The sequence below is a fragment of the Loxodonta africana genome, chromosome 24 (genome assembly GCF_030014295.1).
Source record: "Loxodonta africana isolate mLoxAfr1 chromosome 24, mLoxAfr1.hap2, whole genome shotgun sequence".
NCBI classification, from domain to species: Eukaryota; Metazoa; Chordata; class Mammalia; order Proboscidea; family Elephantidae; genus Loxodonta; species Loxodonta africana.
The window spans coordinates 34,385,935-34,450,491 of record NC_087365.1 but is presented as its reverse complement, the minus strand read 5'-3'; the positions used below and the strand labels follow the sequence as shown (position 1 = coordinate 34,450,491).

Sequence of the window (64,557 nt, the reverse complement as noted above, 5' to 3'; positions counted from 1 at the left end):
CAAGTGAGCTGGACGCCAAAACATGCTTTCTTAACTAGTAGACCTTTCTAAGGATAAATAATTCATACAAAGAGACCAGCACATTGTACATATTCAGTAGGTGGGAGTTACAAGAAAGGAGATTGGCTTTGGGAGCAGCAAACAGAATTGACTCTGCAGCAGGAGAGATGGAGAATAGACATTGTCTGATTTCCTGAAGGGGAGCACAAGAATAGAGATGAGTCTTAGGATTTTTCCTTGTAGATGTGCCGCATGGGAACGTGGGAAGAAGTCCCCTAAAGGCAGAATATTTTGAATTCTTTCCTGCCCAGCAAGTAGTGGGAGCCTGGTATTCTGGACTTGGCACTTGCCTATCTCTCCAGCCTTATCTTTCCATGTTTTCCATTCTCAGCCAAACCTGCTCCTCCTGGTTTCCTGAACACAGAGTACCTAAATGTTATCTTTAGATATACCCAGAAAAAAAACCAAACCCCTTGCCTTCACGTGGATTCCGACTCATAGCGACTCTATACAACAGAGTAGAACTGTCCCATAGGGTTTCCAAGGAGGAGCTGGTGGATTAAAACTGCTGACTTTTTGGTTAGCAGCTGAACTCTTAACCACACCACTGAGGCTCCTTAGATATACAGTAGTTCCTAATTTTAAAGGTAGTCAAATTTATCAGTCTTTTCATTTGCACTTAGTGTTTTTTGTGCCTTGCTTAAGAAAACCCTTCCCTGCCCTAAGATTATGAAGATATTTTCTGATTTATCTGTCTAAAGCTTTATAATTTTGTCTTTCACCTTTAAGTGCATGCTGTAAGGTAAAAATCAAAATTAGTTTTTTTCCCATATGTATATCCAGTTGTCCTAGCACCACTTATTGAAGGTCTCCCCTTCCTTAACTGATCTGCTGTGACATCTCTGACTTATAGTCAGTGTATCCATTCTGTTTTAATGGCCTGTTTGTCTTTATACATCATGCCACATTATCGCAATTAGTACAGTTTTGTAATAAGTTTTCACATCTTCTAGGTCAAGTTCTCCCACTTTGTTCTTCTTCAAGAGTGTCTTAGTTATTTTTGTTTTTTAAACTTCCATATGTAAATTTTAGAGTCATTTTATCAGATTGTTGATATTTTGGGTGGTATTGCATTTGATGTGTAAATCACTTTGGGGGAATTAACATTTTCACAACATTGAATCATTCAATCCATGATAAATCATTTATTGAAGTTTTCTTTTGTGGCTCTCAGGTCTTGCTCACCTTCTGTAAGATTTTTTTTTCCCTAGGCCCTTCATATTTTTATATCTTACTGAAAAGAATGTTTTTAATTTCATGCTCTAACTGCTTATTACTGGTATATAGAAATATACATAGTGTTGCATTGATATTGTATCTAGCAACCTTGATAAACTCTTTTATTTAATCTGTCAATTATTTGTAGATTCTTTTGGATTTTCTATATATATAATTGTATCATTAGTATATAATTATGGTTTTATTTCTGCCTTTCTAATCTTTATACTGTTTAATTCTTTTTTGTAATTTATTGCTGTGGCTAAGACCACTATTTCAATGTTGAATAGAAATGGTGGTAGAGGATATTAGAGTGTTCTTGTCTTTTTCCTGGTTCAAAAAGGAAATCTTGGAACATTAATATGTTAAATATGATGTTTGCTATAGGTTTTTTTAAAATAATTTTTATTGTGCTTTAAGTGAAAGTTTACAAATCAAGTCAGTCTCTCACATATAAACTTATATATACCTTACTACATAATCCCATTTACTCTCCCCTTAATGAGTCAGCCTGCTCCCTCCTTCCAGTCTCTCCTTTTGTGACGGTTTTGCCAGTTTCTAACCCTCTCTACCCTCTCATCTCCCCTCCAGACAGGAGTTGCCAACACAGTCTCAAGTGTCCACCTGATACAAGTAGCTCAGTCTTCATCAGCATCTCTCTCCAACCCATTGTCCAGTCCATTCCATGTCTGATGAGTTGTCTTCAGGAATGATTGCTGTCCTGGGCCAACAGGTTTGGGGACCATGACTGCCGGGATTCTTCTAGTCTCTGTCAGACCATTAAGTCTGGTCTTTTTTGTGCGAATTTGGGTTCTGCATCCCACTGTTCTTCTGCCCCCTCAGGGCTTCTCTGTAGTCATCAGTTGTAGTCAGGCACCATCTAGTTCTTCTGGTCTCAGGATGATGTAAATCTCTGGTTCATGTGGCCCTTTCTGTCTCTTGGGCTCATAGTTATCGTGTGACCTTGGAGTTCTTCATTCTCCTTTGATCCAGGTGGGTTGAGACCGATTGATGCATCTTAGATGGCCGCTTGTTAGCATTTAAGACCCCAGACGAATGGGGATTTATTTTGTCAGGCGGTGAAGCAGACAAGATGCCCCCTCAGGAAGCAGACCATCAAATAGGGGAGGAAGACAAGAAACAAAGATAATCCAGTATGATAAGTGTTAAGATAGAGAGCCTAGGAGGTAGAGGGCTGGGGCTGGGGAGCATGCAGGGGAGCTGGGGAAGGGAGAGAAGAGTTCTCTAACTCAGCCCCTAACTGAGAGTCCCAGAAGGCTTCTCAGAAAAGATGAGGCCTAAGCTGAGTCCAGAAGGACAAGGAGAGGGAGTAGAAAGTAGGGGAAAAAGTTATTTTAGGTAGAGAAGAAGGTAAAAAAGGATATGACTTAAGAGGAGAAAGAATATAACATGTTTGAAAAATTGGTAGTTGTTAAGTATGGCCAAAACAAAGTGGGTGGTGGAGAGGGAGAAGTGATATGAAGAGATAAGTAAGGGCCAGATGAACAGCCTCCCACGCTACAATAAGGAATTCAGACTTTATCTTGAAGTTATTCCATCCGCTTCCTTGGCTCAGCTAAGCCCTATCAGAACACTCAAGTATCACCTGTTCCAGGAAGCTTTCCCTGACTTCATGCCCACAAGTCTGGAAGCCGTCTTCTCCCCTTTCTTTATTTTCTCTACGGCTGTTCATTCATATGCTGCTTCATTCTTTAGTCAGGGGGTATTTATTGTCACTTATTACGTGCCAGGCCCTGAAACAGACAAAATCCCTCTTCAGGAAACAGACAGTCAGATAAGGGAGATCTCTCTATTTCCCCTCTGTTCTACTATAGTCTCCTCTTCTGTCCTCCCCCGATCACAGCCCTTACTTTTTTACATGGTAATTGCCTATTTATGCATTAGTCTCCACCACCAAAAGCTGCAAGAGGACAGGGATTGTGTTTTCCCATTTCTGTATTACCAGCCTTTCAGAGTGCCTGGTATGCAGTAAGTGCTCAAAAGATGTTTATTGGATGAATGAATAGTAAGTAGGACTTCCAGGGAAGAAGAGAGAATTGTGATTAGCAAACTGCCTGGCACATAATAGATCCTGAGAAGATTATTTAATCCTTTTGTGACTTAGCTTTCTCTATGGAAAATGGGGATAGAATAGCATCTATCTCAGAGGGGTACCATGGGTCTGTAAATTGCTTAACTTGGGGTTTGACACCTAACGCCAAGGATAGTTCTCAGCATATTAAAAACTCAAGCCTCATATAACAGATAGTGAGCATGGGTCAGAGTTTTATATATCTCATTAATGAGGGGACTAGCAAAATGACAAAACCAGTTCAAAACAGAATATAAAAACTAGGATTTTTTTTTATAGTCCACGGAAAAGAAAAAGGAATATTGAAGTAAGATATATTTATACATGTCGTTAAATTATATACCAAATGGGTTAATGTCCTTCAGGGTAATAAGACCATAACGTTTGGGGTTATCTTCTGGAGCAGAAAAGGAAATTGTCACCTTATCCTTTTATAGAATTGTAGAATGTCTGGGCCATAATGAATTATGTAAATAAAGTTATATTTCCCTTCAGAGACAGATAACTCTTAAGCAGACTTGTTAGTCAATATTTATCAGTACATCGAAAGATCATACAACGTGGAAATCTATCTGGCATTTTCTTAAAAAGTTAGAAATAGAACTAGCATACAACTCAGAAATCCCACTCCTCGGAATATAACCTAGAGAAATAAGAGCCTTTACACGAACAGATACATGCACACCCATGTTTATTGCAGCTCTGTTTACAATAGCAAAAGGCAGAAGCAACCAAGGTGTCCATCAACGGATGAATGGTTAAATAAGTTATGATATATTCACACAATGGAATACTACGCATCGATAAAGAACAGTGACGAATATGTGAAACATTTCGTAACATGGAGGAATCCGGAAGGCATTATGCTGAGTGAAATTAGTCAGAGGCAAAAGGACAAATATTGTATAAGACCACTATTATAAGATCTTGAGAAATAGTATAAACTGAGAAGAACACATACTTTTGTGGTTACGAGGGGGGGAGGGAGGGAGGATGGGAGAGGGTTATTTACTGATTAGTTAGTAGATAAGAACTACTTTAGGTGAAGGGAAGGACAACACTCAATACACGGAAGGTCAGCTCAACTGGACTAGACCAAAAGCAAAGAAGTTTCCGGGATAAACTGAATGCCTCGAAGGTCAGTGGAGCAAGGGCGGGGGTTTGGGGACTATGGCTTAAGGGGACTTCTAAGTCAATTGGCAAAATAATTCTATTATGAAAACATTCTGCATCCCACTTTGAAGTGTGGCGTCTGGGGTCTTAAACGCTAACAAGCGGCCATCTAAGATGCATCAATTGGTCTCAACCCACCTGGATCAAAGGAGAATGAAGAATACCAAGGTCACATGATAACTATGAGCCCAAGAGACAGAAAGGGCCACATGAACCAGAGACTTACATCATCCTGAGACCAGAAGAACTAGATGGTGCCCAGCCACAACCGATGACTGCCCTGACAGGGAGCACAACAGAGAACCCCTGAGGGAGCAGGAGAACAGTGGGATGCAGACCCCAAATTCTCATAAAAAGACCAGACTTAATGGTCTGACTGAGACTAGAAGAATCCTGGCAGTCATGGTCCCCAAACCTTCTGTTGGCCCAGGACAGGAAACATTCACGAAGACAACTCATCAGACACGGAATGGACTGGACAATGGGTTGGAGAGAGATGGTGATGAAGAGTGAGCTACTTGTATCAGGTGGACACTTGAGACTGTGTTGGCATCTCCTGTCTGGGGGGGAGATAGGAGGGTAGAGAGGGTTAGAAACTGGCAAAACCATCACGAAAGGAGAGACTGGAAAAAGAGAGCAGGCTGACTCAGGGGGAGAGTAAGTGGGAGTATGGAGTAAGGTGTATATAAGTTTGTATGTGACAGACTGACTTGATTTGTAAACTTTCACTTAAAGCACAATAAAAAGTATTAAAAAAAAAGATCATACATCTTTTTAAAAAAAATCATTTTATTGTGCTTTAAGTGCAACTTTACAAATCAAGTCAGTCTCTCACATATAAGCTTATATACACCTTACTACATACTCCCATTTACTCTCCCCTTAATGAGTCAGCCCGCTCCCTCCTTCCAGTCTCTCCTTTCGTGACGGTTTTGCCAGTTTCTAACCCTCTCTACCCTGCCATCTCCCCTCTAGACAGGAGATGCCAACATATTCTCAAGTGTCCACTTGAGAATGGTAGCCCACTCCTCACCAGTATCTCTCTCCAACCCATTGTCCTGTCCAGTCCATGTCTGAAGAGTTCGCTTCGGGAATGGTTGCTGTCCTGGGCCAACAGGTTTGGGGACCATGACTGCCGGGATCCTTCTAGTCTCAGTCAGACCATTAAGTCTGGTCTTTTTATGAGAATTTGGGGTCTGCATCCCACTGATCTCCTGCTCCCTCAGGGGTTCTCTGTTGTGTTCCCTGTCAGGGCAGTCATCGGTTGTAGCTGGGCACCATCTAGTTCTTCTGGTCTCAGGATGATGTAGTCTCTAGTTCATGTAGCCCTTTCTGTCTCTTGGGCTCATAATTACCTTGTGAGCTTGGTGTTCTTCATTGTCCTTTGATCCAGGTGGGTTGAGACTCATTGATGCATCTTAGATGGCCGCTTGCTAGCATTTAAGACCCCAGACGTCACACTTCAAAGTGGGATGCAGAATGTTTTCTTAATAGATTTTATTTTGCCAATTGACTTAGATGTCCCCTGAAGCCATAGTCCCCAAACCCCTGCCCTTGCTTTGGTGACCTTCGAAGCATTTGGTTTATTCAGGAAACTTGTTTGCTTTTGGTTTAGACCCCTTATGCTGACCTCCTCTGTATTGAGTGTTGTCCTTCCCTTCACCTAAAGTAGTTCTTATCTACTATTTAATCAGTAAATAACCCTCTTCAGCCCTCCCTCCCTCCCTCCCACCTCTCGTAACCACAAAAGAATGTGTTCTTCTCACTTTAAACTATTTCTCAAGATCTTATAATAGTGGTCTTATATAATATTTGTTCTTTTGAAACTGACTAATTTCACTCAGCATAATGCCTTCTAGGTTCCTCCATGTTATGAAATGTTTCACAGATTCCTCGCTGTTCTTTATCAATGCATAGTATTCCATTGTGTGAATATACCATAATTTATTTATCCATTCATTCATTGATGGACACCTTGGTTGCTTCCGCTTTTTGCTATTGTAAACAGAGCTGCAATAAACATGGGTGTGCATATATCTGTTCGTGTAAAGGCTCTTATTTCTCTAGGATAGGAGTGGGATTGCTGGGTTGTATGGTAGTTCTATTTCTAGCTTTTTAGGGAAGCGCCAAATTGATTTTCAAAGTGGTTGTACCATTTTACATTCCCACCAGCAGTATATAAGTGTTCCAATCTCTCCACATCCTCTCCAACATGTATTATTTTCTGTTTTTTGGATTAATGCCAGCCTTGTTGGAGTGAGATGGAATCTCATTGTAGTTTTAATTTGCATTTCTCTAATGGCTAATGATCGAGAGCATTTCCTCATGTATCTGTTAGCCACCTGAATGTCTTCTTTAGTAAAGTGCCTGTTCATATCCTTTGCCCAATTTTCAATTGGGCTGTTTGTCTTTTTGTGGTTGAGTTTTAGCAGAATCATGTAGATTTTAGAGATCAGGCGCTGGTCGGAGATGTTGTAGCTGAAAATTTTTTCCCAGTCCGTAGATGGTCTTTTTACTCTTGGTGAAGTCTTTAGATGAGCATAGGTGTTTGATATTTAGGAGCTCCCAGTTACCTGGTTTCTCTTCGTCATTTTTAGTAATGTTTTGTGTTCTGTTTATGCCTTGTATTAGAGCTCCTAACGTTGTCCCTATTTTTTCTTCCATGATCTTTATTGTTTTAGACTTTATGTTTAGGTCTTTGATTCATTTGGAGTTAGTTTTCAGGCACGGCGTGAGGTATGGTTCTTGTTTAATTTTTTTGCAGATGGATATCCAGTTATGCCAGCACCATTTGTTAAAAAGATTATCTTTTCCCCAAGTAACTGACACTGGGCCTTTGTCAAATATCAGCTGCTCATATGTGGATGGATTTATATCTGGGTTCTCAATTCTGTTCCATTGGTCTGTATGTCTGTTGTACCAGTACCAGGCTGTTTTGACTACTGTGGCTGTATAATATGTTCTAAAATCAGGTAGAGTGAGGCCTCCCACTTTGTTCTTCTTTCTAAGTACTGCTTTACTTATTCGGGGCTTCTTTCCCTTCCATATGAAGTTGATGATTTGTTTCTCCATCACATTAAAAAATGTCGTTGGAATTTGGATCGGAAGTGCATTGTGTATATAGATGGCTTTTGGTAGAATGGACATTTTTACAATGTTAGGTCTTCTTATCCATGAGCAAGGTCTGTTTTTCCACTTATGTACGTCACTTTTAGTTTGTTGCAGTAGTACCTTGTAGCTTTCTTTGTATAGGTCTTTTACATCTTTGGTAAGATTTATTCCTAAGTATTTTATCTTCTTGGGGGCTACTGTGAACGGCATTAATTTGGTGATTTCCTCTTCGATGTTCTTTTTGTTGACGTAGAGGAATCCAACTGATTTTTGTATGTTTATCTTGTAACCTGAAACTCTGCTGAACTCTTCTATTAGTTTCAGTCGTTTTCTTGAGGATTCCTTAGGGTTTTCTGTGTATAAGCTCAAGTCATCTGCAAATAGAGATAATTTTACTTCTACCTTGCCAATGCGGATACCCTTCATTTCTTTGTCTAGCCTAATTGCTCTGGCTAGGACTTCCAGCACAACGTTGAATAAGAGCAGTGATAAAGGGCATCCTTGTCTGGTTCCCATTCTCAAGGAAAATGCTTTTAGGCTCTCTCCATTTAGGATGATGTTGGCTGTTGGCTTTGTATAAATGCTCTTTATTATGTTGAGGAATTTTCCTTCTATTCCTATTTTGCTGAGAGTTTTTATCATGAATGGGTGTTGGACTTTGTCAATTGCCTTTTCTGCATCAATTGATAAGATCTCGTGGTCTTTGTCTTTTGCTTTATTTATGTGGTGGATTACGTTAATTGTTTTTCTAATATTGAATCAACCTTGCATACCTGGTATAAATCCCACTTGGTCATGGTGGATTATTTTTTTGAAATGTTGTTGAATTCTATTGGCTAGAATTTTGTTGAGGATTTTTGTATCTATGTTCATGAGGGATATAGGTCTGTAATTTTCTTTTTTTGTAGTGTCTTTACCTGGTTTTGGTATCAGGGATATGGTGGCTTCACAGAATGGGTTAGGTAGTATTCCATCCTTTTCTATGTTTTGAAATACCTTTAGTAGTAGTGGAGTTAACTCTTCTCTGAAAGTTTGGTAGAACTCTGCAGTGAAGCTGTCTGGGCCAGGGCTTTTTTTTTTGTTGAGAGTTTTTTGATTACCTTTTCAGTCTCTTTTTTTGTTATGGGTTCTACTTCTAATTGTGTTAGTTTAGGTAGGTAGTGTGTTTCTAGGAATTCATCCATTTCTTCTAGTTTTTCAAATTTGTTATTGTACAATTTTTCATATTAATCCAATATGATTCTTTTAATTTCAGTTGGGTCTGTTGTGATATGGCCTGTCTCATTTCTTATTTGGGTTATTTGTTTCCTTTCCTGTATTTCTTTAGTCAGCCTGGCCAATGGTTTATCAATTTTGTTGATTTTTCAAAGAACCAGCTTTTGGCTTTGTTAATTCTTTCGATTATTTGCTGTTCTCTAATTCATTTACTTCAGCTCTAATTTTTATTATTCGTTTTCTTCTGGTGCCTGACAGATTCTTTTGTTGTTTGCTTTCTATTTGTTCAAGTTGTAGGGACAGTTGTCTGATTTTGGCCCTTTTCTTCTTTATGTATGTGTGCATTTATAGATAAAAAATTGACCTCTGAGGACTGCTTTCATTGTGTCCCAGAGGTTTTGATAGGAAGTGTTTTCAGTCTCGTTGCATTCTATGAATTTCTTTATTCCTCCTTAATGTCTTCTATAACCCAGTCTTTTTTGAGCAGGTTATTTTTCCGTTTCCAAGTATTTGATTTCTTTTCCCTGATTTTTCTGTTATTGATTTCTACTTTTATGGCCTTATGGTCTGAGAAGATGTTTTGTAGTATTTCAATGTTTTAGATTCTGCAAAGGTATGTTTTATGACCTAATAGGTGATCTAGTCTAGAGAATGTTCCATGTGCACTAGGAAAAAAAATTATACTTTGCAGCTGTTGGATGGAGTGTTCTGTATAAGTCTATGAGGTCAAGCTGGTTGACTGTAGCAATTAGATCTTCTGTGTCTTTATTGAGCTTCTTACTGGAAGTCCTATCCTTCACCGAAAGTGGTGTGTTGAAGTCTCCTACTATAATTGTGGAGGTGTCTATCTCACTTTTCCATTCTGTTAAAGTTTGTTTTATGTATCTTGCAGCGCTGTCATTGGGTGCATAAATATTTAATATGGTTATATCTTCCTGGTGAATTGTCCCTTTAATCATTATGTAGTGTCCTTCTTTATCATTTGTGGTGGATTTAACTTTAAAGTCTATTTTGTCAGAAATTAATATTGCCACCCCTGCTCTTTTTTGATTGCTGTTTGCTTGATATATTTTTTTCCATCCTTTGAGTTTTAGTTTATTTTGTGTCTCTAAGTCTAAGGTGTGTCTCTTGTAGGCAGCATATAGATGGATCATGTATTTTATCCAGTCTGAGACTCTCTGTCTCTTTATTGGTGCATTTGGTCCATTTACATTCAGCATAATTATAGATAAGTATGAGTTTAGTGCTGTTATTTTGATGCCTTTTTTTTGGGTATAACATCTTTTTACCTTAGACAAGTTTTGAATAGTTTTTCTTGACACTAGAAAACAGTTTCAATAGATACTGTTATTATTATAGGCTGTCAATACATGTTTGCTGAAGGGATTTTCATTTCAGTAGACTCTTTCCCTCCCTACAGTTTCTTTCCTCCTGACCCAATACAATTTGCCAGAAGTAGAGTTTGGGGCTATGGGAAAGATAGGGCTGAGGAAAGAAATCCTGCCGTCTTTCCTCCTCATTCTGGGGTTGGGTAGGGTTAGGTTCTGTGTCATCAAAAAAGAAGAGAAAGTAACTCCTTTGGGCATTAGCAAAGCAGGCACCCTCCTCCCCTTGTCCAATAAGAAGATATTTTCTTGGAAAGAATTGGATATTTCTAAAAAAAACTGTGAAGAAAACATCATGGGAAAAGACAGAATTTTGTTGGCCACCTCTATTTTATAATATAGGATTATTTTTATTTTGAATTGCACATGGGGTTGGAAACCATTTTCAGGGCTTGTCTTAGTTATCTAGTGCTGTTATAACAGAATTAGCACAAGTGGATGGTTTTAACAAAGAGAAATTTAATCTCTCACAGTCTAGTTTGCTACAAGTCCAAATTCAGGGCATCAGCTCCAGGGGAAGTCTCTCTGTTGCCTTTGGAGGAAGGTCCTTGTCATGAATCTTCCCCTGGACTAGGAGCTTCTCTGCACAGAAAGGATCAGTGCTGCTTTCTTGGTGGTATGAGGTCCCCATGTCTCTCTGCTCACCTGTGTCTTTTGTATCTCAAAAGAGATTAGTTTAAAACATTATCTAATCTTGTAATCTGCTGCTAATCCATCTCATCAACATCATAGTGATAGGATTTACAACACATAGGGAAGTCACATCAGATGACAAAATGGTAGACAATCATACAATCCTGGGAATCATGACATAGCCAAATTGATACACGTATTTTTTGGGGACACAATTCAATCCATGACAGGGCTTGAGATCTCAAAGAATGGCTCAGGACATGGGGCTGACCAAGCTATGAGACCATTTGTGATCACTTCCCAGTTCTGTATTTTTGCCTAAACACAACCAGGATGGCTATGGTTTTTCTAGGCAGATGTAGCCATAGGTCTGAGTTCACTTGAAACATGAGCATTATAAAATGTGGTTTGAGACTCTGACCAGGGAGTCATTGATCGAAATTTTTGGACATGCTGGGGACAGAGGAGATTCAATATTTCTACAAAGCAAGAGATGGGAAATTTCCCAGGATTAAACTAGTTATTTCTTGGCAATCTAAAAATATGTAGTATGTCAGCTCTGCTATGGGAGTTGGCAGAATTTACTTGAACTACATGACTTCTAGATGCAGGAGGAATTCCCAGATACTTCCTTGCTAAATGCAATACTGGCCAAAGGGAACCTAAAGTGCCTTGGCTTTCAGCTTCAGGGAGTTGAACTTTTTACTCTGTGTGACTGTACCAATATAGGAATGTTGACCCCAGAATCACATGAAGTTAAATATAGAGGACCTTTCAGAAGTCAGCACGATCAGATCCCTTTTCTTTATTCCCTTACCGTTTCTATTTTTGGAGCCCTGGTGGCGCAGTGGTTAAGTGCTTGGCTGCTAAACAAAAGGTCGGGAATTTGAATCCACCAGGTGCTCCTTGGAAACCCTGTGGGGCAGTTCTACTCTGTTCTGTAGGGTCACTATGAGTTAGAATTGACTCGACGGCAGTGGGTTTTGTTTTACAGTTTCTTTATATATTTATCCTGTATCTAATTTCATTAATGGAGTAGATACAGACTGCCTGGGTCCAAATTTTCGCTCCACCCCTTATTAGGTGTGAGATATTGATTAGCCTCTTGTCTTAGCTACCCAGTGCTGCTATAACACCACAAGTGAGTGTCTTTAAAGAACAGAAACTTATTTTCTCACAGTTCTGAGGCTAAAAGTCCAAATCAGGGTCTTGGCTGTGTCAGTTTCTTCTGTGAGCATCTCCTAGTTTCTGGTGTCTGCCAGCAATCGTTGGCATTCACTGGTGTTTCTTGGCATCTGTCTTCCCCCTGTGTGTCTCTCTGTGTCTATTCTGCTCTTTTTATAACTCAAAAGTGATTAGGTTTAGGACTCACCCTACTCCGGTATGACCTCATTAACATAACAAAAGACAACCCTTCTTTCCAAACAGGTTCCAATTTACAGGTATAAACCAAAAAACCAAACCTGTTGCCATCGTGTCAATTCTGACTCATAGGGACCCTATAGGACAGAGTAGAACTATCCCACAGAGTTTCCAAGGAGTGACTGGTGGATTTGAACTGCTGCCCTTTTTGGTTAGCAGCCAAACTCTTAACCACTGCATCACCCAGGGCTCCATTTGCAGGTACAGGGGTTAGGATTTCAACATAAACTTTTGGGGGACAAAATTTAATCCATAACTTTTTTTTTTCAATTTTTTAATCTGTAAAGTGATGATAAAGTGACACTGCCTCAGAGAGTTGTGGTGAGGATTAGTGGTGTTGATACATGTAAAGTGCTAAGAAGAGGGCCTGGGACATAATAAATGCTATATAAATTGTTGCTATTATTAATGCATGTTGTTAATTTAGTATTAGCATTATTATTATTCAGTTGGCAAATAGTCAAGTTCCAGTTTGAGTATTGTCCTACATTTTTATTCTGCATCATGGTTGTTTTCTGGGGGGAAATTTCCGCAGTTGATGTGTGTTGAATTTCATAAAGTTCTCGGGGTCATTCAAAGGAAAAGTAGGGGGCAAGAAAGAAAATTAGTATTTATTAAACACTTAGTATGTGCCAGTCACCATGCCAAGAATTTTCAACTCCATTATTCTACTTAATTCTCACAACAGTCCTATAAATCATTGTTAATTTCCACATTTCAAATCAGGAAATTGAAGCTCAGAGAGATTAGGCATTTCATCCTGAGTATTTCCACAATTAATGTTAAAGTTTGACATTTCACTAATGGTCTGCAATCTTTTAGCATCCAGTATCATAAACACAGAATGAGAGGTAAAGATTGGGAAAGAAGAGTCCTAATACGTTCCACCTTTACATTCATTCACTCAACAAAGCCAATTGATCCCCTTCTGGGTGCTGTCCTTATGCTTAATAAGGTGTGACAAAGGTCCTTTTTTATCTTTATTTTTTTTAAATGTCCTTTTAAGGTTGTGCTAAGACCACCTCCAGGAAGATGTGTTCATATATGGAATGTGTTCCTGTGAGTAATGATATGTGAAAGTCTTATGGCCAGGATTTTTCATCATTTTATAATTATTTTACGACATTAATCATATCCTATAATGATTTCAGAATGCCAACCAATCTTGTATAAAATGCACTGTAAAAATTCTAATCCTTGAGAACGCTTAGCAGGGAACATTTAGCACCTTGCTTAGTGTTTTCTCCAGCTATGGCTGCTGTATGGCCATGGCTACTCTTTATCCTCGGTAAAAAAATTTGCTTGCATTTAATTTTAAACAAACTTTGTAATTTTTAGCTCTTTGACATAGTTAGTGTCAGAAGTCATGATTTTGAGCTCCACTACATAAATGGGTCAGAAGTGGGATCTGAAGGACAGGTTTCCTCAGTGGCCCTCGGGAACTGGCTGAGTTGCTTAGGCACTCCTTTTTCACGGACCTTTCGGGAGCTACCTTGGGTGAGCACCCCTCAACTATAGCTCTGCCTTGTTGCATTAGAACCTTCAGAGTTTTTATTGAGGATCTATTTCTACTTTCACCTTTTTCTGCCTGCACGTTTTTTTCTGCAAATTCTATTTTTACTTTTTTTCCTTAAAAGTTTGGGTTAAGGCCTGTTTAACCTAAGTTAAGGTTTTGACTACATGTGCCTTGTTTTAATAAAATGGAGAGTGCCAACTCTAAGGTTAAACTGTTAGCATGCGTTTACTTAAGAGAGTCTAAAAGAATCAGTGGCCACTTTTTTTAAAAATTGTATTTAAATGAAGGTTTACAGAGCAAACCAGTTTCTCATTAAATAGTTAATACACATATTGTTTTGTGACATTGGTTGCCAACCCCACGACATGTCAACACTCTCCTCCCTTCTCGAGCTTGGGTTTCCCATTACCAGCTTTCCTGCCCCCCTCCTGCCTTCTCTTTCTTGCCCCTGGGCTGGTGTGCCAATTTAGTCTCATTTGTTTTATGGCTTCTGTGATCTTTGGCTGAGGGGTGAACCTCGGTAGTGACTTCATTTCTGAGCTAAAATGGTGTCTGGAGGCCATACTCTAGGGGTTTCTTTGGTGTCTGTCAGACCGGTAAGTCTGGTCTTTTTTTTCTCTGAGTTAGAATTTTGTTCTACATTTTTCTCCAGCTCTGTTGGGGACGGTCTATCGAGATCTCTGTCAGAGCAGCTGGTGGTGGTAGCTGGGCACCATCTAGTTGTACTAGTCTCAGTCTGGTAAAGGCTGTGGTAGTTGTGGTCCATCAGTCCTTTGGACTATTCTTTCCCTTCTGTCTTTGGTTTTTCATTCTGCCTTTCTCCAGATGGGGTGAGATCTGTGGAGTATCTTAGGTGGCTGCTCACAAGCTTTTAAGACCCCAGATGCTACTCACCAAAGTAAGATGTAGAACATTTTCCTTATAACTATGTTTTATCAATTCAGCTAGATGTTCCCCAGACCATCAGTGTCCATTTTAAAGTACTTTATTAGTATGTTTAAATCTCAGTTGTTTTCTCTTACAAGAAAAACTCCTTCTTGTACCTAGACTTCAAGTATCTACTCTGAGAAACTTTAATATAAATCAGTCTATTTGAAAAGTGCCCTGAAAATGATAAGTTGTTTATTCTAATTGCTTACAAAAACTTTAAAAAAAAAGGGGACAGATTATTCTAAATTGTTTCTCCAAAGGATCCTAAGAGCCTGTGAAAGATAAAGTTTTAAAAATATAATAATTCCTCCCTACAGTTAGTATTATTAAATTAAGATTTCAATATTTTCTTCAAAAATCTACTCTGGTTTGATAATAAGTATTTGTAAAATTAAACCATCCTAATATTTCCAAGAATTAATTAAAATGAATTTGTTCTCACAAAGGGTTTTATGTTTATGTCAACCTTAAAAGCAAAACCATTATAAGTAACTTAAGCTAAATATTATAAGAAATGTCATTTATTTAAGAAAAAAAAAATTTTTTTTTATTAATTCCAGAATGACCAAAAAGTAAAAGGCTCATGAGACTGGGAAAATTTAGACTCCCATTAACAACTTTCTAAAGCCCCAGCACTGAGAACACCCTCTAACATCCAGCACAAAACAAAAATTAAAACAGCAGGAAAATAAATAAATAAAAAGGCCTTCAAAGCAGGCTTATACTGAAGGGTTTTGAAGAAATTAGAGGCTGTCTCTAGAATGTACTGATTACTGTTAGAAAAACTTTAAAAAAATTAATAATTAGCTCATACAGAAGAAATTAAAATATAACAAAGACAAGGAATTTAAAAAGAAAATTTATTTAACATAGCCAAATTTCTTATTTGCTGTAACTAAAAGTTCAATAGGCTGATTTATAAAAATTTTAAGAGGTTTAGTATCAAAGAATTGAGTTTCTTGCTGTTAAGATAACAAAATTTTCTTTGATTAGTAGTTTAAAGAATTAAGTTTATTATTTGTGAAATCTGCTTCAAAAGCAAGAGTTCAATAAAATAAATCTTGGAATCTAAAAAGCTATGAAATATATTAAAATCTTAACATTTATTCAATCTTGATAATCTTATTTCCTTAGTTTACTGTTTATTGTATATTATCTGCAAAAGTTCTGTGTCTCTAAGTCTATATAAACTTTTGTGTCCCTGACTAAGAAACCAGGCTGCTTTACTTTGGAAAAAGCTTAAGTTTTTACCTTTAAAGTCTTTGATAAAATAACTCAAGTATTGTTCCTGTGATAAAACTTTGTAAGAAAGCCACAAAAAAAATTGTTTCTGTTTTATAAAGAAAAAATGTTAAAGAGGTTTATTTAATACATAATAAATTACATGGAGCATGTCGAATCATGAGAAGTACCAGATTTTCTTTAAATTAAATTTTATATGTCAATAATATTTGAAAAATAAAGTTAATCATTATGTTTACAGGTTTTTTTCCTAAAGTTTCTTTTTAATTGACTTTATTTGGCTTTGCATTACTCTTATAATTCCCATCACATCTTTAACTTTTAAGAAATATTATTACAAGTTAACCGTGGACATTCTTAAGTTGTTCTTTGCAGATAAGTTCCACTTTGCTGATTAACTAAAAACACTTTACCACTTCAAGAGCTAAGTTAAAAGTTTCAGCATAACCTGAAAGCCAGGAGAAAAAAAGAAAAGAAAAATGACTGATAATAGAACAGGAAGGGGTAACAGAAAATACAGAGAGAATTGTTGAAGATTTGTTGCCAGAAAACTTGCCTGTTATTGTGAAAGATGAGAAGATATCTATCCAAGATGCTCATCGAACATAAGGTAGATGTTAAAAGAAAGTCACCGAGACATAGTGTAATCAAACTTCCCAAAACCAAAGATAAAGAGAGAATTAGAAGAGCAGTGAGGGATAAATGAAAAGTCACCTACAAAGGAGAGCCAGTAAGAATAAGCTCAGACTACTCAGCAGAAACCGTGCAGGCAAGAAGGCAATGGGATGACATATTTAAAAAACTGAAGGAAAAGAATTGCCTGCCAAGAATCATATATCCAGCAAAACTGTCTCTTAAATATGAAGGTGAAATTAGGACATTTCCAGATAAACACAAGTTGAGGGAATTCATAAAAACCAAACCAAAACTACAAGAAATACTAAAGGGAGTTCTTTGGTTAAAAAATCAACAATATCAGGTATCAACCCAAGACTAGAACACTGGGCAGAGCAATCAGAAGTCAACCCAGACAGGGAAATCCAAAAAAACAAAGCAAGATTATAAAAAAAAAAAAGCTCAAAACAGGGTAACAGCAATGTTATTATACAAAAGAAGAAAACATTAAAATAATAAACAGGGACTAAGAAATATAATCATACATCTTCCATATGGAGAGGAAGATACGCGATACAAAGAAATAAAAGTTAGGTTTGAATTTAGAAAAATAGGGGTAAATAATAAGGTAACCACAAAGGAGAAAAACTATCCTACTCATCAAAATAAAATACAAGAAAAAAACAGAGACTCAGCAGAAACAAAATCAACAACAACAAATATGAGGAAAGGACAATATATAATCTACTCAGCACATAAAATTAAGTGGGGAAAAAAACTGTCAACAACACAAAAAAAAGACATTAAAATGAGAGCACTAAATTCACACTTATCCATAACTACCCTGAATGTAAATGGACTAAATGCAGCAACAAAGAGACAGGGAGTGGCAAAATGGATTAAAAAACAAGATCCGTCTATATGCTGCCTACAAGAGACACGTCTTAGACCTAGAGACACAAACTAAAACTCAAAGGATGGACACATATATATCAAGCAAACAACAATCAAAAAAGAGCAGGAGTGGCAATATTAATTTCTGACAAAATAGACTTTAAAGTTAAATCCATCAGAAAGGATGAGGAAAGACACTACATAATGATTAAAGGGACAATACACCAAGAAGATATAACCCTATTAAATATTTACACACCCAATGATAGGGCTGCAAGATACATAAAACGAACTCTATCAGCATTGAAAAGTGAGATAGACAGCTCCACAATAATAGTAGGAGACTTCAACACACCACTTTTGGTGAAGGACAGGACATCCAGAAAGAAGTTCAATAAAGACACGGAAGATCTAAATGCCACAATCAACCAACTTGACCTCATAGATGTATACAGAACACTCCACCCAACAGCAACCGAGCATACTATCTTTTCTAGTGCACATGGAACATTCTCTAGAATAGATCACATATTAGGTCATAAAGCAAGCCTTAGCAGAATCCAAAACACTGAGATATTACAAAGCATCTTCACTGACCATAAGGCCATAAAAGTGGAAATCAATAACAGGAAAAGCAGGGAAAAGAAATCAAACACTTGGAAACTGAACAATACCCTGCTCCAAAAAGACTGGATTATAGAAGACATTAAAGATGGGATAAAGAAATTCAGAGAATCCAATAAGAATGAAAACACTTCCTATCAGAACCTTTGGGACACAGCAAAAGTGGTGCTCAGAGGCCAATTTATATCAATAAACACACATATACAAAAAGAAGGGCCAAAATCAAAGAATTATCCTTACAACTTGAACAAATAGAAAGAGAGCAACAAAAGAAACCCACAGGCACCAGAAGAAAATAAATAATAAAAATTAGAGCGGAACTAAATGAAATAGAAAACAGAAAAACAATTGAAAGAATTAACAAGACCAAAAGCTGTTTTTTTTAAAAAAATCAACAAAATTGATAAACCACTGGCCAAACTGACAAAAGAAAAACAGGAGAGGAAGCAAATAACCCGAATAAGAAATGAGATGGGCGATATTACAATAGACCCAACTGAAATTAAAAGAATGATATCAGATTATTATGAAAAATTATACTCCAACAAATTTGAAAACCTAGAAGAAATGGATGAATTCCTAGAAACACACTAACTACCTAAACTAACACAAACAGAGGTAGAACAACTAAATAGACTCATAACAAAAGAAGAGATTGAAAAGTTAATCAAAAAACTACCAACAAAAAAAAGCCCTGGCCTAGACGGCTTTACCAAACTTTCAGAGAAGAGTTAACACCACTACTAGTAAAGGTATTTCAGAGCAAAGAAAAGGATGGAATACTACCAAACTCATTCTATGAAGCCACCCTGATACTTAAACCAGGTAAGGACAGCACAAGAAAAGAAAATTATAGACCTATACCCCTCATGAACGTAGATGCAAAAATCCTCAACAAAATTCTAGCCAATAGAATTCAACAACAGATCAAAAAAATAATCCACCATGACCAAGTGGGATTCATACCAGGTATGCAGGGATGGTTCAACATTAGAAAAACAGTTAATGTAATCCACCACATAAATAAAACAAACGACAAGAATCACAAGATTTTATCAATTGATGCAGAAAAGGCATTTGACAAAGTTCAACACATATTCATGATAAAAAGCTCTCAGCAAAATAGGAATAGAATGAAAATTCCTCAACATAATAAAGGGCATTTATACAAAGCTAACAGCCAACATCATCCTAAATGGAGAGAGCTTGAACACATTCCCACTGAGATCAGGAACCAGACAAGGATGCCCTTTATCACAGCTCTTATTCAACATTGTGTTGGAGGTCCTAGCCAGAGCAATTTGGCTAGATAAAGAAATAGAGGGCATCCAGATTGGCAAGGAAGAACTAAAGTATCTCTATTTGCAGATGACATGATCTTATACACAGAAAACCCTAAGGAATCCTTAAGAAAACGACTGAAACTAATTGAAGAGTTCAGCACAGTATAGGGATACAAGATAAACATACAAAAAATCAGACACCAACAAAAAGAACATCAAAGAGGAAATTACCAAATCAATGCCATTTACAGTAGCCCCCAAGAAGATAAAATACTTAGGAATAAATCTTACCAGAGATGTAAAAGACTTATACAAAGAAAACTGTAGTACACTTCTGCAAGAAACCAAAAGAGATCTACATAAGTGGAAAAACATACCTTGCTCATGGATAGGAAGACTTTAACATTGTAAAAGTGTCTATTCTCCCAAAAGCGATCTATACATTTAATGCAATTTCAATCCAAATTCCAATGACTTCTTTAATGAGATGGAGAAACAAATCACCAACTTCATATGGAAGGAAAAGAGGCCCTGGATAAATAAGGCATTACTGAAAAAGAAGAACAAAGTGGAAGGCCTTACTTTACCTGATTTTAGAACTTATTATACTGCCACAGTAGTCAAAACAGCCTGGTCCTGGTACAACAACAGATACGTAGACCACTGGAACAGAATTGAGAATCCAGACATAAATCCATCCACATATGAGCAGTTGATATTTGACAAAGGCCCCAAAACAGTTAAATGGGGAAAAGACAGTCTTTTTAACAAATGGTGCTGGCATAAGTGGATATCCACCTGCAAAAAAATGAAACAAGAACCATACTTCACTCCATGCACAAAAACGAGCTCCAAATGGATCAAAGACCTAAACATAAAGTCTAAAACGGTAAAGATCATGGAAGAAAAAATAGGGACAACACTGGAAGCCCTAATACAAGGCATAAATACAATACAAAACATTACTAAAAATGACAAAGAGAAACCAGGTAACTGGGAGCTCCTAAAAATCAAACACTTATGCTCATCTAAAGACTTCACCAAAAGAGTAAAAAGACCATCTACAGACTGGGAAAAAATTTTCAGCTACAACATCTCCGACCAGCGCCTGATCTCTAAAATCTATATGATTCTGCTAAAACTCAACCACAAAAAGACAAACAGCCCAATTGAAAATTGGGCAAAGGATATGAACAGGCACTTTACTAAAGAAGACATTCAGGTGGCTAACAGATACATGAGGAAATGCTCTCGATCATTAGCAACATGGAAGAAGCTGAAAGGCGTTATGCTGAGTGAAATTAGTCAATTGTAAAAGGACGAATATTGTACAAGATCACAGTTATAAGGTCTTGAGAAATAGTTTAAACTGAGAAGAACACATTCTTTTGTGGTTAGGAGAGGGGAGAGGGAGGGAGGGTAGGAAAGAGTTATTTACTGATTATGTAGTAGATAAGAACTACGACAGATGAAGGGAAGGACAACACTCAATACAGAGGAGGTCAGCATAACTGGACTAAACCAAAAGCAAAGAAGTTTCCTGAGGGCCAGTGTAGCAGGGGCAGGGTTTGGGGACCATTATTTCATTATTTCAGGGGACACCTAAGTCAATTGGCATAATAAAATGTATTAAGAAAACATTCTGCATCCCACTTTGAAGAGTGGCGTCTGGGGTCTTAAATGCCAGCAAGCAGCCATCTAAGATGCATCAATGAGTCTCAACCCATCTGGATCAAAGGAGAACGAAGACACAAGGTAATTATGAGCCCAAGAGACAGAAGGGGCCACCTGAACCAGAGACTATATCATCGTGAGACCAGAAGAACTAGATGGTGCCTGGCTATAACTGATGACTGCCCTGACAGGGAACACAACAGAGAAGCCCTGAGGGAGCAGAAGAGCTGTAGGATGCAGACCCCAAATTCTCATAAAAAGACCAGACTTAACGGTCTGACTGAGACTAGAAGGACCCCGGTGGTCATGGCTCCCAGACCTTTTGTTGGCCGAGGACAGGAACCGTTCCCAAAGCCAACTCTTCAGACATGGATTGGACTGGACAATGGGTTGGAGAGGGATGCTGGTGAGGAGTGAGCTTCTTGGATTAGGTGGACACTTGAGACTATGTTGGGATCTCCTGCCTGAAGGGTAGATGAGAGGATAGAAGTGGTTAGAAGCTGGCGAAATGGACAAGAAAAGAAAGAATGGAGGGAGGGAGCGGGCTGTCTTATTAGGGGGAGAGTAATTGGGAGTATGTAGCGAGGTGTACATAAGTTTTTGTGTGAGAGACTGACTTGATTTGTAAAGTTTCACTTAAAGCACAATAAAAATTACAAAACAAAGTGGTAAGTTTTTTTTAGAGAGAAACTGAAAATAGTTTTGTCTCAAAATAGAATGTCTAGTATGCCAGAATATGAAAAATAATAAAAACTAAAAATTATATATAACCCATTGCCACCGAGTCAATTCTGACTCATAGCAGCCCTATGGGACAGAGTAGAACTGCCCCTAGGTTTCCAAGGAGTGGCTGGTAGATTTGAACTGCCAACCTTTTAATTAGCAGCCAATATCTTGAACACTGCACCACCAAGGCTCCTAAAGGTGTATAGTTAGTTGTAAACGGCTTGAGAGAGAAACTTGAGGAAGAGAGACTCCATGAAAAACAATTCGGAAAGAAGGAGAAAGATTAAGAAGGGAATAAATGAGAAAAAGACAATAATAAATGTTGTGTTTATTGGTCTGTGTAAGTAGGTGAAAATCTGTGTAAATAGTTGAAGATCTGTGTAAGTGAAGAAAAGATGAAATGTAGCTAAAATAAGAGTAAAAGAAAAAAGTTAAAGAATTGAAGAAAAAGCCATGAATATAATAAGATCATAGAAAGCAGTAGAGCAGACTACAAATCTAATTTAAAATTACAAGGTTTAATAGTGTATGAAAATCAATTCAGATTCTGCCTCAGAAAATGAAAGGAATGTCTAAGATATAAAATCAAAGATTAATAAAGTTTACTGTACCACAGCAACTTCAGATGCTTGTAATATTCAATTCAAAATAACCATGAGCAATGTGATTACTAGAGATAAAACAAGTCATAGAAATGAGAATATATTTAAAATATTTTTAATGCACTATCCCATTCTACTGTATCAAGATATAGGCATATTTTAAGCTTTCTTGTTGATACTTGAATATTTATAGAGAAACACGTTCATGCGTTGTAGACTCTAGATGTCAAATGATTCTATTAGCTGCCTCTTTATATAAATTTTTTATACCTTAGCACCTTAGTCAGACAGCAGAAACAAGAAAACCATTTTACCTAACTTTTTGCATGTTCCTATAATCTGAGCCTTACATGGAGGTTCCCACACAGGACAAGATAAAATGATTAAAATGTTAGTAGAGGAAATTTTTTTTTCAAGGCTGCTGTGATGTTGCTTCCCATTACCCTGTTTGTCCCCATTATAACGAAAGAAAACATCTTAAAGTCCTTTCTAGACAGAAATATCTTTCACAGGTTAAAAAAAGCTTTTGATGGACAGGTGCATAACACCCTCGACCTTATTGCCCCAGTGAATATATGTATTAGAAAAGACATCAGTTAAAAGACTCAGTAGAAGCTCGTTGGAAGGGACTCTATTTAGTCCTTCTCACCAACCCGTGTGCAGCAAAATCAAAAGAAGTCGTACCCTGAATCCATCTATCCCAACTTAAAAAGATCAAAAGCATCTTCCTGGACTGTTCGGCTTACTGAAGAACTTCAGCTAAAATTCAAACACCCTTATAACAGAAGCAGACAACTGTAGAGATAAACAGCACATCCCAGGATAGCAAAACAAGACTTCATGCAAGTTACTGAAATTTGTAGACTTTGCTTGGTGATTGTAGCAATTCTTATGCTAGTAACCTTATTTTATACCTGTAACCTTGTTAATAATTCTGTTTAATATGCAAACCCATTTTAGCCCTTTTTCTTCTGTTCAACCATTTCTTCTGATGCTTAAAGAGAAAACTCATTTGTCAAATGATTTAAACATCCTTACTTGTCACAAAAGAAGTATTGTAACGATGTTTAGACTAATCAAATTTCATATGAATTGTTTTCCTAACATTTTGTGATCAAACTATTGTTTCCCTGACAATGCAAGGATTTAGATAACTAAATAGTGCCTGGCTACCACTTTTTAGTAAGTAGTGCCTGGGATCCTAAAAGTTTTCACATGGCAAGCGCATAGAACGATTCATTGTCTTTGAGTTGATTCTGACTCACAGAGACCGTATAGGACAGGGTAGTACTGTCCAATAGTGTTTCTAAGGCTGTAATCTTTATGGAAGCAGACTGCCACATCTTTCACCCATGGAGCAGCTTGTGGGTTTGAATCGCTGACCTTTCGGGTAGCAGCCCAGCGCTTAACCACTGTGCCATCAGGGCTCCTCCCAAACAGCAAGCAGCCATCTAAAATGAACACATCAAAGAGCCCAGCCAGAAGAAAACACTCTTAAAATGGTGGTCAAGGAATCTCTAGAGATTCATGATCAGATGGAGGGACTTACAAAGAGCACTCAAAATTTTAAGATGCTTAGCATTACTGAAGAAGCTGACAAAAGAGTAGGCCAAAACTCCACTTTATTTCTGCTCCTCTTTTTATTTATTTGTTTAAAATTAATTAATCTTTGTACTAGCTTCACAAATAACAGAAAGGAGTTTAGCAAAATATGATTATGCCTAAGCCAGGAAAAAATGTTCCAGGAGATATATGTTTTGCTTAAGATTGTTTTTGTTCTCAGAAAGTACACAATAAAACCACGCTTTGCTTAAAATAGTTTTATTCTCAAAGTACATATGTAAGACCATGTTTTACTTAAAATTGTGCTAAGACCATTCCTGGGAAGATGTTCTCATATACGGAATGTGTTCCTGTGAGTAATCATATGCAAAAGTGTTATGACCAGGGTTTGTCATCATTTTCTAACTATTTTACAACATTAGTCATATCCTGTAATTACTTTCAAAATGTCAACCAATCCTGTATAAAAGGCAGTGTAAAAATCCTGCTCCTTGAGAGCACTTATTGTTGTTAGGTGCTGTTGATTTGGTTTCCACTTACAGCGACCCTGTGTATAACAAAAGAAAACACTGCCTGGTCCTGCGCCATCCTTACAATTGTTTTTATGCTTGAGCCCGTTGTTACAGCTACTGTGTCAGTCCAGCTCCTTGAGGGTATTCCTCTTCTTCACTGACCCTCTACTTTACCAAGTATGATGTTATTCTCCAGGGACTGGAGCATCCTGATAACAGGTCTGTGAGATGAAATCTGGTCATCCTTGCTTCTAAGGAGTACTATGGCTCTACTTCCAAGACAGACTTGTTCGTTCTACTGGCAGTCCATAGTATATTCAGTATTCCTTGCCAACACCAAAATTCAAAGACATCAATTCTTCTTCAGTCTTCCTTATTCATTATCCAGCTTTCACATGCATGTGAGGTGACTGGAAATATTGTGGCTTGGGTCAGGACCTTAGTCCTCAAAGTGACATCTTTACTTTTTAACACTTTAAAGGGTTTTTTTTTTTTTTTTTGCAGCAGATTTGCCCAAGACGATACGTCCTTTGATTTCCTGACTGCTGCTTCCATGGATGTTAGTCTTTGATCTTCAGCAGAAAGTACTTCAAGACCTCTTCACTTTCACCAATAAGATGGTGTCATCTGCATATCGCAGGTTGTTAATGAGTCTTCCTCCAATCCTGATGCCGTGCTCTTCTTCACATAATCCAGCTTCTCAGATTATTTGCTGAGCATACAGATTGAATAAGTATGGTGAAGGGATACAACCCTGACATATACCTTTCCTGACTTTAAACCTTGCAGTGCGACCTTGTTCTATTCAAAGAACTGCCTCTTGGTCTATGTACTGGTTTCTCACGAGCACAGTTAAGTGTTCTGGAATTCCCATTCTTTGCAATGTTATCCATAATTTCTTATCATCCACACAGTTGCCTTTGTGTAGTCAATAAAACACAGGTAGACATCTTTTTGCTTTCAGCCAAGATCCATCTGACATCAGCAATGATATCCCTGGTTCCATGTCCTCTTCTGAATTCAGCTTGAACTTCCGGCAGTTTGTTGCTAACGTACTGCTGCAGCTGCTTTTGAATGATCTTCAGCAAAAAAAAATTTTTATGCTCTAAGTGAAAGTTTACAAATCAGTCTCTCATACAAAAATTTATATACACCTTGCTATGTACTCCTAGTTGCTCTCCCCCTAAAGAGACAGTACACTCTGACCCTCCACACTCTCTTTTCGTGTCCATTCGACCAGCTTCTGACTCCCTCTGCCCTCTCATCTCCCCTCCAGACAAGAGATGCCCACATAGTCTCACGTGTCTACTTGATCCAAGAAGCTTGCTCTTCACCAGTATCATTTTCTCTTCCATAGTCCAGTCCAATCCCTGTCTGAAGAGTTGGCTTTGGGAATGGTTCCTGTCTTGGGCTAACAGAAGGTCTGGGGACCATGACCTCCAGTGCCCTTCTAGTCTCAGTCAGACCATTAAGTCTGGTCTTTTAATGAGAATTTGGGGTCTGCATCCCACTGCTCTCCTGCTCCCTCAGGGCTTCTCTGTTGTGTTCCCTGTCAGGACAGTCATTGGTTGTGGCCGGGCACCATCTAGTTCTTCTGGTCTCAGGCTGATGCAGTCTCTGGTTTATGTGCCCCTTTCTGTCTCTTGGGCTCGTAAGTACCTTGTTTCCTTGGTGTTCTTCATTTTCCTTTGCTCCATGTGGGTTGAGACCAATTAATACATCTTAGATTGCCACTTTCTTCAGCAAAATTTTGTGAGAGCATTTAACACCTTGCTTAGTGTTTCCCCCCAGCTATGGCTGCTCTATGGCCATAGCTGCACTTATCCTAAATAAAAACTCTCTTGCTTTTAATTTGAAACAAATTTTGTAATTTTTAGCTCTTTGATATATTTAGTGTCAGAAGTGATTTTGAGCTCTACTACAGGTGGTTGAAAAAAACGAGATAATATACTTAAAGGGCTCCATAAGTTTTAGCACAAAATAAGAATTCAATAAATGATAACTGTTATTATTTAAAAAAAAAAAAAATTGCCATTTAGTCCATTCCGACTCATGGCGACCCTATAAAACAGAGTAGAACTGCCGCACAGGGTTTCCAAGGAGCACCTCGTGGAGTCGAACAACCAACCTTTTGGTTAGCAACCCTAGCTCTTAAACAGTATGCCACCAGGGTTTCCATTATTATTAAAACGTTAATTAATAACAGTAACAATAACAGCCACTGTCTTTAAGACACGTTGATCTCCCCTTCGGAGACTATATTTCCCAGGATCCTCTTTGCCTGCGTTCTGCAATCCAGTGCATTTTGGGGCTTGTAGTGCGGAAGTGAGTGACTAGTTGCTTAGTGCGCAGACGCAGTGGTGAGGGTCTCCGGAAGAACCTACACTGACTCCCAGAATGAGCGGGTGGCGGTGGGTGCTGCTGCTCCGGCGGCGGCGCTGATAGGACACGAGCTCTATGCCTTTCCGTCTGCTCATCCCGGTCGGTCTCCTATGCGCGCTGCTGCCCCTGCACCATGGTGCGCCGGGCCCTGATGGCACCGCGCCGGACCCTGCCCACTACAGGTGAAAGGAATTAGCACCCCGCCCCTCTATAATTGGTGGAGGGAGTGGGAAGCGCAGACCTGGTCCCTTCCTTTTCCTTGCATCCCAGGACCGGTTTTCCGACTTGCTCGGGCCCTGCCCCTGCGCTCCTGGCAGAAATCAGGTGGTAATCGGCAATTTTGCTTTATTTTTTGTTCCTTTCCCCCACCTGGTTTCTTGTTCTGGTCTCCTGTCTTATTTCTCCTCCCTCGCACCAGGGAACGAGTCAAGTCCATGTTCTACCACGCCTACGACAGCTACCTGGAGAACGCCTTTCCCTACGATGAATTGCGGCCTCTCACCTGCGACGGGCACGACACCTGGGGCAGGTAGTGCGAGTGGAGGGGCAAGGGGACGTCCGGGGTCTGACAGTCCAGTCCTAGGCAGGCGGGGTCGACTAGAGCTGGTGGCTTTATGATCTCCTCACTGGTTCCTGAAATCTCCCAGTCAGGGCAAGGCCGTGCTCCCCCCAGTTCAGGCCAGTACCACCAGGATCCACCCATCCTTCTGGAAAGTTTCCCACAATGAAAAAAGCCTGGTGTTAACTTGGCCGGCTATACCCCTGAGCTCCAGCCCCAGCAGTAACAGGTACCAGCTGTGGGCACTTGGGCACATCTCTGAAGTCATAGAATACGATGGAAGGGCTACAAGATGTAAGAGAATGCAAGTCTTCATTGCATAGGTGGGCAGACTGAGGCCCAAGACAGAATGTAACTCTCCCAAACCCCAAAACCTAAGGGCCTTTGTAGTTGGTGTTTCCTGTAACTGAAACACACTTCCCCCTCATATCACTGACTGCCTCTTATCATTTGGATCCTAGCTTAAAACGTCCTCTCCTAAGCATCACCTCCCCAACAACTTACCCCCTGCAGGTTACTCTCACAAGTCACCTGTTTTATTTTCTTTCCAACACTTCTAACTCTGATATTATCCTTCTCACTTAACTCTACTGGTTTGTCTTTCTCACTTCCACTAGAATAAAGATCTATGAGAGCTGGAATTCTCACTCTTGTTCCTTGCTGAGTGAGCGAAGAATCGTTCCATTAGATGAAGCAGACATTGACTGAACACTGCACTAAGCATCTTACTTTTGTTATCATACTTTATTCTCTTAACACCCGTAGGAGTTAAATGTCATTGTCCCTGTTTTTCAAATTAGTATACTGAGGACTAGAGAATTAAACTCTAGAAAATTTGTGCTTATTTTTGTTTTCTAGTTCAAAAGAAGACAAATGACAGATGCAAACAGTACAAAATTATGTACAATAAAATAAATGTCTCCCATACTCTAGAACTGCAACCACTGTTAACTTTCTGGTTTATCCTTCCAGAAGTATTCTCTGCTTATACCGTCCTATTGGAGTGTATATATGTATCTTTTTAAAATTAACTTTTTAAAGGTATAATTTACATATAATTAAAATACACTCATTTTAGGTGCATGGTAACCACCATCACAGTCAAGATAAAGAATATTTCTATCACCGTAAGAAGTTTTCTTATGTCCCTTTGTAGTTAATCCCTTCCCTACCACTGGCCCTCACAACTGCTAATCTGCTTTCTATTTGTCTCTTTCTGAAAATGCAGATGGAAACATATTCTACTATCTATTCCGTGCCTTGGTGGCTTTTTTTTTTCCCCCATTTAACAGTGTAATTTGAATATGTTTCCATCAGCGCATAGAACCCTTGATAGCAATCTTTTTGACAACGTCATAGTTTTGCACCGTTTGAATGTACCACAGTTTAGTTAATCACAGTTCAACTGGTGGACATTTGGGTTATTTCTAGCCTTTTGCTGTTCTAGACGATATTGTTAGGAGTATCTTCAAACATACAGCTCTGTGCACTGTGGGATAAATTCCTAGATGTGGAATTCCTGAAAAGCCTGTGCTCTTAGCTATAATCTTACACTGCCTCCTCATGGCAGAGAGGAATGCCAGCGACTGTAGGCATTTAATTACCCTTGCGATACATCAACCCACTCTACAGGTGCATTAAGTGGGTCAGAGGTTCTTGGCAGTTTTCGTTGTGACTTCCCTGTTGTGACTGTAAGTGGGATGGGTGTCACTGTGCCTTCCTTACTAGTTTCTGAGAGATCTGTTCTGGGGCAGCCTAATATTTGCTGTTTGATTTTCTTAATAAGCAGCTGAGATTTCTGTCCTTTTACAGCTTTTCTCTGACGCTGATTGATGCTCTGGATACCTTGCTGGTAAGTGTCTTGTTTATTCTGTTTCCTCTCAACCAGTATATATCCAACATCTTTCTCTCTTTTGGCAGCTTGACTGTGGGGAAAAATAAATTCTTTTCTCAGGCTTTTTATTTTCATCTCATGATTCTGAACCATCAGGCTCTGGCTACCCAGCTAGCTAGGGGAAAATGATGAATTCCAACTTCTTCAGGGTCATTCATTCAGCAAACATTTGTAGAGGCCCTGTTATATACATAGGACTGATGTTGTTAGTTGTCATCAAGTTGATCCTGACTCATGATGACCCCATAATGTACAGCATAGAACTCCTCCATAGGGTTTTCAAGGCTGTGACCTTTCAGAAGTAGATCACCAGGCCTGTCTTCTGAGGTGACTCTAGGTGGGTTCAAACCAACTGTTGTGTTCGTGGAACTGTGATAGCCCTGTATAAGTCTGTGGGAGAGTACAGACTTTGATACTTCCCTTGTTTTCAAGGATCTTACATTCTAGTAGACATGTTCAGTAATGATAAAATAGTAACTGCTTAACATGTTATGGATAAGGCTTGTTCTAAGCACTTTACATGTATTGTCTTGTTTAATCCTGCCAACTACCTGAACTCCTCTTTACAGTGAGAAATATGATGCTTAGAAAGGTGAAATGACTTGCCAGGGTCATGCAGCTAATAGGTTGCAGAGCTAGAACTGAACTCAATTCTGTATGACTTCAAGCCTTAACCATCATCTTAAAAAGGCCAGAAGAGGAGATTAGCATGTTTCCCTTATTTACCTACTTCTGGTTCTCTGTCTCCTTTTGTAATTTTTATGTATTAATATATTTATATGATTGTAATCACTATATAGATATAATTTGGCTTTTTTTTTTTTTTTGGCTTAATGTTAATTTTTTTACTTGTCCATTCTCAAATATTTATCAAGGGCCAACTGTGTACTAGGCACACTGCTGAGCTCCTCATTTATAATGGTGAGGTTAAACAAACATGGTCCCTGCCCTCCTGGAGTTTATGATTTTTAGTGAGGGAAACAATCAAAGAATAAATCTAAATAATGTGCAATTACAAATTAAGTTGAGTGTTCTGTAGGAAGGGACCATGGTTCTGTGAGTGGTTGTAACAAAGGAATCTGACCTAGACTGAAGAGGTCAGGGAGGGCTTCCTTGAGGTGGTGAAATGTTACTTGAGTTGGGATCTCAGCTCAAGAAATATTATCTAGGGGAGAAGGGAGGAACAAATGTTCCAGACAGACAGAGGGAACAGCCTGTGCAAAGGCCTTGTGGCAGGAGAGAACATGGCAAGTTCAATGAACTGAAGGAAGGTCAGTGTGACTGATGTGGAGAAGGAGGTAAAGAGAAGCTAGAGGGGTAGATGGGGATGAGATGATACAAGCCCTTGTTCACCTCATTAAGGATTTTGATCTTTAACTTGAGAACAGTAGAAAACCTCTAAAATTTCTTAAGTAGAAGGCAGAGAATGATGAGATTTCTGTTTTGAAAGGCTGTAATGTAGAGAAAGACTTGTGTAATCATTTATAAACATCTGTTGAGTGATTACTTCATGGGCTGTGCTTGGCACTCTGGAGAGATAAGCAAGGGTCCTGTCCCTGCAAAAATTCCCTTAATATAGAAAGAAATAGATTCCCTAGAGTTGTATAGATTAAGTTGTCAGGATCTTTCAAAGAAAGGGATGGTTAATTTCAGTTGAAGAACCGAAGGCTTTCTAGAGAAGATGACGTTTAGACAATTGAAGATAGTTTGGAACTGGAAATGGAAAGACACAGGAGAGAGGGATTTCTGGCAGAGGGAACAGCATATCTGAAGACAGAAAATTGAGGAGTAGTGGGGACAGTTTTACTAAAGTAGATGAAGATAGGGTAGATGAAGATAAAACAGTGGGAGATATGGCTGGAAAGGTAGGTTGCGTCCAAATCATAGAAGGCCTTGAATGCTGGATAGTCAGGATTTTTCTGATTACAAGTGACAGAGACTCAATCAAATTGATTTAGACAAGAAGGAAATTTATTGTGTCACATAACTCAATGGTCCACATAGAAGCTTAGCCTCAGACCCAGCTGGATTCAGACATACAAATGATGTCATCAGGAATCTCTCCATCTCTTACGTCTGCCTTGTTTGCTGGCCATGTTCTCAAGCTCTCCTTAAATTGGCAGAGTAGCCAACAGTAGCTCCAGACTTAAATCCCACTCATTTAGTAACTGCGTGTAAAGAAATACCTTTTTTTCCATTAATTCCAGGCAGAGTTCCAGGATTAAGACTCATTGATCTAGCTTGGGTCATGTACTGATCCATGAACCAATCATTCAGCCAAGGGATTTAGTACTTAGGCTGGTCCAGATCAAGTGCCCACTCATAACAACTGGAGGGATCGGTCCAGCCTCACCCAAACCACAAGAGTGACTGTGGAAGAGGGTTGATATCCCAAAGGAAAATTGGGATACTGTTACGAGAGGAAAGGTGCTACGGTTGCATTTGGCTGCAAGTAACAACATGCCTGACTAACGTATGACTTAAACAAAACCAAAACCAAACCAAACCTGTTGCCATCAAGTCATTTCTGACTCATAGCGACCCTGTGGGACAGAGTAGAACTGCCCCAGAAGGTTTCCAAGGAGTGACTGGTGAATTTGAACTGCTGACCTTTTATTTAGCAACCAAGTTCTTAACCATCGTGCCACCAGGGTTCGAAGTAACAGAATGGAGATAATTGATGGCATTGAGTCAGCTGCTCAACCATATCATCAGAGCCCCAAGCTCTTTCCATCTTTCCATTCTACCATCCTGAGTGTCTTGGCTTTCATTCTCATGCTTGGTACCTCACGCTCACAAGATGGCTGCGACAGCTCTAGAAATTGAGTCTGTTTTCGAGGCAGAAAGAAGGAGGAAGGGTAAAGGCCATGCCAGCTATGTTTGTTCCTTTTTATTAGAAAAACAAGTTTTCCCAGAAGTGTCCCCAGTAGACTTCTCAAGGGTCAAAATGGGGTAACACAATCACCTCTAGCTTCAGAGAAACCTGAGAAAGCAAGCACCTGGATTTCTAGCCGGTATGGTGGGTGGCTGCAAGAGTAAAGAAGGTTGGAAATTAGTGTTGGGCCAACCAATCTGTAATGTTTCCCACAAGAATCAATGTGATAACAGAAGGTTAAAAATAACAGATGTCCACTGCAAAGGCCAAACCAGCATATGATTATATGGACTAATGTCTTTATATTGTATCCATTTAAATGGGTACATAATGGCTTTTGAATTGGTACCCAAGAAATTATATAACCAGTCTCTTGATGTTGGGTCTCTGGGTGATTTCTGCCTTTCAGTGTTTCCATTCCTTGTTACCAGCCCTAGGACAAGAAATGGAGATCTTAATTGAATGTGAGGGACACATCAGCATAGGATGCCAAACTCTGGGCCCCCAAGCCTGAGAGAACCTCATTGTCAGGTCTCTCTTTCCTTCCAGATTTTGGGGAATGTCTCAGAATTCCAAAGAGTGGTTGAAGTGCTCCAGGACAATGTGGACTTCGATATTGATGTGAATGCTTCCGTGTTTGAAACTAACATCCGAGGTGAGGGCTGTCTTCTAGGGCCTTTGGAAGAAAAGAGGATATGAAGTTTCCTCTGTGTAAACTGGGAGGTGGTAACTAGGGTCTTAAGGGCTAGCCCTACCAGGGTACTTGGCCAAAGCCAGTGGCTGACAGAGCTCTTCTTCCCTCATGGGAGGTGGGGTGTGATGGGGTACGGTGGGGAGGTCTCAGGATCCACCAAATGGCAACTGTTTTTTAAAAATACTGTATAATAAAATAGATAATAAAACGAAGGTAATAACTACTGTTTCCCCACCCACCTAAGTCCTGAGAGACAAAGTCAAATGAGCGTGAGATTTGGAGTCAAATAGACCTGGTCCTAGCCCCTACTGGATGGGTGATTGTGGGCAAGTCACTTTACCTTTCTGAACCCAAATCTCTTCATCTAAAGAGGGGGGCAGTGATACCTACCTCATAAGGATTTTAAGATTAAATGAAATAACACATGGGGTTATTGGTATTGTGTACCAGCTTAATGCCTGGTACACAGTAGAGACTAAAGAAAAATGATGGCCATTGTTCTAATGCCCCATCAACAAAACACTTTCTAAACTTAAAAAAAACTAACTTAGCACTGTATAAATGTGTGGGGTTAAGGGTCTCCTCTTTCCCTAGGTGGTTCTAGCCTCATCCCAGTGAAGTTGTTGTTAGGTGCCATCAAGCTGGTTTCCGACTCATAGTGACACTATGTGCAACAGAACAAAATACTGCCTGGTCCTGCGCCATCCTTATAGTCATTTTTATGCTTGAACCCATTGTTGCAGCCAGTGTGTCAATGCATCTCGTTGAGAGTCTTCCTCTTTTTTGCTGACCCTCTACTCTATCAAGCATGACGTCCTTCTCCAGGAACTTGTCCCTCCTGATAACATGTCCATAGTATGTGAGACAGAGTCTCGCCATCATTGCTTATAATGAGCATTCTGACTGTATGTTCCCAGTGAGCCATCCCCAACAGAGCGTTCAGGTTCAGTTTGCACAATGAAAGGATTCATCCTTGGTATGGTGACACTTGCTTTTGGTATTGTCTTTAGTGGTAGGCGGCCTCCTATCTGCTCACCTGCTGTCAAAGAAGGCTGGGGTGGAAGTGGAGGCTGGATGGCCCTGCTCTGGACCCCTCCTGAGGATGGCCGAGGAGGCAGCCCGAAAACTCCTCCCAGGTAAGAGCTACAAAGAAATGGGGGAGAGATGAAGTCCAATAGGTCCCTCTTTTCTTGGTAGAGATGAGAGTGGCAGTGTTGAATTATTTCCTGGTGTTTCTCACCCAAATATTTGGTATTTCTACTCCTAGGCCCACCATGGAAATCAAGAAAGTCCTGGGCATTTTGAGGGCTTGCTGGGGCCCTGGCCCAGGATGGAAGAGCTGACCTTAGCACTTTTTGCAAGGCGGGGTTGGGGGGGCCATACCTGAAGGCCAGCCTGGTGGATAGAAGGCCCTTACCCTATTTCAAGTGAGCCCTTTTGCCCCCTTCCAGCCCTCTAGTGCCACACACCCCAGGGAAAGCCTTGAACTGAGCACTGGGAGTCCTGGTTCTAGACTCAGCTCTGCCAACCAACATTTAGACCAAGTCACTCTTTCTCGCCACTGTTGAGTTTTCTTATCCATCAGATGGGACTCACCCTTCCTGCCTCTCTGCCTCGTCTGGTTGCTGGCAGGCTAAAATGAGATCAGAGAAGATGCTTGGAAAACCGCAAGCACTATTGAAATGAGAGGGTTTGTTTTGCGGCTAAGCTGTGTCCAGGGCTACAGGCCAAGCCTCAGCGTGTTTGTCTAGTGGGCTAGTACACTGGGCTCAGCAGTGTAAACTGGACAGTGTGTTCCCTTCAGGGTGTGGTAGAGGCTCTGAGGGCTGTTCACACCCAAACACGTCACGATATACTTTGCATCAGTATCTCGGCCATCTCACTTGTCCCTTTCCATCCTGCTCTTGCCTCTCGTCTTTGGGGAAGAACCGAGGAGAGTGAGAGTGAGCAAGCTGGGTCCAGGTCTTACTTATGGCCCATGGCCTGTGTGTCTCCTTGCAAACATCATGTCCTGTGTGATTCATTTCTAGAGGCATGGTTGCTCCCTTCTTTTCTGGTTGTTGTTGTCACTAAAAAAAAATTGTATTGAGAAATAGAAGGCTGTAAATCTTTACAGAAGCAGACTGTCACATCTTTCTTTCACGTAGTGGCTGATGGGTTCAAACCACTGGCCTTTTGGTTAGCAGCCAAGTGCTTCAACCACTGCACCACCAGGGCTTCTTCACTGAGAAATATACATACTGAAAAGTGTGTGGTATATAATTATAAAGCAATCTCCAGTGTTTCTATCATTTGGGTGAAGAAATGTTTGTCACTCCCCTCATTTTAACACTGCCTGACTTTTCCAAGACGTTCCTTTGAGCCCTTCTTGGGTGTGACTCACATTCCCCTTGCTTGCTCCTCGCCCCAACAAGACAGCAAATTTCTCTTCTGCAGCAGCCAGAGTTGCTGGACCTCGCAGTTCTTGGACATTTTGACAGCCTTGTTTGGTGACGCACAGGCTGCTCTGGGATAATTTGACCTTTTGGGTGGGAGAGGAAATCTCTGCTTCTGGCTGGTTGTTGAGTTCCTTGCCTTGAAGTGGAAGATACTGGGGTGGGGTGGGCAGAACATTGGGCTGGGGGAGGCAGACGTTTCTATCCCAGCTGGGTCTGGCTGTCTCTGAATCACTCTGTACAGCCATGACTTCCCCTACCTGTAAACTGAGGGTTGGACTACATCAACGGCTTATATCTTTTTTTTTTTTTTTTAAGCCTCTGAACTATTTATTTAAAGCAGGAATCTCAAACTGGCTCCTATGGGGCTGTCTAGGGCTTGCAGATATGTTTTATTTGGTCAAAATAGCCTTTAAAAAATATATATTAATGATTTCTAATGGGTGTGCTCTCATCAGTGTGCCCCAGCCCCACCCCTCCCTGTGGCTTACACTTTCCCTGCTTCACACCAAATTACCTGCCTGGCCACTGAAGGCATAGTATAAAATAAATAAAAGTGCTGCTTTAGGTAAGTAGGGATACATGGAGTGTGATGACCTAGAGCACGGCCTGCTCCATGCCCCCTTGTCATAAGCAAGAACCCAGGGGTCATGCAAAACAACGTCTGACAGCATCTATCTTAGCTATCTAGTGCCGGTATAACAGAAATCCTACAAGTGGATGGCTTTAACAAACAAATTTATTTTCTCACAGTTTAGGAGGCTAGAAGTCTGAATTCAGAGCTCTGGCTCGAGAAGGCTTTCTCTCTCTGTTAGCTCTGGAGGAAGGTCCTTGTCTCTTCAGCTTCTGGTTCCTTGGAGATCACCATGTGTCTTGGCATCTATCTTATCCTATCTCTCCTCTTCTATATCTCAAAAGATACTGACTTAAGATGCACCCTATACTAATCCTGTCTCATTAACATAACGAAGACAACCCATTACCAAATGGGATTATAACCATAGGCATAGAGGTTAGGATTTACAACACATATTTTGGGGGGACATAATTCAATCCATAACGTTCCACCCTTTGGCCCCCCAAAAATCATGTTGTTGCCACATGCAAAACATATTCACCCCATCATATCATCCCAAAAGTCTTAAATCAACTCCAAGGCCAAAATCTTATTTTGTGAATAAATATATGGGTGAAACTTTAGGTGAATTCCATCCTGGGGCAAAATTCCTTTCCATCTATGAACCTGTGAAATCTAGAATATAAGTTATCTGTTTCCCAAGTAGGATGGTAGAATAGGCCCAAGGCAGACATTTTCAGTATAAATGGGAGAAATTCGAGGGAAAGAAGGGATAACGGGCACCAAGCAACTCCAAAACCCAGCAGAACAAATTACATTAACTCTCAGGGCTTGAAAATAATCCTCTGCTCTCTGAGACCATCTGGGCAATGGCCCCACCCTCCAGACTCTGGGTGTTGGCCACACCTCTGGGTTCTAGGTGGGGACCCCTCAGGCCTGGGCTTCAGCTCTGCCTTGCAGGTCCTCTGGGATGGCAACTCTGCTCCCTGGGCTTTCAGCAGCCCCATTCTCCTAATCCATCTGAGTGGCAATCTTACCCCCTCAGCCCTGGCAGGCCCTGTTCTTCTGTACCTTGGACATGACAGCCCTGCCCCCTCAGCTTCAGGCAGTAGCCCCATCCCCACTGGCACACCTTAATGGCAACCCCACTCCTGGTACCAAATTCTGTCTTACCTATCCAGGTCCAGAAATACCACAAGTGGGTGACTTAAACAGAAAATTATTTTCTCATGATTTAGGAGGCTAGCAGTCCAAATTCAGGGTGCCAGCTCAAGGGAAGGCTTTTTGTCTCTCTCAGCTCTGGAGGAAAGTCCTTATCTCTCCTGAGCTTCTGCTCCTGGGTAGTCTTCATGTGGCTTGACATCTCTCCCATTCTCTACTTTCTAACTTGCTCGTTTAATCTCTTACATGTCATAGGAGATTAATTTAAGACACACCCTATGCTAATCTTGTCTTATTAATATAACAAAGACAACTCATTCCCAAAGGGGATTATAACCACAGGTATAGAGGTTAGGATTCACAACACATATTTTTGGGTGACACAATTCAACCCATGACGGCAGCTGAGTTAGATGGGTGCTAAAAGCCCTCCAAGGTCCCTGGGTGGTGAAAACAGTTTGCACTTGACTAGTAACCTAAAGATTGGTGGTTCACACCAATCCAGTGGTTCTCTGGAAGAAAGGCCTGGCATTCTGCTTCCATAATGATTACAGCCATTGAAAACCTTATGGAGCAGTTCTACTCTGTAATACATGGGGTCACCATGAATCAGAATCAACTCAAGGGCAACAGGTTTGGGTTTTTTTTTTTTTTTAAAGGCCCTCCAGTTGTGATATTTATACTACTCTGGCTCAGACTAGACCTTCTTTCCCCATTGTGGTCTCACTGTCTAGAAGGTCACCCAGGAAATGAAGAAGGAAGTGCTGCCTGAGGCCTCAGCCTTTGGGCTTGTATCGAAACTACCCCTGCCAGCTGGTTCCTAAGTTTGCAACTGTTCAGCCTTTCAGACCCCTACTGGCATGCCGTATGGGACGGTGAACCTGCTTCACGGCGTGAACCCGGGAGAGACCCCAGTCACCTGTACAGCAGGGATCGGGACCTTCATTGTAGAATTTGCCACCCTGAGCAGCCTCACTGGCGACCCTGTGTTTGAAGACGTAGCCAGAGTGGCCTTGATGCGCCTCTGGGAGAGCCGGTCAGATATTGGGCTGGTAAGTCAGCAGCCACCCTTCCTGTTTGAGTCAAGTCAGCCACATTGCCCCTTGCTTACGAGGCCCAGGGCTCTGAGCAACAAGTTGCTATCCAGCCAAGAGAAACTTAGGGTGACCTCAGGAGTGTCTCAGGCCACTGGAAAGACCAAGCAGCCCTCAATGAAAGTTTTGGCACAGAGGGGAAGGGAGCATGAGACTATATCCTCTAGCAGGGAGAAGAGGCCTATGTTAAGCTTTGACTCTAAGCTTTTCTGATTTCTAGGGAATGGGTTGTATGCTTTATGCCCCTGACTTACTCGGAGACCTTCAATAGTCATCCTGTCTAGCCCTCATTTTTTAGTGTCTATTTGTGTTTGCAAAACTGTTTTCTTAGAGAGTCTGAGAGAAGTTGAATGGCAATACCAGCTGAAAAAAACGGTTCCTGGCCAATTAAGTTTGGGAAATGCTAGATACAGTGTCCTTTTTATGGAGAGTCACAATGAACATGAGCAGATTAAAGATGATGAAATCCTGTGGTAAAGAAATTTATTTAACGTGGTTTAACTCAGCATTTCCCAAACTTATATGACCGTAGAGCTTCCCTTTCTCCTCATAGTATCTATTAATCTATGGAAATTTAACACACTTTGGACCAAATGATCTCAAAGGTTGGTTTTGGCTCCTTCTGGGAAAGGGGACTTTTCTTGCTGAGGGTCTTTCCTGGGGGAACCCAAACTAACACAGAACAGATAGCTATTTCTTTGGTTGAGCACCAGATGAAGTTATCCGCTTTCATGAGCTGATACCCAGTTTCTCTTGGAAACAACCACTCTCTCAGTTTGTTGGGTGTCCTTCCTGAGTTAATTTATGGATATATATAAAATGTGTTTATCTTTAGACACTGGAATCACATGTAGAGTGGTGAGAAGTTTTAGAAGTCTAAGACAGATTTTGGGAACAGCACATTCTTATCTCTTATCTCATGCACTCACTCCAGGCAGTGTGTAAACACTCCGAATTCTTTTTCAGTTTTTGCCCAATGTATACAATTAAATCGGCATAAATCCTAGGCAGCTTACCTCCAGCCTTGTCCTCCTTTATCCTGCAAGTCGTTGCAAGAAACACTGGGGTGCCAGCTGGCATCTCACTAAGCAGCTGGGGGAATGGGGAGGGCCTTCTTTGGCTTTGGGCCCTCCAATGGGACCACCTTTTCTCTCCCAGGTTGGCAACCACATTGATGTGCTCACTGGCAAGTGGGTGGCCCAGGATGCGGGCATTGGAGCTGGTGTGGATTCCTACTTTGAGTACCTGGTGAAAGGAGCCATCCTACTTCAGGATAAGAATCTCATGGCAATGTTCCTAGGTAAGAAGGACAGGGCAAGGGCTTTTCCATGATTTTTCCTGCTGATATGTGTGATTTGTTTGTTTATAAGCTTTCAATTGCTCTCAAGTGCCTACGGAGTACGTTCTGAATACCCAAGTTTGCATTCAGTGGTCTTACACTGCCCACTTGATGCCCACTACTCCTCTTCTTGCCTTCCTGCAATACCCAGCTGAACTATGCTCTATTCTGTGAACATGGCCCTGGATTTCTTATCCCCTAGCCATTGCACATGGTGTTTCCTTGCTTAGAATACCTTTTTCCCTGTCTCCGGGTGTCCAAATTCTAGTCACCCTTCAACGCCCAGCTTGAATGTTACCTTGTCTGGGAAGTAGCTTGATCCTTCCTCAGTTTAGGGCCTTCAGCATCTGCCTTACAGCCAGCTGTTTTCAACAATCACAGCTCTACCATTTGAGTACAGAATCCAGTTCTTTTTCATCTTTACAGTTCCCACAATGCTTCGTATGAGATAAAAACAGTAGATTAATGTTTGCCAAATAAGTATATTTTATCCTCCAGACCCTTAGACACTGATAGTAATAATATATTGAGAAATTACTGGGCACATAATGATAATTACTATTGTAGCTAACATTCATTTATTCAGCAAATGTTTATTGCATACCTTTGTGTGCCAAGCACTGTGCCAAATGCTGAACATGGATTATTTCCTTTAATTCTTATAACACTACTTGAAATTATCTTGTTTATTTATGTATGTGCATATTTGGTACTTGGTTCATTCAGATAATATTTATCGAGAAGGAAGGAAGGGACAGGAAAACTGTACAAATGGAAACAGGGAACCTGGGGTGGAGAATGAGTTTTGACTCACCGTGGTTGGCAACCAATGTCACAAAACAATTTGTGTATTAACTATTTAATGAGAAACAATTTGATAAGTAACTGTCACCTAAATCATGATAATAAAAAAAAGATGATATTTACTGAGCATATACCATGTGCTAGGTACTGTCCTAGTGCTGGGGATCCAGCAATGAACAAAGTCCCAGCCTTCAGTGATTTATAACCTAGAGAGGAGGTGCAAGTTCAGGTTCCCCCTAGACTGTAAGTTCCATGAGAGCTGGACTTTGTTTTGTTTACCACTGCCTAGGTGCGCAGTGGATGTTTGTTGAGCAAGTGAAATCAATGAATGAGTGAACAACCTCGCGAGACAGGTGACCTTACTTTCCCCCATTTTACAGATAATAAGACTGAGGCTTCAGAGGGAAAACTTGTACAAGGTCACAGCTAGCCAATAGTAAAGCTAGACCTGGAATTTGAGCCTAGAAGTTTGATTCCAGAGTCCATGCCCTTTCCTCTGCCTCACTGCATCCTGTTCTGCTTTGAGTCAGACCATAATACGGTCTTACAAAAGTATAAGCCAATGCTTCTGTTGACAAGGCCTGCCTTTTGTCTCCCTAATCACTGGCGTGTCCACTATCCCATCTCCTCCACTGCAGAGTATAACAAAGCCATTCGGAATTACACCCGCTTCGATGACTGGTACCTGTGGGTGCAGATGTACAAGGGGACTGTATCCATGCCAGTCTTCCAGTCCTTGGAGGCCTACTGGCCTGGTCTTCAGGTAGGAACCCTCAGAAAGGGTGGTCATTTTTCCATGGAATTGACAAAGCAAGTCTTTCTGATGTATAAGCCAAATAAGGTACTTTAGTTGTTAGAATACTCTATTTTGGAGGGGTGGGTTACAGACAGAAGAGAGACTTGGAGTGAATTAGATTTAAGATTCGGCCAGACTGTTTTCTGAGGGAAGCTTTAGGGTGACAGGAACTGAGTTTCCAGTTCACTATAAAATATTATGCCACTTAAAATGAAGTAGACGGTATCTTTTCAGGCTGGGCAGTAACAGTCGTGACAACAGCTATCTCTCCACTAGGCATTCCTGTCAAATCTCCTTGTTCTTGACAGTGGGCCTGAGAAGGCGCAGGAGCGAAGCTCGTGCTACTCTGCGTGCCATCTTATTTTTTTCCGTTCTACAGCCAAATAGAGGTGCTGCTGGAAGGGACCTTAGAAGCTGCCTGATCACTCCCTAACCGGTTACTATGGAGTTAAGTTCGACTCATAGCAACCTTATACTACCCACTACCCACTGCCGTCGAGTCGATTCCGACTCATAGCAACCCTATAGAACAGAGTAGAACTGCCCCATAGAGTTTCCAGGGAGTGCCTGGCGGATTCAAACTGCCAACCTCTTGGTTAGCAGCCGTAGCACTTAACCACTATGCCACCAGGATTTCCAGCAACCTGATAGGACAGAGTAAATCTGCTCTACAGATTTTCCAAGGCTGTCAGTCTTTACCGAAGCAGACTGCCACATCTTTCTCCCATGGAGCAGCTGGTGGGTTTCAACCACTGACCTTTTGGTTAGCAGCTGAGTGCTTAACCACTATACTACCAGGGCTCCTATATCCACACCCTAGGTGTACCAAGATATTTTATATACCAATGTATTTTTATAAACTAGGCTTTTTTTTTTTTTTTAAGAAAAGGTAATAACATGTATGTGATGGTAAATTTAAAGTGCTCAAAAGGGAATACAGTAAAAAGTAAGTCTTGAGCCTCCACCCTGAGACCCCTCTTCAGTGGCAGCCTCTGTTATCAGTGCCCCATATGTCCTTCCACAGATCTATATTATGTGTTTACAGCCCCCTTTTTGTTTACATACATAGGAACATAACAAACTTAATCTTTCTCAGCTTCTGTTTTCACTGTATCTTGGAGATCATTCTTTATCAGTACATGTAGATCAGTTTTACTTTTTTTAATGGCTCCGTAGGGACCAGTCCCTGGAGAAGGACATCATGCTTGGTAAAGTAGAGGGTCAGGGAAAAACAGGAAGACCCTCAGTAAGATATATTGACATAGTGGCTGCAACAATGGGCTCAGACATAGCAACGATTGTAAGGATGGCACAGGACCAGGCAGTGTCCTGTTCTGTTGTGCATAGGGCTGCTATGAGTTGGAACTGACCTGACAGCACCTAACAGCAACAACAACAACAACATATATCCCATTGAATAGATATAATGTAATTTGTTTTAAGGAGCCCTGGTGGTGCAGTGGTTAAAGCGCTTGGCTGCTAACTGAAAGGCTGGCGGTTCAAACTCACCAGCTGCTTCGTGTGAGAAGGATGTGGCAGTCTGCTTCCATAAAGATTTACAGTCTTGAAACCCTACGGAGTGGTTCTATTCTGTTCTGTAGGGTTGCTATCAGTCAGAATCAACTCAACTGCAATGGGTTTGGTTTTGTTTTTTAAATTATATTTCTAATCTCCCATTAATGTACTTATAACTTGTTGTGTGCCATCGAGTCAATTCCGATTCATGGCAACCCAATAGGACACAGTATAACTGCCCCATAGGGTTTCCTACACCAAAATCTTTATGGGAGCAGATCGCTAGGTCTTTTCTCCCACAGTGGTTAGCAGCCGAGGGCTTAATCATTGTGCCACCAGGGCTCTGTTACTTTTAGTTAACTCTCTTATTTTACAGATGGGAAACAGGCTTAAAGAGAATTTGTTGATAGCATTAAATATTGGTCCAATTCTTCCAAAATCTTTAAGTTTTATGTGGCGCACCTTGCACATTTACGATCGTATAAGTTTGAATATTTTCATACCGCCCCTTTTTCTCCTTGAAGTCTATTTCCATTCTACTCCCCCAAGAGAAATTTTATTCCTATTAATATGTTTTGTGCTTGAAAGTACTTTTTTGATGCCTCTATAGCAAAATTTGTATGCAAATATAAATTTAAAATGTTTAAAAATTTTCTGTAACCATAAGACTCTGAGAATTAAGTGTAATTTCTTCTGTGTTTAGTTATGATTACATGTATTAGTATGTAAATGATTGAGATGACATAAATATCTTCCAGTTTTGATAAATCATTACAAAATCTATAAGCAGTTTTATTAGAAATGCTTTTCTTAGTGAGACTTTGGGACTTTTTCTTTTCAATAAGTTTATGTATTTGTTTGTGGCCATTATTTATTGTTAATATGAGACATGATTAAGCATCAATTTTTTTCCTGCTTTCCATTTTTATAGATATAAGCACTGAGGAGCCTTATTCACATAAAGAGATGGAAATAGAAGGAGTTTGATTGTTACTATATCATTTCAGTCCTTTGAAACCATTCAGAGTTAGTAGAATGAGCCCTATAAAATTGTCAGTATTCACCTATTTTTGACCCACAAAAATGAGTATATCAAATGGTGCAACCTTTATCTGGTAAAAAAAGAAAATCACAAAATGGTCTGTCATCAAAAATTATTTTTAATGATCTCTTTGCTGACATGACCAGTTCCACCTTCAATGTTTTTAAAGCAGAGAATTGGAAACCATCTGATTTGCTAAAGGATTTGTGACCTAGTGGTTAGAGCCATTCGTTTTTCTCAGCATTTATACTAATAATATTTTCAATTTAGCCTAGTTTAGTGCTCAGGAAGTTTTTATACCCCAGGACGGTGTTCCATAGTAAGGTCAGAGGCAGGTATACCTTGTTTTTGTAAAACAGCAGAAAGGCAGTTGAGAAAGGGATAGAGAGGATGTAGAGCCTGCGTTTGGGTTATAAGCATGTTTTTTGGCAGATCTGTTTTCGGAAAGTTGAGGGTCTGGAAATGCATTTCCTTAAAACTTTTTGTGACTACATTCCTCTTGGAAAACTTTCTTGTACAACCCAGCCATAGAACTAATCACACCCTTCAACCTTGCGTGTTTCCATTCCATTTCTATGCATGTTTTCCCAAGAATATAGTTCAAGAGGGAAAGATTTTGATAATTAGAAAATCTAAAAGCAGTTTTATTAGAATGTTAGAACACCCTGTATGAGATAATCACAGCAGCAAAGCTGTTGACAGAGAAAAACTGGAAATGATCCAAATGCCCCATAATGGAAGAATGAATAAATGATTGCATTTTAACTGTAATGGATTATTATATACTTTTAAGAAAAAAAATTAACAAATATGTATACTCTTTTGCTACATGAAGTGGTGAACCAAGGATCAAGAAAAAATGAAGGAATGAAAATTACTGTTGGACTACAGTGAAGAATTAGGAATGATAATTAAAATTTTTTAAATTTGGATTATGTAGATTTAGCGATAATAAAAAAAACACCCATTAAAGCATTACAGTATGTACACACTGATTACAACTCGGTAAAAAATTGTCCTTGTATGTTAAAGAATATAAGAAGACAAAGATGTACGTGGCTGATACTATAACTTAAGAAGATATCTATCCTTTTATTCTTGTATATTTTAGACAGTGTTCATATAACTAAATGGGACAAATATTGGAACATTAGATATCAAACTCTTAAATCTGGGTAGTGCAGTTAAAGATGACTTTTTTATGCCCTATTCTCCAAATTTCCTAAAATAAAAAAAAAAGGGAGAGCTTGATAATGAAAGAGTTCCATCTCAGTTTGTGTAGGATTTGTGTGCTCTACTTGGTTTGAGAAGGATATTCCTCTGTCGAATTATAACAACACCGAAAGCTAACATTTAGTCCCTGGCAGTCTGTCTGGTGATAAGTTAAATCTAAAGAATAAAGTACATGTCAAGCACTTTACAATCGTTACAACAACATACCATGAGGTAAATGTTTTTTCATAGATGAGGAAAGGCGGCTTCCAAACCCGACCAAGCCCATTGCTGTCGAGTTGGTTCTGACTCATAGTGATTCTATAGGACAGAGTAGAGCTGCCCCATAGGGTTTCCAAGACTGTAAATATTTATGGAAGCTGACTGCCACATCTTTCTCATGTGGACTGGTGGATTCGAACCGCTAACCTTTCAGTTAGCAGCTGAGTGCTTAACCACTGCACCAGCAAAGCTTCTCGTAAAGGAAGCTTTAAAGATGTTAAATTTGTTCATTTACTCAACAAATATTTGAACACCTATTGCATTCCAGGCCCTACCCTCATGAAGTTTATAGTCCAGAAAAGGAGACCCAAAGAAAAAAAATTAAACATATGAAATAATAAGTTGCAACAAAGGAAACAAGAAGTTGAGATAGAGCATATCGGGACTTATATTAGACAGAGTGTTCAAGGAAGGCCTCTCAGAAGAGGTGATATTTACACTGATACTTGAAAGGTGAATAACTGGGCATGGGAGGACGATGTTCCAGGCAGAGGAAACGTCATGTGTGATGACGCCAAGGCAGGAAAGAGTGGGTGTATATCAGGAACAAAGAAAAGCAGCATGGCCACAGTTCAGGAAAGAGAAAGATCAGTTGATGGAAGGCCAAACTTGACCAGATTTTCCAGGGCCTTGAGGTCCATGGCAAGGTTTCTTGATTTTTTTTTCTGAGCCCATGGGAAGCCATTGAAGGGCCTGGTGTATGTAATAAGATGGTTACTTATCTGGCTGCCTCGGGGAGATTAGATTGGAGAAGGACAAGCGGGAAAGTGGCGGGACCAGCAAGAAGGCTTTTGAGGTCATCCTGGTGTGAGATACTGGTGACCAGTGGTGGCCCTGGAGATAAAGAGAGTAAAATCTTGATGTTTCAGAGATGGAATTGTCAGGCATTACTGGTAGAATGGATGTGGGAGTTGGAGAGAAGGGAGAAGTCAAGGATGACCACCAGGTTTCTGGCTCAGTGTTAGTACCATTCACTAAGAAGGGAGAAAGGCAAGAGTAGAGAGTCAGCTTTGTGGGAAAGTGAGGGAACCAAGACTTTTGCTTTGGAAACGTCAAGTTTTCTCTCTCCAAGAGATACCAGTGGAGATGTCAAGAAGGTCAGCTGTTTCACTGAGAGCTTAATGTTAATATTAATAGCTACTTGGCAGTAGCTAGTAAGATTACTAATGCATATATCCTCTGACCAGCAATCCAAATTCTGGAGATTTCTCTTAGAAATATACTTTGCATATGTTTGAAATGACATATGTACAGGGTTATTTATTGCAACATTGATTGTAATAGCAGATAGCAGAAGATTGGAACCAAGCCAAATAGCTATTAAATTATAGTCCAAGCAGCGGAGTACTAGGAAACTATATAAATAGAAAGAGCGTTTAATAGGCTATTTTTAGTGTGGGGAAAATAATATATACTCATATTTGCTTATGTTTGCATAAAGAAACTCTGGAATGTTAAACTAATAAAAACGGTTATGTATTAGGAGTATGAGGTAGGAATCAAACTAAGCACAGCCCACCTGTATCCTATTTTTAGAATTATGAACCAGATGATTGAATTACCTAATCAAAAACTGTTAGTAGCTCACATTGACTGAATACCTACTATTGGCCAGGCACTTTGTATGCAGTCTGTTCCTTACAACATTGTTGGAAATAGGTATTATACTTTACATCTTACAGGTGAGGAAACTGAGACTCAGAGTAGTTAAGGGTCTCTTTCAGGGCGCACAGTGAGTAAACAGCCCACTCAGTGTTTGATTACAGGCCTTTTTGGCTCCAAAGCCTTTGCTTTCTCTTTTTCCTGAGATTGTATGTGGGTTTTATATGTGGGTTTTTATGCCTGGTGGGTCCCTGCCAGACAACCACTTCTCCCTACAGAGCCTCATTGGGGACATAGACAATGCCATGAGGACCTTCCTCAACTACTATACTGTATGGAAGCAGTTTGGGGGGCTCCCAGAATTCTACAACATTCCTCAGGGATACACAGTGGAGAAGCGAGAGGGCTACCCTCTTCGGCCAGGTGAGCAACATCTCAATGTTTTGTCACTCACCTGCAGACTCTGGTTCTCCAAAGCCCGAACTCTCACATCTCTACAGGGCTCCATGCTTCACAAGTGCTTGCAAGCCCATTTTTTTTTTTTTTCCCATCTGAAGTTTCCGTTGGCTCTAGTGGTTTTCTTGCTAAGGAATATTTATTCTTATGTATTCAGATAAGGAAACTGAGGCATAGTGGGTTGAAAGGGCTTGCCAGAGACTGTTAAGTGTAGTAACTAGGATTGGAACCCAGGTTTTCTAACTAAACCATGTGTGCTTTCAAACTCGGAGAAGTGAGTGGGAAGAAGAGCCAAGTTGACATTTTTTTGCACTCTTGCCGTTGAGATTTCAGAAGTGTAAGCAAGCTTCATAAGCAGAGCCTTCAGAGGGTCAGAATAATTGTGCGTCTATAGTATGGAATGTTCAAACTTTGGAACAGTCCTGAGGAATCATCTGGTCTTATGTACCTCTCCATTATGCAGCTCAGAAATCAAGACTCAGAGAGGAAGGAGACTACACACTAAATACCGTCTTAAATTCCTTTCCAGCTCTGATGCCCTCTGATTCACCTTAGGAAGGTTAAAAATTGTAAGGAGAGAAAGGGGATGAGGGGCAGAGGAAGGAAGCTTAATCAGCACAGTCACCCCCCACACCAAAATAGGTTGTGTTACCATTGTCTTAGACTCTTAACACCTTCCCCCCTGAAATGCCTTTTAGCTGTGAAATAGGCCTTCCTAGTGGCTTCCTCTGACCCCATTCCTTTCCTCTTTTAACCCAAGTGATGAGTGTAGGAGTCCTGGAGGGGGAAGAGAAGAGGGAGTAAGACTTTTTACTCCTTAGAGGCTGTGGCTTTTGGAGTTCCTCGTGCACTGGTTCTCATAGTGTATTTTTTAAAGAGAAAACTCAGAGAACATCACATCCAGTGTTATGTGATTACATTGGAACTAAATGTAAGACTTAGACTTGTGCAATCTCGGGATTAGAGAGAACCTGAGATGTCTTCTAATTGAAATCCCCCTATCTTGTCTCTGTGAAGTGTTTATCCAGTGTTTGCTCACTTACCACCACTGACAAGGAACTTACTACTTACAGAGGCAACCTGTTCCATTTGCAGGACAGGCTGACAGGAAAGCATCAATGGAAAGTAAGGCACCACCGCCAGGAATCCAGGAATGCCTTTGTTCAGTCACCTTTCCTACCCGAAAACAATAGTGCATGGGAAATAAGGTACTACTCTATGATTAGATTGTCCAGTGCCTTACTCCAGTGCATGTCTGTGATCAGCAGGGTTGGAGCACAAGGAGCCTGAAGGTTTCTGAGGGCCTTTACCTCCTCCTAAGGCCAAATCTAAGCCTTGGGCTGTCATCATCTTTTAGAGAGTTGGCCAGATGTACAGGAAATTGAAGCATATTTAGGCCCACTGTGAGGAAGAGAAAACAAGATGGTTGGCCCTGAGTGCACTGACTGAACCAGCTGCTAGACGCAGAAGGGGAGGCTTCCCATGAGAGCCCTTTCTTTTCCGCCTTTGAACACACAGTGTCCCCACTTACGAGTAAACAGATACTAATCTGTATCTTAGAATATTAGCAATTAGATTAGCAATAATCTAGGGGCTCATGGGGCTAGGGGGAGGGGAAGTAGGAGAGAATTGAGGAATCAGGCAGAGACCTTTTCCCTCAAAGTAATAAATCGAGTTTGCAGTAATAAATCAGAAGGGAGAAAAGTGCTGACCAAGGCCCAGGACGAAGCAGGAAAAGAGAAGATCCGGAGGAGACGTTGATATAGGGAGGGCTGAGGGCTTCTTTCCTCTCTGAAAAAGGATAGGTAAAGAGGTAGGAAACTGTATTGAACGGTAACTCCCACCCACTAGGGCCACCCTAGAAGTCCACTCTTTCTTTTCCGTAACAGCTCTTCAGATATTTGAAGGCAGCAAACACATTTTCCCGAGTTTTCTTTTCTCCAGAGTAAATATTCTCATCTGGACCAACTTTTTTTGGCTAATATTCATCTTAAGATGGGGCCCATATCCAGACATCATATTTCAGTTGTGAGAATAGGGCAAGGCTCACTTTGTTCTGGGCACTGTGAATTGATGACTGCATCTGTTAAATTAAGGGTTGGCTCTCGAATATTTTAACCTTCATCTTTTTGCCCATCCCATCTCAGAAAGGACTTTACCTTTACCCAGTCTCATGACCCTTATAAGTTTTAGAATTAAGTTAGGCTGTGAGTAATGGAAAAAATATATAATAGTCACTTAATTAAGATAAAAATTAATTTTTCTCTCATGTGTTGGGCTTATATGGCTCTTCATGGTGTCAGGGATCTTCAGTCTTGTTTGCGAGGACATCTTTGGCTTTTGGGTCCTCAAGGGTCCAGGTTGGCCACTCATGGTTTGTCTCTCACCTCCTCTGTCCCAGAATCTCACTGCCCTCCTCTTCCTCAGGATGCGAGTCTATGGTCAACCTTACCACTGGTCTCCATTAAGTTTCAGCTTTGGTTTTATTGACTCTGAAAACTCAGCATTACATGAGTTGTCCCATGTCCCTCCTAGTTGGGGACCTGTGGACAAGTTATTGGGGGGAGGAGTTGTTCGCTGCCCTAGAGTGGGCCCTGAGCCATCCTTGCTCAGCCACTGGATGAGGATCTGCTTTGGACTTTGCAGAACTCATTGAGAGTGCCATGTACCTCTACCGTGCCACGGGGGATCCCACCCTCTTAGAACTTGGAAGAGATGCTGTGGAATCCATTGAAAAAATCAGCAAGGTGGAGTGTGGATTCGCAACAGTAAGTGTTTCCAGGGGCCCAAGAACTGGGCAGTGTCTCTGCCTGCTGCTAAAGAGGCCTCTTTAAGGGTAGTACCATTGGGAGTCCTGGAATACCAACCAGCCCTGGAAGGGACCTTAGAGAAGTCATAACACCCTTATTTTATAGATGAGGAAACTGCAGAACCAAGAAGGTAAGGGCCTTGCTAAAGATCACATATCTAGAAGAGGTAGAGTTGGGATTAGTTCCCAGAGATCTCCACTTCATGCCCTTGGCATTCCTCTTCTTTCAGAAATCCTTCACCTATCTGAATAGGCTACTTGGCAAAGGTGAGTTTTGTATAAGGGCCTACAAAATGGGCTCTAAGAGGGGAAACCCAGAGTCCCATAGCACTATATTTAAACCCGGGAACTCCTAATAGAACAGTCCAACTAATTTAACAGATATTTATTAAATGTCTTTTCTGTGCCAGGCACTGTGGTAGGCCTGAGGGTTATAGCAGTGACAAAAGACCAAGTCCTTGCTCTCACGAAGCTTCCATTTTAGTAGAAAAAACAGACAATGAGCATATATGTGGGAGACAGAAAAAAGACCATTGTGGCTGGAGTGGAGTGAACAAGGAGCAAAGTAGGAGGAGATTAGGTCCAAGAGGTGGACAGAGGTCAGATCATGTAGGGCTTTGAATAAAGAGTTTGGATTTTGTTTTACTTGAAATCAGAAGCCTTGGTAGGGCTTGAAGCTGAGGAGTGACATGATCTGATTTATATTTTAGGAAGAGTACTCCAGATGCTCTGTGGAGAATGGATTGAAAGGGTCAAGGGTGGGAGCCATCTCACATCCTTGTAGGGCCCAAGCCGGCAGATATAAATAATCACTCCAGATGTGTAAAAAATCGGAAGTATAAGAAAATAGTCTAAAAGAAAATTCACCAAAAAGCCTACAGAGGTTGTGTTAGGATATGAGAGTGAAAAACATTTTTTTTCCCAAGATTTTGTAATGTGATTATATTCTATAAGTAAAGTATGAGTGCACATTCTAAAAGTAAGGACATATATGTATAGGAGGAAGATAAAGCAGTACTATGTTTTGGTTTCTAATATGTTGGATTCTTTGAAAAGCCAAGCATGTAAGCCCACTGGGGACTCTTAGGAATGCTAGATTTTTTTCCATGAAAATCAAGCCCTTTGGAGGTCTTCCAAGGTGAATAGTGGAAGAGAATACTAATTCTTGGTACATCAAGTCCATATATGAGTCACATTTTTTGGGACAAAATAAACGTCCACTGAGAATTGGTTTTGTTTTAAGGAAATGTACTGCTAATTCTGAGAAGCTAAAGAATATGTTTGTAGCAAGTCATCTTACTCATCTATGCCTGTAAACTCAGTATGAACTTTTCTTTATAAGACTGCTTACCTGTTTATAATAGCAAAAATGTGGTAACAACCTTAATACCCATCAAGGGAAATTAGCTAAGTAGTCCACAGAATATTATATTGTCATTAAAAAGGATGAGTAGATCTATGTTTCTAGTCCCAGAAGAGTAGGATGAGGGGGATAGGAGGTTGGCAGTGTTACACAGGAAGGGCAGGGCAACACTGGAGCTGAAAGAACAAGTGCAAAAAGCCTGAGGTGAGAGTATGCCGATCTCAAAGAACTAGAGGCCAGTGTGGCTGGAGCTGCACAAAGAAGAGGGTGGGAAGAGGTGAGGTCAGGGACCAGAGCACATGGGGCAATCTAGCACTCATAATGGGTCGTGTGACCCTTTCCACTGCATTGTGATGCCATTCTGACTTGCTTCCCTCTCCCATGTGGCAGATCAAAGATTTGCGAGACCACAAGCTTGACAACCGCATGGAGTCTTTCTTTCTGGCCGAGACTGTGAAATACCTCTACCTTCTCTTTGACCCAACTAACTTCATCCACAACAACGGCTCCAGCTTCGATGCTGTGATCACCCCCTATGGGGAGTGCATCCTGGGGGCTGGGGGGTACATCTTCAACACAGAAGCACACCCCATTGACCCTGCTGCCCTGCACTGTTGCCGGAGGCTGAAGGAAGAGCAGTGGGAGGTAGAAGACTTGATGAGGGAATTCTACTCTCTCAAACGGAACAGATCGGGATTTCAGAAAAAGACTGTGAGTTCGGGGCCATGGGAACCCTCAGCAGGGCCAGGAACATTCTCCTCTCCTGAAAACCAGGAGAGAGCAAGGGAGAAGAAGTCTGTAAAGCAGAAAATCCCACTTCTCAGCTGCCCTAGTCAGCCCTTTACCTCTAAGTTGGCATTACTGGGACAGGTTTTCCTAGACTCTACATAACTACTGGATGATTTTTTTTTTTTTTTAACTAAACTATAACAATAAACAAATCTGCTTTTGTCTATTGTGTCTTTCTGTTTTACATATTGAGCTATCTCATGAGATTTCATTCAAAGAAAGGGTCCGTGACTAAACTGATTATGAATCCTAGTTTATTTTTCTCATGCACTTGGAGAAACAGCTAAACCCAAAGTCACCTGGCCCCAAAGACCTCCATGGATTGATAGTTGAATCTCCTTTCCTTTCAAGATCCCATTATCTGTCATCTTTGGGGGAAGGGGAGTATGTTGTCATAAATGTATTTCTTTGTTTGTTCCTGCCCTAGCCTGTGCTTCTGCTCTTTAGTCTGTCTGTCCCTCTGTCCTTCAATACCATAAAGATTTATTAAGTTCCTTTGTTTGCCAGCCACAACCCTGACCTACAGTGAAAAAGGCGCAGTTTTTATTCTTGTGGATGTTAAATTCTAGCAGAGATAAATAGACCAGTAAATATATAAAATAATATTGTGATAAGTGCCATGAAGAAAATAGGCTCCTATGCTAGAAAAGGTAATCTACCTTAGGGTGGTCAGAGAAGGTCTCTCTGAAGAAGTGGGTTTTAAAACTTTTAATTGTAGAAAATTCAAATTACAACAGGGTAATAATTCTCCATGTATTCATCACCCAATTTCAGCAAATCCAGCTTCAAAGACGGTTGACTCATGGTTCACCTTATTTCACTTATATCTGCACTGGATTATTCTAAAGAAAATCCCAAACGTCACGTCATATCATCTAAGTATTTCAGAATACATCACCAAAACATGCCTATGAAACTCAACAACTATTCCTTAATATCTTCAAATATCCAAATAATGTTCAAACTATTGTTTTATATCCATTGCTGTCAAGTCGATTCTTCTGGTTCAGTGACCCTATAGGACAGAGTAGAACTGCCCCATAAGGTTCCCAAGGCTGTAAATCTCTATGGAAGCAGACTGCCACATCTAACCACCAGCCTTTTGGTTAGCAGCCAAGCCTTTAACCACTGGGCCACCAGGGCTCCTATTGTTTTATAAATTTGTATTTTAGTTTGTTTGAATCAGGATCCAAACAGTTCATATACTTGCAATTAGATGATGCATCTCTTTAGTCTGTCTCTGTCTCTCTCATTTTCATTGCAGTTTGTTGAAGAAACTAGGCTGTTTGTCCTATAGAGTTTCCCATATTATGTATTTTGCTAATTGCATCCCCGTTGTGGTGTTTAAAGGAGCCCTGATAGCGTAGTGGTTAGGCACTCTCCAGGAGAAAAGACCTGGCATTCTGCCTTCATAAATGTTGCTGTGTGCCATCCAGTCGATTCCTGCCCTACAGGACAGAGTAGAACTGCCCCATAAGATTTCCAAGGCTGTAATCTTTAAGGAAGCAGATTGCCATATCTTTCTCCTTTGGAGTGGCTGGTAGGTTTGAACTGCTGACCTTGCATCTAGCTGCACCACCAGGGCTCATTATTTGAATAGGGATTATAAAATAGTGATATTCTAATTTGGCTAGAATACCTCTCTAAAGAAAGACATCCCCGTATCAAATATTTGGTTGATGGTATAGTTCATACAGGAAAACCAGGATAAATACTTAATTCTTTTCCATTATTTACCAGTTTACAAAATAATGAATAGGTTCCCTAGCATCCTCCAAACGTAAAAATGAGGCGTATATATATATATATATAAAATTTGTTGTTGTTAAGAATATACATAGCCAAACATACACCAATTCAACAGTTTCTTCATATACCATTTACCAACATTGATTACGTTCTTCGAGTTGTGTAGCTAACTGTTCTGACCTTCCTTGTCTGAGTTGTTCCTTACCCATTGACATAAATTCACTGCCCCCTTAAGGTTCCTATCTAATCTTTCAAGTTGCTGTTGTTAATTTGATCCCATATAGATAGTTCTTAAAAGAGCGTCATACTCAAAGCAGACATTTTTTACTAGTTAAGCTAAATTATTGTTTACTTTAAACGAGACTTCAGGGGGTATTTTTGGTTTAAGGTTTAAAGATTATCTCAGGGGTTCATCAAACTTTTATTGCTCCAGGAAGTCTGGAGTCCATGAGAATTTGAAAATCTGTTCTGCATTTTCTCCCTTTTGAACAGGATTCCTCTATGGAATCTTTGATCAAAATGTTCAGTAATGGTAGCCAGCCACCATGCAGTTCTGGTCTCATAGGAAAAAAAAAAAGGAGGTAGTTATTCACAGAGTCAATTGGCCACACATTCCGTATCCCCCTCTCATTCCTGACTCTCTTTCTTCCTCTGTTGTTCCAGGCAAATAGAGACCAGTTATTGTGCCTTCAATGGCCACTTGCAAGCTTTAAGACCCCAGGCACTACACGTCAAACTAGAAGGTAGAACAGAGGCACTAAACGTGTTATTAAACCAATTAACTAGGATGTCCCATGAAACCATGACGCTAAACCTCCAAACCAAGAAACCAAATCTCATGAGGTATTTGGTTGTACATAATTAGCCTCAGCAGCTACTCTTTTCCTTTTTGTCATTGTAAATGTATCACACAACTTTTGCCAATTCAACTTTTTACAGGTATACAGCTTATGGAAAGCAATTATAATAATTGGCTATGCAACCCTTACCCTTTGATTATGTGATATTTCTATCACTGTTAACGCCCTCCCTGGTAACCACTAATAAACTCTGGTCTCTATACATTCGTCTATTCTTATCTTTTTATGTAAGTGAGGTCATATTATTTGTCCTTTTGTGATTGACCTATTTCACTCAGCATAATGTCTTTGAGCTCCATCCGTATTGTAGCATGTATCAAGACTTCACTTCTCCTACTGGCTGAGTAGTATTCCATTGTGGGTTTGTACCACATTTTTTTTAAATCTATTCATCTGTTGATGGGCATTTAGGTTTTTTCCACCTTTTGGCTATTGTGAATAGTGCTGCAGTGAACATTGGTGTACAAGTCTCTGTTTAAGTCTCTGCTTTCAGGTCTTTTTGGTATATACCTAGGAGTGGAATTGCTGGGTCATATGGTAGTTCTATTTTTAGTTTTTTGAGGAACTGCCACACTGTTTTTCACAACGGCTGTACCATTTTGTATTCCTACCAGCAATGGATAAGGGTTCCAGTTTTCCCACATCCTCACCAATATTTGTTGTTTTCTGTTCTTTTAATCTTAGTCATCCTAAACTACAACAAACAAAATCCCCATTGCTGTCAAGTCCATTCCAACTCATAGTGACTCAATAGCACAGAATAGAACTGACCCACAGGGTTTCCAAGGCTATAAATCTTTACGGATGCTGGGCTATAAATCTTTACGGACGCTGACTGCCACATCTTTCTCCTGTGGAGCAGCTGGTGGGTTCAAACTGCTGACCTTTCAGTTTGCAGCTGAGCCCTTTAACCACTGCACCACCGAGGGCTACTTTAACTTTCCTAGTGGAGAGAAATGGGATCTCATTGTGGTTTTGATCTATATTTTTCTGATGGCTAATGACGTTGAGCATCTTTTCATGTGTTTGGTGGCCATTTGAATGTCCTCTTTGGTGAAATGGCTGTTCAAGTCTTTTGTCCATTTTATGACAGGGTTTTTTGTCTTTTTTTTTTTTTTTGGTTGTCAAAGTTTTATATATATTTTGCTTATTAGGTTTTTGTCAGATATATGGTTTCCAAAGATATTCCCCCAGTCAGTAGCTTGTCTTTTGACTTTTTTTTGGTAAAGTCTTTTGATGACCAAAGTTTTTAATATTTATGAGGTCCCATTTATTTATTTTGTCTTTTGTTGTTTGTGTGTTTATTACTATATTAGATAACATATTGTTAAAAAGCTAGGCTTAACAGCATTGCCCCTGCTTTTTCTTCTAAGAATTTTATAGTCTTAGTTTGTACATTTCGGTCCTTAGTCCATCTTGAATTTGGTTTTGTGTTTGGTGTGAGGCATGGATCCTGTTTTTTATGGCACCATTTATTGAAGAGACTCTTCTTTTCCCATTGTATAAACTTAGTACCCTTGTCAAAAATCAGTTGACCAGAGGTGTGGGTTTATTTCTAGACTCTCAATTCTATTCCATTGGTCTACGTGCTGTTGTTAAACAAGTACCAGGCTGTTTTGATTACCGTAGCTGTATAACCTGTTGCCATCAAGTTGATTCCGACTCAAAGTGACCTTATAGGACGGAACAGAACTGCCTCATAGGGTTTCTAAGGAGTGGCTGGTGGATTTGAACTGCCAGCCTTTTGGTTAGCAGCCAAATGCTTAACCACCGCACCACAAGGGCCCCACTGTAGCTGTATAATATGTTTGAAAATCAGGAAGTGTAAGTCCTCCTTCTTTGTTCTTCTCTTTCAATTTTGCTTTAGCTATAAAGTTGAGGATTGGTTTTTCTATTTCTGTAAAGTAGGCTTTTGGAATTTTGCTTGAGATTGTGTTGAAATCTAGAGGTTGCTTTGGGTAGTATTGACATCTTAACAATATTAAGTCTTCCAATCAATGAATAAGAAACATCTTTCCATTTAAGTCTTCTTTAATCCCTTTCAGCAGTTTTTTGTAGTTTTCATTGTATAAGTCCTTTATGTCCCTAGTTAGATTTATTCCTAGGTATTTTATTCTCTTGGGTGCTATTATAAATGGAATTATTTCCCTAATTTCCCGTTCAGATTTCTCATTGTTGGTGTATAGAAACCCAGCTGATTTTTGTTTGTTGACCTTGTACCCTACAGTTTTGCTAAATTCCTCTATTAGCTCTAGAAGTTTTCCTGTGGACTCTTTGAGATTTTCTATATATAGGATCATATCATCCATGAATAGAGATAATTTCACTTCCCCTTTTCCAACCTGGATACCTTTTGTTTCTTTTTTCTTGTCTTATTATTCTGGTTAGAACTTCTAATACAATACTCAGTAGAAGTGGTGAGAGCGGGCACCCTTGTCTTGTTCCTGATTTCAAGGGGAAAGCTCTCAGTCTTTCTCCATTAGGTATAATGTTGGCTGTTAGCTTTTCATACATGCCGTGAATCATATTGAGGAATTTTCTTTTAATTCCAATCTTCTTTAGGGTTTTCATCAAGAAAGAGTGCTGGGGTTATCAAATGCTTTTTCTGAATCCATAGAGATGATCACGTGGTTCTTTTCCTTTGTTCTCTTGATGTGGTGTATTACTTTGATTGATTTTCTAATGTTGAACCATCCTTGCATTCCTGGAATAAATCCCACTTGGTCATGGTGTTTGACTCTTTTAATATGCTGGGTTCTGTTGGCTAGTAGTTTTTTTACATACTATGAACTCTTGGATTTAAACTAGTTTGATGGTTTTCAGTCCATTGAGAGTATTATTCTTATTGAAGCTCAAATTATCCCATTTCTGAACAATGAAAGCCTCTCTCCTGGTTAGTTTCAGAGCTCTGTTAACAACCCCAGTTTTCTTTGATAGTTTCCCTGATCTCTGGTATAAGATATTCCAGGCTCATCTTGTACATTTCCTTCCCCAACCCTGAACTGGCCATTTCTCTAAGTAGCTGAGAAGGTTAAGCAGGAGCTTGTCTGGATTTATCTGCCAACCACATCTTTGCCTATGAGCCTTGGTTAATTCAACTGCTGGTCATTTTTTGTAGTTCCAGGGCAAGCATCTATAGCCACTCTGATTGGCAGGGATAGCTACTGTCCTCCTTTTATTACTTTGCCTCAAGGAGGTATTCTGACCTATAGTCTTTTTTTTTTTTTTTTGCTTTAGGTGAAAGTTTACAGCTCAAGTTAATTGCTCATTCAAAAATTCATACACATATTTTTTTGCGACATTGGTTGCAGTCCCCACAATGTGACGGCATACTCCCCCTTTCCACCTTGGATTCCCTGTGTCCATTCATCCCATTCCAGTCCCTTCCTGCCTTCTCATCCTGCTTTTGGTCAGGAGTTGCCCATTTGGTCTCATATATCTGAATTAAGAAGCACGTGCCTTATGTGTATTATATATTTTTTGTCTTACAGTCCTGTCTAATCTTTGTCTGAAGAGCGGGCTTTGGGAATGGTTTCGGTTCTGGGTTAACAGAGTGTTTGGGGGCCATAGTTTTGGGGATTCCTTCAGTTTCTGCAAAACCATTGTCAGGTCTTTTTATGTGAATTTGAATTCTGTTTTACATTTTTCTCCTGCTCTGTTCAGAACTCTGCTGTGTTCACTGTCAGGGCGATCATTGTTAGTAGCTGGGCACCATCTAGTTCTTCAGGTCTCACGTAGGTGAAACCTCTGGTTCATTTTCAGACCTACTCTTAATTCCCCATGGCTCAACTGAGAACTGCTATAACTTTTAATAAGAAGACTGAAAGCTGAGACATGACATATCTTGAAATATATGTTGAAATCTTGCTTGCCATAACAGTAACATCATATGGAATGCTTGGATAGGCTTGATATATTGGAACAGTTTTCCCAAGAAGTTTATAACAACTACCATTAACTATGGCTGTTTTTACTGCCACAGTCCACCCCATTATTCAGGGTTTCTTTGTGGCTGAGGCCAGCTTACTCCCACGCTGAAGGACACCCTTGATCATCAGGTAGTACCCCAGAGTCCAGGACACAGAGAGGAAGGAAAGCCCTTTCCTAGACCCATTCTCTTCCTTAGGAAGTTGAATTCGTCTCAGAGTTTATTGGCATAAAGTTGTTATATTATTTTCTGTTTAACCTATGTGTAGTTCTCTTTTTTCTAATATTACTTTTCTATGCCTTTTGCTTTTTCTTGCCAAATGCCAGAGGTTTTCTATTATTCTTTTCACAAGAATAAACTTTTGACAAAATTGTTGCTGTCAATTGTATATTTGTTTTCTGTTTACTGTTAATTATGTATTTTATCTCATTTCCTTCCTTCTACCGTCTCTGAGTAATCCTGCTGGGATTGCTTGTTGCTACAGCATAACTTAGTGTGTGGGATCTCTTCTGTTTGCCCCTCTGAATCCACTCTCCACCTCTTTCCATCCTGCCCTCCACCCCAAGAGAATGAATTGTTCTTTGCTCCTATAGTCCTGTGTGAACTGCATCAATGGGCTTGCTCATTTTCTGATTTCCAGTTGGGTCAAGCAAATGGGGAGTACAGGCAGGAGACTAGAGAAAGGGAGTAGAATGAGGTCAGGCTATTTGTTCCCCTAGCTCCCTTCGTGCGAGGTTGCTTCAGGCGGGCTGTGTCCCTTAATTGAAGGTTACTGTTGCTCTCAAAATGGCCTTCTCTACACGATTCTTTCTTTCCTAACAATGGCAATCTCTCCATCCTTGGATTCCCTTCAAGCTAGGCGTGGCAATGGCTGTGCTATTACTAGCCCCAGGTTACCATCTTATTCCTCGTGGTTCCCCTACACTCTGCCCACACCTTCGTAAATAGTGTCTTTATTAAACCCTCCTCTAATCTTCCTAATTTTGAATGAGCCATCTGTTTCCTATAAGGTGCTTCAAGAAGTTAAACATAGAATTACCATATGACAGAGAAAGTCACTCTTAAGTATGTACCCAAGGAATCGAAAACATATGTCCACACAAAAATCTGTACATGAATGTTCATAGCACCATTTTTCATAACTAATAGGTTGAAACAACCCAAGTGTCCATCAACTGATGAGTGAATACACAAAATGTAGTATATCCATATAATGCAATATTAATCAGCCATAAAAAGGAATGAGGTACTGATACATTACAAGATGGATAAACCTTGAAAATACACTTTAAGTTAAAGAAGTCAGACACAAAAGACCACACATTGCTTGATTATACATATATATGAAATGTCCAGAATAGACAAATCCATCAAACAAAATAGATTAGTGGTTGCCAGGGACTGGAGAAAGAAGGGAATGGAGAGTGACTGCTAATGATTATGAGGTTTCTTTTTGGAGTAATAAAAATGTTCTGAAATTAGATATGGGTGACTGTCGTACAGCACTGAGAATATACTAAAAACCACTAAATTGTACACTTTAAAAAGAAAAGGAATATAATAACCCCTCAAGAAGAAGTAGTACTTTACAGGCACAGTGTGGTCTAAAATCCATACTTGGATGGGAAATTTGTCAAAGGAAGAACTTTGCAAGCAGAGAGAGGTAAGCTATTCTGTTTATATTTTTTTTTACATACTTTCTTGATATAGTAACAGTTTAGTACATTAGAGCAGTATTTTTGAACTATAGCTCGTGACCCATTAGTGGGTCAAGATATAAATTTAGCATGTCACAACTAACTTTCTTCTAATAGAATGGATTAGAAAATATTAGAGTACATCATGTGGATCCTTGGCAAGAGCCATTGACTTTGACATGATACTAAGACTAATTACATCACAGAGTGAGAGAAAGAAAGAGAGGAGGGGACGTGAAAAATATACACGTTGGTTACAGCAGATAGTTTTACTTTGCTCACTGGCATCTTATTTGATTTTCTGGTATATAACTGTCAATATGATCATTACCTTGTAATGGGAGAACCAATTATTATTTAATTTTATATCAACATAATTTGTAGTTAGTCATGAATAAAACCGTGGGAGACTTGTATTCATTTCTGGCAACATTGTCATGACTTTCAGTTGAGTTTTAGTTAGGAAGTTTTTTTTTAATTAAATTTTGACATTTATTTTGAAGGGAAAAAATTAATGATTCATCCCTTTAATTCTGGATAGTTTACGAAGTGCCCACGATGATTGTTTGCTACAGATGTGTGAATGATTCACTTCATCTCCCTCGTCTGTGTTGTATGACACAAAGCACACACGCAGGTGCTTTTTCAGACAGAGTTGGGGCTCAATTCCCTTCCCATCCATCATTGGAGATGTGAAGTAGAGCTACACGCTATGGCTAGACCTCATCACATAACAAGTTATATAAAAGGAGGTGACCCTCAACCTGACAAAGGGCATCTATGAAAAACCCACAGATAGCATCATACTCAATTGTGAAAGACTGAAAGCTTTCACCTAAAGATCAGGAATAAAACAAGGATGTCTGACCTATTGTTCGTTATTGTTAGATACCGTCAAGTTGGTTCTGACTCACAGCGACCCCAGGTACAACAAAACGAAACACTGCCCAGTCTTGCTCCATCCTCATAATCGTTGCTATGTTTGAGCCCATTATTGTAGCCACTGTGTCAATCCATCTCATTGAGAATCTTCCTCTTTTTTTGCTGACCCTCTACTTTACCAAGCATGATGTCTTTCTCCAGGGACTGGTCCCTGCTGATAACATGTTCAAAGAACATTGGATGAAGTCTCCCCATCCTTGCTTCCAAGGAGCATTCTGGCTGTACTTTTCCTAAGACAGATTTGTTTGTTCTTTTGGCAGTCTATGGTATATTCAATATTCCTTGCCAACACCATAATAATAACATATCAATTTTTCTTTGGTCTTCCTTATTCGTTGTCCAGCATTCACATGCATATGAGCTATTGAAAATAGCATGGCTTGGATCAGGTGCAGCTTAGTCCTCAAGGTGACATCCTTGCTTTTTAAATCTTTTTTTTTTTTTTTAATTGTGCTTTTGGTGAAAGTTTACAGCTCAAGTTAATTTCTCATACAAAAATGTATATGTGTATTGCTATGTGACATTTGTTGCAATTCCACTCCCCCTTTCCACCCTGGGTTTCTTGTGTCCATTCAACCAGTTTCTGTCCCTTTCTGCCTTCTCATTCTGCCTCCAGACAGTAGCCATCCATTTGGTCTCATGTATCTGCTTGAACTAAAAAGCACACTCTTCATGAGTATTATTTTATGTTTCATAGTCCAGTCTAATCTTTGCCTGAAGAGCGGGCTTTGGGAATGGTTTTAGTTCTGGGTTAACAGAGCATCTGGTGGCCATGGCTTTGGGGGTTTGGCCAGTTCAGTTTTTCAGAAAGGGCATAATCAGATAGGAAAATTTTGAATTTATGATGATTTATAGCATTTTAATTGAACTAGTTCAGAATTCCTATGAACTGATTGTTTTAATGTTAGAGAAAACAAGAATGATAACTGAAAAATACGGGAAGAGTGAATAGTGATATTCTAATGAACAAATTTTGACTTCATTTGTGCCTCATTAAACAGAAAGAGTAAGTGTAAGATAGATTTTTCAAATATGGTTTTAGCACATGTGCAAAATCAACAAAAATCACTTATGCCGATGAATTATTTGTAATGATATTCTTGCAAATGAAAGCATAAAACCTTCAAAATTGAAAAGATACTTGGGAACACGTCATGCTGAGTTAATCAGTCCTCTGAATATTTTCAGGGAAAGAAAAAATAACGTGACAGGCAAAATTTCTTAGTCATTATGTGACTACCAATGAGAAAGCCTTATTATCATTGTATTTGTTTGCATATCATGTACCAAAAGATAAAATTGTTCACATGGGTCCTAAAAAAATAATTCTACTGGCATGGATTTTGGTGTGTACAGTTTTGATGGTAAATCAGCTGACAAAAATGTTTTAGCGGTAATTTCTCATCAAAGCTGTACTGTTACAGAATTTAAGAAGCAACAATTATTATGTGTCTTAGTCATCTAGTGCTGCCATAACAGAAATACCATAGGTGGATGGCTTTAACAAAGAGAAATTTATTTTCTCACAGTGTAGTAGGCTAGAAGTCCAAATTCAGGGTGTCAGCTCCAGGGGAAGGTTTTTTCTGTCAGCTCTGGAGGAAGGTCCTTGTCCTCAATCTTCCCCTGGTTGAGGAGCTTCTCAGGCACAGGGACCCCACGTCCAAAGGATGAGCTCTGCTCCTGTTGCTGCTTTCTTGGTGGTATGAGGTCCCCAACTCTCTGCTTGCTTACCTTTCATCTTTTGAGAGACATAAAAGGTGGTGCAGGCCACACCCCAGGGAAACTCCCTTTACCTTGGATCAGGGAGGTGACCTGAGTAAGGGTGGTGTTATAATCCCACCCTAATCTTCTCAACATAAAACTACAATCACAAAATGGAGGACAACCACACAATACTGGGAATCATGGCCTAACCAATTTGATATACACATTTTTGGGGGGACATAATTCAACTCATGATGAGACAGATAGGGTTAACTGTGCTGTTGGCTGAACAAAAGAGCTGTTAAAAGATTATCATCTAAAAGTTGGATAAACAGGAACCACACCCTGTTGTGGGACAGATAGGGTTAATGGGTGGAACAAAAGAGCTTTTAAAAGATTACCATCTAGAAGGTGGGTAAACAGGAAACCACCCTGTCAACATAAGATTGAAACAATCCTTCTTAGTGTTTTTCTAGTCCCCTCCTCCTTTACAGGCTCCACACGCACAGAAGGACAAAGTGTGACCCCTGTTTAACTTTCCTCAGCCCTCCGAAGATGGCGATGTAGTGCCAAAGATTAAGTTTGCTTGTGCTATATCCCATAATAAATGATGCCAAGGGCTGCCTAGAGGACTCCATCTTGAATATCAGCGGGTTCCATCTTGGATTCCAGATGCACGTGTAATCTAATTAACATGCGCCGCCATTCTGAGAAGTACCCACCCCTTGAAAGAAGCCCACTAAATATTCATTATTCTGTTGTCTCCACCGAACCCATATAAACCCTACCCTTGCTTCCCTTTTCAAGTCAGTCTTTTGGAGAGGCTTAGATCCTCGCTGACTCCTTTTGCTTGACTCAAGCAAGATAAAGCTTGCTGAAGATAAAGTTTGTCTCTCATGTGTATTCTTACTCGGGAAAAGACAAGGACACTTTGTGTCAGATTGGCAATTGGTAAAAATGACATTCCACCCTTTGACCCCCCAAAAATCACATCCTTGCAACATGTAAAACATATTCATCCCATCATATCATAGTGAAAGTCTTAACTCCAAGTCCAAAATCCAAAAATTTCTCTTCATCTATGAAATCTAGAATACAGGTTATCTGCTTCCAAGGGTAGAAGGGCAGAACAGGCACAAACTAGACATTTCCATTCCAAATGGGAGAAACTGGAGGGAAAGAAGGGTTAACAGGCACCAAGCAAGTCAGCAGAACACATTACATTAGCCCTCAAACTTTGAAAACAATTCTCTGTTCTCTGAGACAATTTACACAATGACTCTGCCCTCCAGACTCTAGGTATTGGCCACACTCTCAGATTCTGAGTGGAGGTCACTGGCCCTGGGCTTCGGCTCTGCCTTCCAGACCCACTGGAATAGCAACTCTGCTCCCACAGCTTTAGACACACCATTTTCCTCTTCTATCTGAGTGGTAACCCCACCCTAAGAAACACCAGAGGCCATGGCTCCACCCTTTGAAACCCCTGAGGTCATGGCTATACTTTTGA

General features: G+C 40.1%; 1 protein-coding gene across 2 annotated transcripts; it reads left to right on the top strand.

The window, feature by feature from the left end:
• The first annotated feature begins 26,837 nt into the window (after positions 1–26,837).
• Positions 26,838–52,334, top strand: EDEM2 (ER degradation enhancing alpha-mannosidase like protein 2). 2 transcript variants are annotated; one of them, XM_003411673.4, is made up of 11 exons: positions 26,841–27,054; positions 27,291–27,401; positions 29,244–29,283; positions 32,750–32,855; positions 33,905–34,030; positions 37,908–38,119; positions 39,320–39,461; positions 40,943–41,067; positions 47,032–47,176; positions 49,856–49,977; positions 51,772–52,334. In XM_003411673.4, the coding sequence occupies exons 1-11, from the start codon at positions 26,948–26,950 to the stop codon at positions 52,270–52,272; spliced, it is 1,737 nt and encodes a 578-aa protein (XP_003411721.1). In that variant the 5' UTR covers positions 26,841–26,947; the 3' UTR covers positions 52,273–52,334. The 2 variants fall into 2 exon arrangements, with proteins under 2 accessions (XP_064132084.1, XP_003411721.1); XM_064276014.1 differs by lacking the exons at positions 47,032–47,176; positions 49,856–49,977 and having other exon boundaries at positions 26,838–27,054.
• The last annotated feature ends 12,223 nt before the right edge of the window (positions 52,335–64,557 follow it).

Excerpts from the sequence above, each read along its gene's own strand:
- EDEM2 (XM_003411673.4), top strand. The coding sequence starts at position 26,948 with ATGCCTTTCCGTCTGCTCATCCCGGTCGGTCTCCTATGCGCGCTGCTG. Across the intron at positions 29,284-32,749 it reads ATGCTCTGGATACCTTGCTG|ATTTTGGGGAATGTCTCAGA; the intron begins GTAAGTGTCTTG and ends CTTTCCTTCCAG. Across the intron at positions 39,462-40,942 it reads TCTCATGGCAATGTTCCTAG|AGTATAACAAAGCCATTCGG; the intron begins GTAAGAAGGACA and ends CCTCCACTGCAG.